This window comes from Lycium barbarum, chromosome 7 (genome assembly GCF_019175385.1).
Source record: "Lycium barbarum isolate Lr01 chromosome 7, ASM1917538v2, whole genome shotgun sequence".
Classification (NCBI taxonomy): domain Eukaryota; kingdom Viridiplantae; phylum Streptophyta; class Magnoliopsida; order Solanales; family Solanaceae; genus Lycium; species Lycium barbarum.
The window spans coordinates 99,103,845-99,175,933 of record NC_083343.1 but is presented as its reverse complement, the minus strand read 5'-3'; the positions used below and the strand labels follow the sequence as shown (position 1 = coordinate 99,175,933).

General features: G+C 36.3%; 3 protein-coding genes across 4 annotated transcripts; 1 reads left to right on the top strand and 2 right to left on the bottom strand.

Annotated features, from left to right (window-relative positions):
• The first annotated feature begins 29,488 nt into the window (after positions 1–29,488).
• On the top strand, positions 29,489–32,767 carry LOC132603627 (probable WRKY transcription factor 40). Its single transcript, XM_060316762.1, has 5 exons — positions 29,489–29,667; positions 29,793–29,852; positions 30,073–30,447; positions 31,788–31,904; positions 32,072–32,767. Exons 1-5 carry the CDS (start codon positions 29,593–29,595, stop codon positions 32,288–32,290), a joined length of 846 nt encoding a protein of 281 aa, XP_060172745.1. The 5' UTR covers positions 29,489–29,592; the 3' UTR covers positions 32,291–32,767.
• A 121-nt stretch (positions 32,768–32,888) lies between these two features.
• On the bottom strand, positions 32,889–34,924 carry LOC132603628 (early nodulin-like protein 19). Its single transcript, XM_060316763.1, has 2 exons — positions 34,743–34,924; positions 32,889–34,178 (listed from the first exon to the last, which is right to left on the bottom strand). The coding sequence occupies exons 1-2, from the start codon at positions 34,894–34,896 to the stop codon at positions 33,841–33,843; spliced, it is 492 nt and encodes a 163-aa protein (XP_060172746.1). The 5' UTR covers positions 34,897–34,924; the 3' UTR covers positions 32,889–33,840.
• Positions 34,925–36,927: 2,003 nt separating this feature from the next.
• Positions 36,928–52,607, bottom strand: LOC132603626 (probable protein phosphatase 2C 60). Of its 2 annotated transcripts, none has more exons than XM_060316759.1 (11): positions 52,457–52,607; positions 49,967–50,089; positions 49,642–49,705; positions 47,099–47,207; positions 46,511–46,652; positions 43,121–43,246; positions 38,547–38,670; positions 38,367–38,443; positions 38,063–38,115; positions 37,549–37,603; positions 36,928–37,465 (listed from the first exon to the last, which is right to left on the bottom strand). In XM_060316759.1, the coding sequence occupies exons 2-11, from the start codon at positions 50,081–50,083 to the stop codon at positions 37,211–37,213; spliced, it is 1,122 nt and encodes a 373-aa protein (XP_060172742.1). In that variant the 5' UTR covers positions 50,084–50,089; positions 52,457–52,607; the 3' UTR covers positions 36,928–37,210. The 2 variants fall into 2 exon arrangements, with proteins under 2 accessions (XP_060172742.1, XP_060172744.1); XM_060316761.1 differs by having other exon boundaries at positions 52,359–52,505.
• Positions 52,608–72,089: the final 19,482 nt, after the last annotated feature.

Sequence of the window (72,089 nt, the reverse complement as noted above, 5' to 3'; positions counted from 1 at the left end):
AAATCCATTTCAACCCACGATTTCACATAATAATAATTTCATGTATTTTCTTACTTCCAATTTCGTCCAATCCAATTTTAATAATTCCATTACAACGTTATTAACACAACTACACCATAAAATTGGAAAATCTTACCACAATTTTCTCGGAGAAATTTGTACGCTCTCGGCAGGTTTGGAGTGGCTGACTAGGTTGTTTAATGTCATCTTTAAGACGGCAACGATGCCCGAAGAATGGAGGTCGAGCGTAATGATCCCTCTATACAAAAACAAGGGGGATGTCCAGAGTTGCGAAAACTATAGAGGTATCAAGCTACTAAGCCATACTATGAAAGTGTGGGAAAGAGTGGTGGAGATGAGAGTGAGGAGAGGCGTGTCTATTTCAGAGAACCAGTTCGGATTTATGCCGGGACGCTCAACTACAGAAGCCATTCATCTTGTGAGGAGACTGGTGGAGCAGTATAGGGAGAGGAAGAGGGACTTGCATATGGTATTCATCGACCTAGAAAAGGCTTACGATAAAGTTCCAAGAGAAATCCTATGGAGATGTTTGGAGGCTAAAGGTGTACCTGTAGCATACATTAGGGTGATCAAGGACATGTATGAGGAAGCCAAAACTAGAGTAAGGACAGTAGGAGGGGACTCAGAGCACTTTCCAGTTGTGATGGGGTTGCATCAAGGATCAGCTCTTAGTCCGTTTTTATTTGCCTTGGTGATGGATAGATTGACGCGACAAATTCAAGGTGAGGTGCCATGGTGTATGCTTTTCGCGGACGACATAGTCCTGATCGATGAGACTCGTAGCGGAGTTAACGCTAAGCTGGAGGATTGGAGACATACCTTGGAGTCTAAAGGATTTAAGCTGAGTAGGACCAAGACAGAGTACTTAGAGTGTAAGTTCAGTGAGACACTCCAGGAGGTTGGCGTGGAAGTTAGGCTTGGTGCTCAGGCCATCCAAAAGAAAAGTAGTTTCAAGTACCTTGGGTCTATCATGCAAGGCAGCGGGGAGATTGACGATGATGTCACACATCGTATTGGGGTAGGGTGGATGAAATGGAGGCTAGCTTCAGGAGTGCTATGTGACAAGAAGGTGCCACCACAACTGAAGGGCAAGTTCTACAGAGTGGTGGTTAGACCGGCTATGTTGTATGGGGCGGAGTGTTGGCCAGTTAAGATCTCTCACGTTCAAAAGATGAAAGTTGCCGAGATGAGAATGTTGAGATGGATGTGTGGGCACACTAGGAGCGACAGGATTAGAAATGAGGCTATTCGGGATAAGGTGGGAGTGGCCTCGGTGGAAGACAAGATGCGGGAAATGCGACTGAGATGGTTTGGGCATGTGAAGAGGAGAGACATAGATGCCCCAGTGCGGAGGTGTGAGAGGTTAGCCATGGATGGTTTCAGAAGAGGTAGGGGTAGGCCAAAGAAATATTGGGGAGAGGTGATTAGACAGGACATGACGCAGTTACAGCTTACCGAGGACATGACCTTAGATAGGAAGGTGTGGAGGACCCACATTAGGGTAGAAGGCTAGTATATAAGTCTCGTTATCTTTCCTTATTAGTAGGCGCATTAGTGCATTATAATTTCTTGTGCTTTGATTTATGTTATTATTTGCTACTTTCTGTACTTTGATTACTCTATTTTATCTGTGCCGCTTTCGTGATTTGCATTTCCATATCGCTTTGAATTCCTTGATTATCCTGTTTTACTGTGTCGCTTGCATTATTTCATTGCAATATCGTTTTAAATCTTTTAACCTTATCTGACCCCCTTTTTATGCTTCTATTGAGCCGAGGGTCTCTCGGAAACAGCCATCCTACCTTGGTAGGAGTAAGGTCTGCGTACATTATACCCTCCCCAGACCCCAAGATGTGGGATTTCACTGGGCTGTTGTTGTTGTTGTTGTATTTGTTCCGATTTTACAATTTCTTCTTCTCCAACTTAAAATCCAATGTTGCTATCACCTCGTTGGATTTGTATTGCACTTGAAATTGATCAAAACATTCAAAGATCAAATTTTTTTTTCACCACCATGGCTGGCCGAGAGCAGCCATGGATGATCTCCCTTTTTTTTCTTTGAATTTCTTTTTGTAAAATGAATGAAAGAAATGAAATGTCTTCATCAACTTTCTATTTATATGGTTTCCCCGAGGAGGACACGTGCCCCCTCCCTTATGAGTCACTAATCCACCTCTTGGATTTTATATATTTTTTATTTTGTATTTTTAATTTCGGGTGGGGCCCACTTAGTAATTAAGCTTAATTAATTAATTTAATTAATCACTAATTCCTACTTAGTAATATAATCACAGTTAATTAATCCCTAATCTCCAATAATATTTTTACACTAAAAAAAATTATAAACAATTTATGTTTTAATTAAAATTGAAAATTAAAGATTTCTATTTCGTGTCCGAAAATGATCTCGTCTTTAACTTGAGTCGATTCTCTTGCGAATAACTCGACGTATAAAAAATACGGGATATAACAACAAGTACCAATATGGGTACGCCAGCTATATATCAATGTCACAAATACCAACATGGGTATGCCAACAATGTCATCATTAACTACACAGGTCATACGGAAATCTACCCTTGTATCAACATCAAATTAAGGTACCACCATATCACAATCAAGATATAACAACAGTTTCCAAAACCTATTAACCACATGTGGAATCAAGCCAACGCAATCGATCAATTAAGTCGCAATACATTATTACTACTCTACCATTATTAGCCTATTAGATTAGTTCAAGTAGATTCACTTTTTACTCACAAGGCATTCATTACAATTCAGTCTAGCACTCACTCATAATCATTAGTACCTTTTATCTGTCCAATTATCAATTAGATTCACTATTAATGGCATATCGCGATTAGTCGCATATTACGGGAATTCTCATCGCGAGACATAAAAAAAAATAGGCACCACCCTCTACTCCAAGTCGCATAAAATCCACCAATATTCAATGAAAACCAATTCAGGAATCCAAGGGAATCTACAGGCCACAAGTCCGAATATACAAGTCGCACAACAATACCATCCTAAGATTCCATCCCAAATCTCTAATTCCTACACATGCATTCTTCGTTCCTTCTAATACATACATATGGGAAACTAACCGAAGTCTACCGGAAGAAAAGTTGTAACCTACCACAAAGACGAGCAGGTGCTATGAATATCCGTTGATTCTTCAATTCATTCACCACGTAGTAATCCAAACGAAGGAACTCGATACCATCATGAGACCCAAAATAGGAATCACCGCTAGAACTCTTATAAAAGACTTCAAATCAATAAGGTAGATTTTAGAATTTAGCCTACCTCTAGATTTCATTTATAACATCACTATGTGATTTATCAACCTCCATTCATGACTAATGTCAATATTCAAGCCACTAGCTAGATCAAATTGCCCTTTTTACCAATCCTTTAGAAATCCATTTTCAAGATTCATAGTAGAAACCCATTTGTGATCTAATAGGGAAAATGAGAAACTAGGTTAGTAACCATTCTAAGGTGATGAACAAGAGGGAAATAACTCAATGAATGCATATTAAGAACAACTAACAAATCACATTTTTAAGTCTTACCAGATTGTGATACCCATTCTTGTGGTTTCTAGATGAGGGGTTTTTAATAGGAATCACTAATGGAAAGGATGAATGGAAGAAGTTAAAAGCATTTCCTCTGCAAAGAGAATATCAATTTTTGCTCGATAAATGCTCCAAGGGAGGCTGGACTCTTTAGGGTTTTGAAAAATAGGTCAATTCCCGAAATGTCACTTAAATAGGGGAAATCACAGCTCGTAACCGCTGGGGCAGTCTGAGTCACCGCTCCAGCGGTACCATTTCTGCGACCGTGGGACCACTGGGGTGGTCCTCGAAGGAAATGTTCTATACTGCTTTTGCGGTAATCCATACGTTGCTGCACTACTGCTAGGGTGGCATGGAGGACGCTACAGCGGCACAACTGGGCCCAGGTGACCCAAATCCTATTCCTTTACCCGCAACTCGACGATTTCTCGATTGAGTTAACGGTTTTCAGAAATGCAAGCTGGACCAAGTATGTCTCAAGGAGTCAACGCCACGAATATTTTGGAATTTACAATAATGACGAAATGGGTTATTACAAACAACAAGTATGAAGATCATTGCACAAATCAGAGTAGTTACCCAGATTAGATTAAGCATATCAAAAGCATAGTAGTCTTAGTCAGTACAAAACATGATGCTTAAACTGCTATGAGTGCCATAGTCATTAAGCGATGGAATACAAAGGGTCAGATATTCCAGGGGACTAGGAGGGGCTCAAGAACTAAGGATTAGTGGGTCTAGACAAAGGTTTTCAGCTTTTTTTGCAGCACCACTGAGACTTCGTCCCTTTTCCTTCTTGAGCATTTTCATTTCTCCATTATTTCCCCATCATCCTCAACGTAATATTGTGCATAACAGGCAACCAAATGTGTATAATAGGCAGGTGGATTCATGTAGACCGAATATGTGCACCTTATATATGTAGCATTGCTAGTTTCTAGCTGCACCGGATCCGTTCTCATCAACCAGTATATAGTAATCAGCTATACGGCTAGTACCTCGAATTTTAGCGTGGATATCCTAGTAAAAATTAGGCTCCATAAGGTGACACATCTTGGTATTTATCGCAGAACCTGGCAAAGTGTTTCTATCCTTGTCTGTCATGTTAGGATCATTGTGATTTACAAGGAGCAGATGTGTATGATGTCTTTTATGCACTACCACAAGGATTACTCGTGACAGATACTTCTCTTCCAATGGATTGCATTCCTTACGGATTGCATCCATTTCTTCTCTAATAGGTTCCTTCCCCTTCATCCATTTCATCATCAGATCCTTTTGAGTTCCTTCATCGTTTTTTTTTTTTTTTTTTTTTTGCCTTCAAGGACTCTTTAAACCCCTTAACAATTTCAGTTCCACTTTCCATGATATTAGTCCTATTTCACTCCTCCTCATTTAGAGTCATCGAGAAGAAGGTCTAGACAGGGCTCATAGAGTCCTTTATTTGTTCTAGAATAATCTATGGAAGTGGGACTTACCAGAGTCAAACTATCTTTGGGATCTGGTAGTGATTTGGTGGGGTTTAGATTCTGGCGAGTGGGGAAGGACGGTTCGGATTTCAGATATGGTACAAAAAAATTGGCAAGATCTGAAGAGGAATAGTTTTATTTTGAGGTACGAAGAGGTTCAGGATGGACAGACATTTAAAGGGCTCAAATCAGAATAGGAAGCGGAAGATTCTTAATGACATGGAATTCTAGACAGTTCTAGACATATTAAGCACTGAAGAGACTACTAACCTGAGTCATGGGCACCACATCCCTTGACAATTTAAAGATGAGGCAAGAGCTCTAAGATGTGCAATGTCACTTATGCTTGTGTTGTCCTGGCCCTTGCCACGTTTGTATACCTGTAACGGTACAAGATCAAGTTAGATGCTTCCAAAAAATACCTTTTAACCTTGTACCTTTCCTCTTAACATAGCTAAGCCTGATGAAGTTTGAGGAAGGGCAACAAGTTAAGCTATATCAAACCCATCTCCTATAGATTACTACCTGCTTCGTGACGTAATGAAGATGTCTGCTACTTGGTCCTCGATCTTGCAGTTACAGCTTTCAGCAAGTAGATTGATCGAGGGACCAGGTTCCTCTATGCCACATTTTCGGTTCATGGGAGTATGTCTTACCAATTTTTGCCACAGCCAAGAATGTGACATTTCTTGTCATTTCCACAAGACATACTCCCTCCTTGGTAGGCCTTGAGTGAGAGGACATCATCCATTCTTTCAATTATATGCTTTGAGCAGTCACTGTCCAAGTAAACATTACTAAAGAAATTTTTTTTTACTGCCTCCTCTCACTTCAGCCTTCTTTCTTTTTCAGAAACTGGGTTGGTCGACTCTTGGCTTATTCTCACTCTTTTGACAAGTCCCAGATCCATCCCCGCAACTTTTCATAGGAACATAAGGTCCATCGTGAATGATGTCTCACAGCTTAGATCCTCAACCATGAAAAGTTATGCCTTCTCCTCTTCTAGTATCCATGATATTCTCTATTAGATCTTGGTGGTCTTGTGATAGATCTTTCTTTCTCAGGGCTTGGTAAACTAGCTATGCTGAAGGTCCTCTCTAGGTGTTAACCTTTTAGAGAGAACCTACTCTGATACCACTTTTTGCAAGCTGTGTGTCCACCAAACAGTATATGAGGAACCTGGTCGTGTACCAGTTCCGTTATGCAATGCAGTACGGGAATCAACAAAAGATTTTTATGCGGAAAACTCCTTGCTCAAGGGATTAAAACCCATGACCTACCCCTGGAGGATTTTAACTCCACTAACCGAGCAACTCCGGTTACAACTCTATCGTAAGCTAGGAATTAACTCCCATAATCCCTCACCCTTACAATAACGCTTATGCAACCCTCACACTTGACTACCCCTAGCCAAGCACACTAATACACCTAGACCCACCCTAGCCTAGTGTACCACTCAAAGGTACCCTTTGAGAATTCGCCACAGTGACTAACTCTAGCCACATACTAATACAACTAAGCTAACTTTAGCCTAGTGTAGCACTCAAGAGCTTGGGGAAGTAACCTTGAGAATTTAGAACACCTACAACTAGCTTCTTTTTATGAAAGAGTAGGTTTCCATTTTAAGCAAAAAAGAACAAAGACTCAAAAACCTAAGGACCTAAAATATCTTCAGTTCTGGACGTAGTCCTTCGGGTTTCTAAGACTCTATTTTTTAGGAACACCTTCAAAGGTGGAGAATTGATGTCACACCCCAACCTTGATGAGGTATGATTGGCACCCGCACCTAATTAGGGCCGAGCGAACCAGACTATAACTTTGATCGTCTAAGTCCCGAAGGATAAGCAAGGCTAACGAGGCAAACCTGTGAACACAATATAGTACATAAATAAGCCTGGGGCCATTTAGGCCAACATGTCTTGTAATAACAGCCCAAAAGACATACATATATATATATGTACAACAGCCTACAAGGATGACATCCCAACCTGACAAAAACACAACTAAACTATACACAAGATCTGTCTGCAAAAGCCTCTAAAAGCATAACCAAAGTATATAGGTCGGGACAGGGCCCCCGACATACCTATAATATCAAAATACAATATATAAAACCCTGACTCGGTAATGCTTCAGGAGGAAATGGAGCTCACTAACAAAAGCTCTAATCTAGAGGCAACTTACTATGGATAATCCTCTCCTCGTCCATCCAAACCTGCGTGGCATGAAACACAGCGCCCCCAGGAAAAGGGACGGTCAGTACGAAGAATGTACTGGTACGTAAGGCATCAAACATAATATAATAACTATATATCACAAGAAGAAAGGTTAAGAATATAACCTGGCATCTCTGACTTACCGAAGGGCATCTAACATACCGTTACACATATGTCTATCGTCATGCTCTTATGATCTCAATGACATATGTCTATATTATATTATGGCTTTGATTAACTTATTATCTTTACCATTATCTACACGTGTCGTGGCGCATAACCCAATCCAAATGCAATGCATGTGTTGCGGAACGTGCAACCCGATCCATATCATATGTAGGTGTTGCAAAACGTACAACCCGATCCAAATGCATGTGTTGCGGAACGTGCAACCTCATCCATTACTATGCAAGTGTTGCGGAATGTGCAACCCGATCCAATGCTATCCAAGCTCACATAAGTACTTCTTACAATTACTTTTAGTCTTTCAATTATCAAGTGACTAACCCGTTAACTAGCACTTAAGAATTCCTAAGAAAATGATATGTAAATGCTCAGGAAACCATAAGGCCATCGTATACCTTTTCAAGGAGTTTATCTGCCATAGTATTCTCACAACTACAAACTTTCATTACAAACAAGTATTGAACTCACTAGAATAGCATAAGGTAATCTCATATCTCAACTATCAACATAACTGTTACATCATCATGGCATACACCCATGACTTACTCGGAATATATAGAATATGAGGGATAACCCCTCATTGTACCTAAAGGCTTTTCTATCAAGAAGTGAATAAGAATCAAGAACATTCTCGGTTATCATGAGTGGAAATAAGATCGAGACTTTTCATTGCACTTTACCTACAATTAAGGACATGCCAAAAGAAAGAAAGGATAGCCTTAACATACCTCGTCGCCTTAGCTATGCGTATCTCACGAGTCTTCGTACGCTCTATGAATTATTATCTACAGCAAACAAATGGTTTGTATCAAAGATGGGTTCACAACTCATAAGAAAACTCATTTAGACAATTCATCAAACACCTGGCGTGCATAGGATTCACATCATCTTCTAATGGAAGCTTATGCATATCAACATAATCCAACCCTTCCAATACTTCTCCTTAACCTCCATAACACCATTAACATCCCAACAATTTCATACTATACCTATAACATCATAAAAGCAGCCCAACAACACAACAACCATCCAACAACAACCTAATGAGCAACAAGCTCCATTAAGAACCATTCGACAAATAGCTTCTTCATTTTTTTCCTTCATTAAATCATCAAAAAACACTTCTAACAACTTTATCCAACTCGTAACAACAATAATCAGCAGTAATCATCTGTACTAAAGATCTGAAAACAGTCCACTAAGAGCGTAACAACAACAACAACCCGAAACTACCGATTTCTAGACTTCCCGATAAGATTACAACTCCTAAAACCTAAACAAGGAAGGAAGAGAATTAAACATACCTTAATACACTCAGAATAGTCCACCTAAGGATTTACTTCACCGTGAAGTTTTCTTCCAAAATATCCACAAGAAGAGGAACTAGAAATCAACGAGAAATCGGAGAACTTTGCACTTTGATCACTTTTTTTTTTTTTACCTTTGATTTACCTTAGATCAGTTTGGATATGATGGAGAGGGTTTTTAAGAGTGTGATGGATCTGTAGTTGATGATAAATGAATAAAAGAAGCAAAGGATTGAATTTATATAATTTCAACAAGGTCCACCACCAAAGTGGGTCCCAGCAGGGAGCTGCTTGCGCAATCTTGCGAAAACGCGAATATCTCTCTACTCCGACGTTGTATCAACGAATGGTTTAATGCGTTAGAAACTAGACTCATATCCCTTTAATTTGGTTGGTGTATCCCCCGTAATTCAAAGTATATTGGGAGAAAAGCTCAGTGACATTACACCCAAATTTCAATGAATTTATGAACGTAATTTGCGATAACTTTTTCCGACTTTTATTTTACAACTTGCTTCACTTCAAAAATTAACACACGACTATTATACAACTCAAATACCTCATCACATGACCTTCTTAGCGTGTTAAATACTCCTGGTGTTACCCCAAATATACGGGTTATAGTATTCTCAACTTGTCGACTTTTGACGAAACGTATTTTCTTTGATTCGTTTGGCCCCTTAAACTTCCAATACTTACTAAAAATGGTTTTAAACCTTCGTATACTTAAGGTAAACATGAATCCCTACTTATAGCAACAAAAAAAATCACACTCGCCGAGTTTACGTCAATTAACCTACAGAGAAAACTCATCGTACAAAAGTATGAGATGTAACTTGCACTTTGTATGGAGTAATTTTCGGATTGTGCAAGAATGAGTCTTCTCTTGGAGATGATGTCTTTATATGCACGGAGAGAGAGAGTAGAGATGACCACTCGTAAAATCTGGATCGCTAATCACTCAGCCTTGATGAGGTACTGTTGTATAGTTGCATTGTACTTTTCAACCACTCACTTTACAGTTGTAGATTTGGACTTTCAGCTTTAGTGACTAGAACATTTATCTAGAGCAACCTGGTTTCTCATATATTTTTGAACACTTTGTAAGTACTGGATACACTGTCAGTAGCTCTACAGCTGCATTGTTGGTTGAGTAGGCTGGAGACCTGATCTCATCTGGTCCTTTTAAATCAACATATCTGGTCTCTCATATATGAGCAATTCCTGCCGGCATCTGATCCTTCAAGGAGCATGTTAGACAAGCGGCATATGAGATATCATAAGGTTAACTAAGTTTAGACAGATGAACCTAATTGTATCTTGTTCCTTAGTGTCTGTCATGTCATCAAAACATATCATTTCGTATCAATTTCCCCCTTTTGATGATAACAAAGAGACATCCTTTGTATTCCCCCAAAGGACCAGATCCATTACCTGGATACCTCATTTGTTCCCCCTGACACTCAGACCTCGAGATACATAGTAGTATTCTGGTTCTTTGAGTAAGGTTTGTTAAATCATCAAAACATGTCATGACATATCAACTATCAATCACAAATAAAAACCTTGATCTTGACCTTATGGCATAAGTGGTTAGGACTTGTTCCAATGGGAGTCCTTAGAAGAATAAAAGATTTCCATTTGTGTAACAAGTCTACAATTGATCAGTGTATTGTTTGTCCCCCGGCTAGACAGACTAGGATTCCCTCCTACTAGTCATAATAAGGCGCTTGCAATTTTTGATTTCGTACAGATGGGCATTAGGGCCCTTACAAAGTAGTTACTCACAATGGTATGAGATACTTCCTTACATTAGTACATGATTATTCGAAGTGTACATGGACATTCTTACTTTTATGTAATCTGATGTAATTGTGATCCTTAAGCAGTTTCTTGCAATGATAAAGACATAGTTTGGCAAAATTGTTAAAGTGTTTAGGTCTCACAATGGAGGAGAATTTTTTAATGCTAATTGTACTGAGTTTTTTAAATTACATGGCATCATTCATCAAACGTCTTGCCCACACACCCCACAACAAAATAAAGTGTTGGAGAGGAAACATAGTCACATTTTGGAAACTGCTAGAGCCATTAAAATTCAAGGTCATCTTCCTAATAGATTTTGGGGGGAGTGTATAGAGGTTGCAGTTTACATTATCAATAGAATCCGTTTCTCTGTGCTACAAAATAAGACTCTATATGAGGTATTACCTGGAAAGTTTCCATTTTTGTCACATGTTAAGTCATTAGCTGTTTATGTTTTGCTACAAATTTGATAAGAGATGATAAATTTGGACCTAAGGTAAGGAAAGCATTGCTACTTGGATATGTTGTCAATCAGAAAGGTTATAAGATATATGATTTGGAAACCAGAAATATTTTTGTTAGTAGGGTGTGACCTTTCCTGAATATGTTTATCCATTTCAGTCTGAGGTATCTACTTCTGATGACTATGATGTGCAACAGTTTCTCATGTCCTGTTCTACTGAGGAGGATCAGAATCCTGCACCTGTCTATTATCCTGAGTCTATTAATGCTCTAGTTGCTTCTAGGGGTGAGGTTGATGCTATCACTGATGATACCATAGTACCATCTAACTCTCTAGATGGTGTTTTTTCCTCATCTTCTACAGATCATGATGATCTAATCCATGATCCAGCTGAAGGTTTTGACTATCCCACATCATCAGCTTCTCAACCTCTACTGAATCCTCCAGTCACAACTAGGAAATCAACTAGAGCCGTAAGCAACCTATTTGGCATACAGATTATATTCTACCTGAGAAAGGAAATGTTGGTAGTTGCTTATATTCTATTAGTGATGTTATGTCTTATGATCACGTTTTAGAATCTTACAAGAGTTTTGTTACTAAGCTCTCTGTGGTTCAAGAACCCAATAGCTAGAATGAAGCAGTTAAGGATAAAAGATGGGTTGAGGCAACGCAAAGTTAAATTCGAGCATTGGAAGACAACATACTTGGGAAGTCACTCAACTGCCTATGGGGAAGAAGGCCATTGGGTGTAAGTGGCTTTACAAGATTAAGTATAATGCTAATGGTGAAGTTGAGAGATTCAAAGCTCGATTGATTGCCAAAGTATACACTCAGAAGGAAGGCTTGTATTATCAGAAAACTTTCTCCCCTATTGTAAAAATGGTTATTGTCAGGGTTATGATTTCTTTAGTTGTTGATCATAGTTAGGCCATCCACCAGATGGATGTGTTCAACGCATTTCTTCAGGATGATCTTAATAAGGAAGTATATATGACACTACCCCAGGGTTTCACTGATTACGATACCAAAGGGCAGGTCTGCATATTACTTAAGTCTCTTTATGGGCTTAAGCAGTCTAGCCAACAATGGAATATCTAATTGACTAATGCTCTTCTGGATTATGGTTTTTAAACAAAGTCATTTAGACTACTGTTTGTTCACTAAGCATCAAGGAACAGTTTGGTCATAGTGCTTGTATATGTTGATGACCTCCTAATCACAGGCAATGACCACAAGCTGATTTTGCATACCAAGCAGATTTTGAAGGCTAACTTTAAAATCAAAGATTTGGGTGATTTGAGGTATTTTTTGGGTATTGAATTTCCCAGGAGTGATCATGGAAGCGCAAATATTCTCTTGAATTAATTTCTGATTTGGGTTTATCAGGCTTTAAGCCAATTGGGGCTCCTATTCAGCTCAATCAGAAGCTCACCGATACTGAGTTTGATTCTTACTTTCCTTCTACTTCTTCTCATGATCAGTTGTTAGTTGATCCTTCTACCTATCAGAAGTTGGTTGGAAGATTGCTTTATTTGACCATCACAAGGCCAGATATTGCATTTGTTATTCAGAATTTAAGCAAGTTTATGAATTCACCAAATACCTTACACAAGGAAGTTGTTGTTCGTGTGGTCAAGTATATCAAACATATGTCTTCCAAGGTAGCACCCCAGCTCACTGCTTATTGTGATGCTAATTGGGGTGCCTGCATAAACACTAGGAGGTCCATTACTGGGCACTTGATCTTCTTTGGTAGCTCATTGATATCCCGGAAGTCAAAGAAGCAAAACACCATCTCTCGTAGCTTAGCGAGGTAGCGTATCGAAGCCTAGCTTCTACTATTGCTGAAATTATCTGGTTGAATGGACTTTTTCAGGAACTAAGGCTCTCTTTGCAACTGCCTGTAACAATAGATTATGATAGCAAGTCTGTTATCCAGATAACTGCTAACCCCGCGTTTCATGAGCGCACCAAGCACATTGATACCGATTGTCATTTCATTCTTGAGAAAATTCGACTTGGCCTTGTTCAGACTCATTATTTTCCAACATCAGAGCAGCTAGCCGATGTGCTCGCCAAGGGTCTCACACATGCCATCATACTTATCTTGTATCCAAGCTGGGAATGAAGAACATCTTCATTACTCCTAGCTTGAGGGGGGATGTTGAGCAAATGGAGTAGTGTACAGCTGTCCTCTGATCATTGATAGCTTGCATTAAGTTAATTAGTGATAAGTGAGTTAGTTAGTTGAATAGGCAGTTACTGCACTACTTGTAATTAGATTTGACATTCTCATTTCCTCTTGTCAATAATGAAATCTCTTGAATAATAAACTGATAACTTTGTTGATTGAGACACAGTTGAGAAAAGAGAGTGAGAGATCGAAAAGAGATTTCATTTTGACAAGAGGCCTTCATCATCTCCATTAACCTTCTTGATAAGTTCCGGATTACCCCAAACTTGTGGTTGGGGGGGATGGGGGGAGCTATCCTGATGGATAGCCAAATACTCAGTCAAGTGACCCATTGAAAAACACAATTTGTTCCATATGAAAAATAAAGGAAGAAAATCCAATTTAGAATATTTCAAAGTGTGGGGGTGTTTGGACAAAGTGCAAGTTCCAAAACCGAAAGGGTAAAAATAGGACCTAGAACCGTTGATTGTGTTTTCATAGGATATTCCACTAATAGTAAAGCATATCAATTTCTGGTTCACAAATCATAAAATCCCGACATTCATGTGAATATCGAAATTGAATCAGATAATGCTGACTTCTTTGAAAAGATATATCCTTATAAAAGATAATGTGATTCATCTAGCGAAGGATCTAAACGACCTCGGAAAGAAACAAAGGAAGATATTCCTGATGCAAAAAATCCAAGACGTAGCAAATGCCAAAGGACATCTACTTTCTTTGGACTAGATTTTCTAATATTTCTGTTGGAAAATGAGCCTCGAACGTTTCAAAAAGCTATGTCTTCCTGGGAAGCTCAATTTTGCAAAGAGACAATCAAGAGTGACATAGAATCCATACTGAACAACCATACGTGGGGATTGGTTGATCTTCCTCCAGTAAACAAACCTTTAGGTTCCAAATGGATTTTCAAAAAGAAAATGAAAGATGATGGCACTATTGATAAATATAAGGCAAGAAATATGGTTAAAGGATTTAGACAACGAGAAGGTCTTGATTACTTTGACACTTACTCATCGGTAACGAGGATCGCATCCATTCGGGTGTTAATAGCATTAGTTGTCGTGTACAGTCTTGAAATCCATCAAATGGATATGAAAACAACCTTCTTAAATGGAGATTTGGATGAATAAATCTACATGGAACATCCCAAAGGGTTTGTAGTTCCCGGAAAAGAGAAAAATGTGTATCGACTTGTTAAGTCTCTTTATAGACTAAAACAAGCACCCAAGTAATGGCATGCGAAATTTGTCCAGACAATGTTATCAAATGGATTCAAGATAAATGATTGTGACAAATGTGTCTACATTAAGAACACTCCAAATCACGTCATCATTGTTTGTTTATACGTGGATAATATGTTGATAATGAGTAACGATATTGCTAATTACATAAATGCTACTAAGTGCATACTTGCTAGTAAGTTTGATATGAAAGACGTAGGAGTTGCCGACTTAATTTTAGGAATTAAGATCCATAAGACACCTCAAGGTCTGGCGTTGTCTCAGTGTCATTACATTGAAAGATTACTTGAGAAGTTCAAGTATTTAGATTTCAAAACTGCAAAAACCCCAATTAACGTAAACCTTGCTCTTGCAAAGGACAAAGGTGAAAGTGAGTGTCAATTGGACTATGCTAGGGTTTGGGAAAGTTTAATGTATATCATGAAATGTACGCGACAAGATATATCTTGTGCTATAAGTAAACTAAGTCAGTACACGAGTAATTCCAATTAAACACATTGTATGGCAATTAAATGAGTTCTTGGACATTTAAAACATACCAAAACTTTGTCTTGCATTACAATAAATATCCCACATTTATTGAAAGATACAATGTTGCAAATTGGATCACCGGATCAATAGAATTCAAATCCACAAATGGATATGTATTTACGATTGGTGGAGGAGCGGTTTCATGGAAGTCGTCCAAACAGGCATGAATTGCTCGCTCTATAATCGATTCTAAGCTCATAACTCTAGACAAAGCCGGTGAAGAAGCTGAATGGCTCCGAAATTTCTTAGAAGATATTCCTTTCTGGCCCAAACCTGTGGTACCTATATGCATACATTGTGATAGCCAAGAAGAAATAGGAAGGGCATGAAGCATTATGTAAAATGGGAAATCTCGTCACATACGACGGAGACACAATAGCGTTTAATAACTACTCTCTAGTGGAGTTATCACAATTGAATATGTAAAGTCAAGAGATAATGTGTCGAATCCACTTATAAAAGGCCTAACTAGACAGGCGGTTAAGAGATAATCGACGGGAATGGGTTTAAGGTCTAGGACATGTCATCATGGTGATAACTCTACCTAGTAGACTGTAGATCCCAAGAGCTAGGTTCAAAAAAATCAAACAAAGTTATGAATGATGGTTCACCATTGTCAAATAACTCAACCTATTCTCATGATGAAAACAATGTTTAGAAACAAGCATAAAGCATTAAGGTTTTTTTATGAGTTAATAAAGCTTAAGCTTTTTAATGATTTCTAAGTTTGGGAGGTATGACCAAATGGTATATCTACGGGATGACACGTTTAGGAACCACCTATGTGAGTGTGAAGTGTAAGCCGCTTCAAGAAGTATGTTAGGTAAAGGCCCATGCTCTTCGCACTTATGAAACCAAGCGGTGTTCATAGCTGAAACAAACACAACAGTGAGAACCAAAGACGATTAAATGGTTAATTGTGTGACATCTGGTTGTCTAGGTATACACCAAATCTTGATGGTTCAAAGATATCAAATCTACCGATTGACCAAGTATCCGACATATGTTCACTACCAAAAGTTCAAAGGGAAACCTACTTATCCAGATGCAATTAATCCTTGCTTACGAATCACACTGTTTTTCTATGCATGTTTTAATCATAGAGTCATTCCCCATTTATGTGGGGGATTGTTAGGATTTTAAGGTGTGAATGGGAAATGAGAAAAGGTACCTTTTGGAGTGCACCCAAAAGGCACCATTTGGATTGCAACTCTCCATCTCACCCTTTCATTGTCTATAAATCATAGAAATTGCCTCATTTTCTACAGATTTTTCTGCACTAATTTTTAGACTTTTGCATACTTTCTTACAAACAAAAATCGAGTCTTCATGTGATTTGTTGTCGAATTTGCGTTTGACTAAGTTGGTGGGGTTTGAGGTACCGCTATGCCATAATCCATAACCTCGGATACTTGAGGGGCTTAAATCCTTAAGGACACACAGTAAATTCTGTGGACTCGGATATTTTTAGTTTATGCATTTTATATTTTTCCAGATTAATCCAAGTTTCTGATTTATTGGTTTTGAACATAGTTTGGATAACACAGCCTAGACTCCAAAATGGCACACTTCGACAATTGCCGAACCTCGATACTCAACTCACGTCCGAACACACAAAAGGTGCAACAAGTGTAGAGTGAGTACGAGAAGCACATCTACCCTGCAGCGTCGTTGACCGACCCTAAACTATACCAATGGAGAGGTTGGTACTTCGATACTTCTCTTCTTCCTTAGTTAGTTAAAAAAATATGTATAATTTATAGGCATTTCAACAATTTGAGTAAAGATTGTACCGCTAAACCAAGGCATAAAGTCCATCCCTTTTCAAGTATAATCATAAAGTTTCCATCTTTACATAAATTACAATAGGTATGGCGATAAAGATCCAATCTTTACCCATTTCAGACATCCACAATCACAAAGATTCCACCTTACCATTAAATTAAGCAAGTTTATTGATACAGATCCAACCTTTGTATCAAATAAGGCACATATATTCATAAAGACTCGACCTTTATGACTATTAATAAAGATTCAGTGTTTCTTCCCTTTAGAAGAAGTTATACCAAAAAGGTTCAGTCTTTCCCTCTTCCAAGTCAAAGGAAGCCAAAAGATTCTATTTTTCTTTCTTCTTCAGCGAGTAAAACATAAGATTCCATCTTTATATCATTTAAGGCATATATAGCATGAAATCACATCAACATTTATAAATTGTATGAAATGCAGGTGAAATGTATGCTATGCAATGGTCATATATACCCGGTATACACGCGCTCCAGCAGTATGTTTCACGTGACCCATGGGGGACTGATGAGGTCTATATAACCACCTGGAATTCCAGACCTCCCACATTGAGTACCAGTTCTTAGTCTATAATATCATCACCATATATCCACCCAGAATACTAGAACTCCCAATTCACATCGGGTACCAACCCTTAGGCTATAACATCATCATCACTTCATCCACGTACCATATCCAATATCTATCCTCCAAGGCCCCTTTCTCGTATCTCATTAATCAGATGCCAATAATATCATGAATAAATGTAATGGATATCCGTACACCATACCAATGCATAATACTAATTCAATTTATCAAGATATGTCATTTTTCCCAACTTAAACGAGATGTGGAGTGATGAGTGCAAGATGAGTCAAATAATCACAAGAATCAATTAAACATGGCTATCATAGCCCAAGTAAGCAACAACCATACGAACCTAGTGGATTTAATCACCATCTCCAAGGCCCGAAGGCTAAACGCATAGTCTCCATCACAATTATAATTATTTGTATTTTTATTAACCATACAAATACACCGGTACCTGCACAAGTGCTCGTCACCTCACAAGTACGGGACCCTGATTTCCCATTACGCCCCTTTATTATTTAAACTGTGACGACCCAACTCGCGAGGGCACCCACACTAACCCCCTGGTGGGTGAACCCTTCCCTTAAACTATCTCATTTTAGTTAACATTCATCTAGCGGAAATAAGCAGTAATATACTAACAGTCTCAATATATATACATATCAATAGTGCGAAGGTACCAATACATAAATAACCCCAAAATCTGGTCTGAAGCTAGTACAAGAGCCACTACTAAATAAATACATAGTCTGAATAGGAAACATAAATCCCAAAGTCTACTAATACTGTCTCGGAATAAGAGAAGACAGGTATATAAAGAAGAGTCTTCGGGCTGCGGATCTGGAAAATTGTTCACCCTGAAATCTCTATCAGAAAGCCTCGAGGTTACTCACAAGGACGGGAACTAAAACCAACAGCAAACTCTGTATTCAAGAAAAAGTGCAACAAGTGTAGTATGAGTACAAACACACGTACTCATAGGTATCATAGGCCAACAACGATCAGTTCACATATATAAATAAAAAGACATAGACAAGTAGAGCAGATAAGCAGTCAAGAACAGGTCATAAAACATGTTAAGTATAAGATCAGATGATAAGTATAAGATGTCAAGTCAACCGTCAAGAAAAGATGAATGTATGTGAATGTAATGCGATGCAATGCAACGCAACTGCAGTGACCTGCTACACAGGCCCTTCTCTATTCAAGGGGCTGCCACACAGGCTTTTCTCCATCGTACACATATGCTAAGGGAAATGCCTCAATAGCCATGACCAATGGGGGACCCGCGAAGTCCATGAATACACTCTCCCTCGCTCCGGTATATGACCTCGGATCACGAGCACACGTTCTGCTCCAGTAAATACCTCGAATCATGACTCTCATCTCTCTTTTACACTCTCTGGCAAATACCTCGGAGGCTACACTCTCTCACTTATATCATTTCAGAACCATAGTCATATCATATCCAGGATAAGATGGAATGCAATGCCATGCATGAAATCAGCCTTGATATCATCACAAACAATAAATCAATAGATATTGCCATAAAAGGAATATCAAATCCATCCATCAATATTACCCTTTCTTTCCAGATGATAAGTGATATATCAAGAAACAGAGATGAGTACAACAAATCACAAGTATATTAAACATGGCTACAAGCCCACATAACAGCTGACGATACCAACCTAATTGGAATTACCTCCACACCATGCCCGAAGGCCCATCATGTTTTTCCTGTCAATAACTAACATCTATATATGATTAGCCAATCGGAGTCTAACCAAGGGTAAGTTATAACCTACCTCGAAGGCTGAACAGGTGCCACGAACCTCAAGCCAAAGTCTTTCCCTTCTGAATAGCCTCGGATGGATCAAAGTCTACCAAAAAATTATTCTACGTTAGATTACGAGGCTAACGATACCCATAATGCCACAAAACCATTCGAAATCGAAAACTACCTCTAAAAAGGGGACCCCATCCCACAAGGGTAAAAGAGGGAATTTATAGGAAAATTAGGCCACCCAAAGTTTAGGAAGTCCAAAAACCCATCATCATCACAAACTACTCTCAAATTAGCATCAATTTCCTTATTTCATTAAAAACAATTATAAGAAAATCCTTATTTTCCAAATCAAAATCTTAAGTAAAAGAGCAATTCAAGCTTAGGAACTAGATACACAATGATTAAATGATTAGAATCTAGGAAATTTACCAAAAAAAACTTTGATTTAGATAAAAAAAAATTGGTTCAAAAATTAATTTAGGGTTCATCACCCAAAACCCCAACTCAAAACATGGTTCTCTGACATAATTATCCCCAATTTATTGGTAACATAAACAAAATAAGAAGATAGGGAACTTACCAATGGAAGATTCCTCAAAGTTCAGCAAAATTTTCCCTTAAAACCCTCTAAGTCTCCAATTTAGTGAATGGAAAGAAATGGTTTTGAATTTGGGGATTTAAGGTTTTTGATTCAAGCAATCTCGCATTTGCGGACCCATTTCCCGCAGATGCGGCCTCGCATCTGCAAAGAAATGTCCACAGATGCGGCCTCACTTGACAACTCACATCTTGCATCTGCGGACCAAGTCCTGCATAGGCGAGCTCGCAGATGCGAACTCAGGTCTGCATATGCAGCACACCAGAAACTAGAAAATCCTGATTTTTCACCAAGTTCAATCTGAAACCCGACACTCATCCGAGACCTCCCGGATACAAATCAAACATACAACCTACTATCAAAACATGCTACGAACGCATCCGCGTCGTCGAAATTTCCAAACGAGGTCATCTCGACCCGATCAACCCCCAAAACCAAGTTTCCAACCCAAAGACCAAAACGCCCCTGAGTGCCTCGGGAACCAAACCAAACACCCTACCAAGTTATAATCGACCCTCCGGAACTAATGAAACTGACGAAAATCTCAAAAAGACTCGTTTACCCGACAGCCAACTATTGGTCAACTCTTTCTGACTTATTCAACTTAAAGGCTTCTAAATTCCATCAGGACTCTCCCTACTATCTCGAGAACTGTTCCACCCATTTCCACAGCTCAAAATCACTCTAACGGAGCTAGGAAAAAGGTCAATGGGGGTAAAAGGGTCAAAAGAGCCTAAACAACCAAATGGGTAGTTGCATAAACCAACATAAACACTACATAAAGGGTCTAGTAAGTTGCAACTTGCCTTATATTTGAAGTCACTGTTACATCCCGTGTTTTCGTGTGTTAGAAAGCCTGCAAGCTAATAGACATAATTAGGGAAAAATGAGATTACCCCCAAGCTTGTAGGTGGTTAGGATGATAGTAAAGATATGTCGTAAGGATTAGAAGTTAAACGGATCGAAGAAAAAAAGTTTCGTCAAGGTTCGACATTTATTTAAATGAAATACAGTCCAAGCTATAATACCCCGTATTTTGAACTAGGAAATTGAACCGTCCAACATGATTAAATTACCCGAGCGTAGAGGATTTGGTCATATTCAAACATGCAAATCAAGAGCTCGGTGTATAAACGGATGAAGTCCCGAAATTATTTAAGACTCGAAAGTGGAATGATGGTGATTAGAAATAATATTTTGTGTGTACCAAAAAAGGATATGGACTAGTGTTATGTCACATAATCATGACAATGAGTATATGAAGTGTATTAGAAATGATTACTATTTAAGTGAATTGAGATTTAAAAAAATTATGTGTATAAGTGATTAGTGAGAGATTATGGGGGAAGACAAAAAAGTTATTAAGGAAATATTGTGGATAAAGATTAAGGGGACAAGAATTCCACATGGCATCATAAAAGAAAAGGTAGCAAGTCCAAATGGCATTATGGAAGAAGAGTTAGCAAGTGACTAATGTATTAATGGTAATGAGTGGAATTTTATGATGGATAAGTATGTATTTGCTAATATGGTGGACCCCCACAATCCTTGAATAAGAAATATGTTTGAAGAAATTAGTTTAGTTGATGAAGAGGTTGATGAGGGAATATATTGGCAGCAGCAATTCGTACTAAGGGAGATTCAATTTCTCACTTTGAATTGTACCATTCTCTTTAACTCAATATTGTCTCTAAATATGCAGCGAGCAAGCAACGTGATGTTCATTTCCTAACAGCAACGTGAGCCCCAATTTTGGGGAAGCGTGGTATAATTTTTCTTAAGAACAACATACGGCTTTTGCTCACCGCTTCAATCTCGTTGTTTCATTTTTTTCATCGTGATGAGATTAACGTTCATTTAGTTGCTGGAAACTCGCAGTATTATCGTTGATCCGGAAATAGTTTAAGGTTCTAGCGCTATACGGGCTGCGAGGTTGGATTGTCAAAGATAGCTAACAATGTATGTAAGGTTTTCGTTCTCCTTATTCTTTCGCACGAATCTAACTATACCTATTAACGAACGTTCCATAAAGAGATTACTCCATTTTAATGCTTCCTACTTCTTACGTTTCATGATTCAATATGTTATTTGATGGTTTAGTTCATTGTGATCCAAGTTCTATTGAAGTTCTTATTGATGAGGATAATCACATAACGTATTCGGGGTCACCGACCTTACGTCACTCCAAAAGGCCCAGACGTTGTTTTACTACACTGAGCCCCGCTATAGTCGGCCGGGTACGGCACCTATTGTGCAACCACTGATCAGTTGGGTAATCAAACCGAGTCCAATTATGGCTGGGTACATTTCACACCGAGTCCTGTTAAGGCTAGGTGTGTTTCACACCGTGCCCTATTATGGCCGAGTACGCTTCACACCGAGTCTTGTTAAGGTCGGGTACGTTATGATGATGATGTTACTTTTACTTAAGTATATATATGTATATTCATGATTTTAAACTACAGCATGCATTGCATATGGTTCTTCTTCTACTACGTTTCCTTGTTAGTTGTTGTCTTCCTACCTTACATACTTAGTACTTTCATCCGTACTGACATCCCATTTCATGGGACACTGCATTCCGTGCTGCAGGTCTTGACAGGCAGCTTGGAGGACCATCTAATTAGTCTTGCACAGTTCAGCAGATAGTCTGCAAGCTCCACTTCTTCCGAACTTGCTGAATTTTGATATGCTACGATATACATGCTTTATCTTTATATCTTTGGTATGGCGGGGCCCTGTCCCGACGCTATGTTATGTTTATGCTTACTCTTAGAGGCTTATAGATAGGTGTTATATGTATAGATGTTATATGCGGCCTTTCCTGCCTTAGTTTGGTACTGGTACTGTTGTTGTGGCCTTGTCAGCCATGTGATCTTTTGTAGACATTAGTAGCAGCCTGGTCGGCTTGCGTGTATATATATAAATTACTGTGTTGGGCCTTTTCTGGGTGCAGGTGATCCCTTTATGTTGCACATAGGACATATGGCTCCTCATAGTTTAGTATGTTGAATGTACGCCAGGTGGTACTCGGCCAGTAAAGACGAGTGCCCATCATGCTCCTCGGTTTGGGATGTGACAGTCACAAAGCTCATGAATGGATTGCCCTTCGTCAATGCCTCCAAACGGTCCAAATCTCTATCCGAGCGAAGATTAAGCCTTCTGAAAGCTCTACCGCATCTAAATTCGCCAAACGAGTTATATCTAATCAAAATAGTAGTCTACAGAGTTAGACTAGTCCAACGATACTCATACTGTTATACTTTATTTCGGGACCCAAAAATGAACCAAAAAAGGCAACCTCTAGCCCATAAGGAAAAAATTGAAATTTAAGCATAAATTCATCTTACACACAGTCTAGATTCGATATCCTAAAAATCATGAAGTTCTAACCACAAATGATCATTTTCATAAATCTCAATAAAACCCAATCTCATGGAAACCCTTATTTTACTACATAGAAATCATGAATCGAATCATAAATTGATGGAATGAATCATTTATATTCAGTTAGATTAAGGTTAGAAACTTACCCTGATGAAGGGACTTGAATTTTGTACTTGGAATTACTTTAATAGAGGTCTGTACCTTCTAAAATGGGCATATGAAGAATGAACTCAAAATAGGATTTAAAAACTGTTCAGGTACATAACTCTTCGCGATCGCGAGGGCCAAGGGCGGATTTAGGTTAGGTCAAGGGATGTCAGGGGACACTGTTTCGTCAAAAAAATTTAATAAATATGTATACATAATTGGAAGGCAGAAGCAATATAACAAGGATAAGTAGAATAAGTGACTCTCTTGACAAAAACAATGATAGAGCGCAGTTGGTTAGGCGCCTCATTTTCCTTGTTAGATGTCGTTTGTTCGAGACTAACCAGCTTCATTCGTTTAAAAAAAAAAATCTCACCCTCATGTGTACAAATACAGAAGGATCTTCTTGTCCAGGTTCGGTGAATGCTTAAGGATGCTGCTTCCCTACTTAGCTGTGTGCTATGTTTTTGTTTTTCCTTGTATCTTTTTTCTCATCAACAAAAATTGATTAAGACGATTTGCGGAATCAAATGAATAAAGAATTTTTAGTGATCGTTTGGCTCCTTATATAGAAAAATGACGCGTTCAGTATTATTTCTAGTGAGGTTATTTTAAATACATTTTAAAAAATGAAAATTCATCGGGGAGAGTTATGTATAGTTGTGCTATATTTATATTGTGCTATTTTTTAAATATGACGTTATTTATTTTCATTTTAAAATGTGACACCGCTTACGAAAAATTTTGATCATATAGCACGCTACAAACTTGTCTGCACACTCGAAATTCCTAAAAGAGGTCATCTTGACTCGATGTTGACCAAGGTCAACTCTAATTCTTCAAAATACTAGATTTTCAACCAACAATCCAAATCACACCTGAATGCCTCGGGACTCGAACCAACAGTCCAACTATGTCAAAAATCACATTCCGGACCTGATGGAATCGTCGAAACTTCAAAAATGACGCACTTACCCTTGATGTTGACTTGGTCAAACTTCTTCATTTTCGTAACTTAAGAACTTCCAATTTTGCTAAAACTGATCTGAAACTCACTCGATTACCTCAAGGACCGCGTCACCCATCCGCGCAAGTCATAAATACCAAGATGCAACTATGGGAAGGGTATTTTAGGAAAAACAAGTCTAATAGCTCAAAACGATCAAGCGGGTCGTTACATATGGCCCAACCTATATTTAACTCTTCCCCAATCTATCTTGCTCAAGTAGACTTCCATCAGAATTTTTTTATTTTTTTAACCTTATGGTAGAACCTAGACCTCAACATTACCATGCAATTCTCTTTCTCCGCACTGTGAAAGATAATCTAATTGAATCTTGACAAATGTATTTCCATGCGGTCTTTTATACTCTTCCTACTTTCTTCCTCAATGTTGTTTGATTGAGTTTGGAGAAACTTCGACTAGAGGAAGCTAATATCTACCCGGAAATTTTGCACGCATGATTCGGTGAGGTTTCGACAGAATAAATTAGTTAGACAAGAAACTCGTCTTTGTTAAAGTTGTGGTGTCTGATAGAGCTAATAGCGGCCAAACACATCAAGTTATGCTAAAACTTAAAGGACCTCAATTTAATGCTCGACAATATTGGTAGCGCGTCTAATGAAGATGGTGTTGACTAAAACTGGAGATCATTATACATACATGTGCAAAGCAACATTTGGGATCTCGCAATTTTATCTGATCTCAAGTTCAAAATGGTTTGATAGAGTCTCTTGTTTTTTATGCAATGGAGACTGTATTGGTAATATCGAAGTTATGAGTAACATTGTTTGATTATCCCCTAAATATTTCACGGATCATGCAATTTTCACATATTAAATTAAGAACTTGGGCTAATACGTCAAATTTTCGTCACATGAACAAAATCACCATTAAATAAGCATCTTTAGTTTGAATGTGCGTATTCGTGAAATATGTAGGATGCACATCAGAAGAGTGTTGTTAGTAAGCTATGAGATTTCTTTAGAAGGTCTTCCCTGAATCAAAGGATATCAAGATATTTCTATCAATCCGTTGTCGAATTTAATATTGAATAAGCTAGCTTGTATGACCCCAACAGTTTCTTTTCTAACTGCGCTTTCATTTACTTTGCGATCGGTTTCTCGACTACAACTCTATGTTCTGATATGCCGTTAATTTACACCACATTTGATACCAAATTCATAGACCTTTTGTGTCCTCAATGCTCATTTAGTTTGTGTTTCTTATGTTGTTTTGCTTTTTGTAGGATTATTGTCTCGGGCACCAAAATTTGAGAAAAGTGCTAATAGTTAAAAATAAAATTCATGAAAAAATGATATTCATGTGTATTTTTTACCATTATCTCTTTGCTACATGAGTAAAATGAGAAGTTGTTCTCTAACGCGCCTATATCGATTAATATCTTAAATCATTATGTTCATTTTTTGCTGACTCATCGAATAAAAGGTATGTCGCTACAATGAGTACTTTTTTTTTTTTGTAATTAAAAGTATTCATTAATCACCAAAGTATTTCTGTACACAGCATAGTCGAGCTAAATCCCAACTGACTGATCTCAAAAGAGGAAAATCACTTAAACAAGTCTAACTAAAAGCTGCTATCTAAAAATAAAGCTTTTGTAGCATGGCTCTCACTCCTACTGTTGCTCGAACATTGCATATACACGAAATTTCCCTTGCTAAGCTATCTTCGGTCCTTTCACGTTGCTAAAAAATTCTTGTATTCCGTTCATTCCAAATAGCATAGGTGAATTCTGCATAAACCATCCTGATCAGTCTGGCTTGAGGTTTCCTTCCTTTAGCACTACCCAATAACCATCAGTGATGTTGTTCCCAGTTACTCTGTCGTGCATCTCTGTTTTGAATCCATCTCATAAGCCTGTCCCATGGTTTGGTGGCAAAAGAGCATTCCCAAAATAGGTCATCCTTTGTCTCGTCTTGTTGTTGACACATTACACATATGGGACTGACATTGCATCCCCATTTTAGCAACTTATCAGCAGTATTTAAATTCCCATGTAGTAATACCCATAAGGTGAAAGGGGTCTTTGGTCTTGCTTCATTAGCAACTATCAAATAACTCCATGTCACTCTTTGATGCACCTCAAGCAGTTGTAAATAAATGTGTCTGATCCAGCTTCGTGATCCCTTTGGTGCGCCTTCAATTTGACTCAAACAACCTCTAGATTTTATGATCTTCCTTACCATCCAACTTGCTTGTTGTGGTATAGGTATGTCATTCAACGGTCTTCCTTTGATGTAAAAAGAGTAACTCCATTTAGTCCACAATTTATCTTCTTTATGTCCCAACAAAACTTAGCAAGAGCAGCCTTATTCCAGAGTCTAAGGTTAGTAATCTTGAATCCTCCAGCAGCCAGCGGTAGGCACATTTTTCCCCATGAGATCAATGCTCTTTTTGTGATCACATTAGCCCCTGACCAGATATAGCCTCGACAATATGCTTCGATGGTTTTGAGCACCTTGGCGGGCAATATGAAGATTTGAGCCCAGTATGATTGAACACCAAACAACCCAGTTTTAACTAGTTGAGTCCTACCTGCATAAGATGAGGTTTTGGCTGTCCAAGAGGAAATCTTTGAAACAATTTTTTCGATTAACGGTTGCCAGTGAACTAAGGAGAACTTCTTGGATGCCAATGGGATTCCCAAATATCTTAAGGGTAATCCTCCCTGAGAATACCCCAATTGTTGTAAGATTGTTGCCTTGGTAGTACTATCTACACCTCCAAAATAAGCACAACTCTTTGATAAGTTGGCTTGAAGCTCTGGTGAAGAGTACAAATCTGTCATGTCGAAGCCCCCACTGCTTTAGCATCGCCTTTAGTAAAAAGAAGTAAGTCATCCGCAAAACTGAGATGAGTAATTTTCAGCTTTGCACATTTTGGGTGGTGCTTAAATTCCTTCTTTGAACTGAGGTAAGCTAGGTGTCTGCTAAGATACTCCATTGCAATAGCAAAGAGAAATGGGGACATTGGGTCACCCTGTCTCAACCCTTTAGCGGCCTGAAATGGTTCAGCTGTAACTCCATTTGTCAAAATGGAGTAACTTACTGTTTTTACACATTCCATTACCCAATACACAAATCTTGTTGGGAACCCCAAACTTCCATCATTTGCTCAATATAAAATAGGCTTTTTGGAGATACACTTTTATCAAGATACTTTGTTATTAACACAAACAAACAATAACATATCCATTGTAATTCCTTTAATGGATCTGTGAAGGATAGAGTGTACGCGGTCTTATCCCTACCTTGTGAAGTAAAGAGTGTACGCAGTCTTATCCCTACCTTGTCAAGGTAAAGAGGCTGTAAAAATAAATAGTTTTTATAAAACGTAAAGGCTCTAAGCTCGTGTTGAACCTTGTAAGAGGCTAAATTCAAATACACCCGAAATCGACAAAATTAGTACAAACATCTATGAAACTGACAAAAGAATCTTGGATTTAACTCGGCCTCATTTAATCCTACAACAAAAAATCCAATTGAGCAGTGGGCAGTCAGCAAATTCAACATGTACTTCACTCGTTCATTGCATTCAATTCATTTATTTCCCTTTAAGTAACCATTGAGACCTTCTTAGCCGCCCAAAACGACTTAATCTATTATTTCATGTGAAATACATTAATTAATTATGTTCTTTTTTCCTGTAACATTCTTAAAGAATTTTAAACATTAACCTATTCAAATTTTACTTTTTCAGGAAATTCATTTCATGTTTCCTTATTAATTCCTTTTCAAGTTTCAACATTCTCAGCTCTTTATAATGATTTTAGCGTGTACATTTTCTTAATTGGCATACTCATGCATGTGAACATCTACAAAACCAGATTGGTGTACAAAACCAGATTGGTGATAATCATAAGGAAACAAATTATTCTTATTAATTCCAAACCTCAGCCCCAGATGATTTTACTTTTGCCTTTCTCTATTAAAAAAAAAAAATCACACGTTTGAATTAATTCGAATATGCTAATCAGCTCATTTACGAATGAATAAAATATTTTACTTCCTCTGTGACATAATGAACCGATGTATTGGATAACTAAATTGGTGACTACTGCGTGCATCTTCTTTTTTCTCTCTCTTTTTTAATGACAAATTTAAAATAGTCATAATCCATGCCTTATATCTGAAAAACAAATAATGTATGTTTTCAGTAAAATAACTTGATAATAACGTGGAAAATGTGTCAAACCGTGGCAGAAAAGTAAAGCCCACATCCACACTTAAAAAATATATTTTCTACGCTAGTCAGTCGGTTGACGTGACAACATGTGTTAATTGGCAGATTGGGTCAAACAAGACTTCAAAATTCATCCTAATATACTCATATAATCTTTATCTGTTTCATTTTGGGTGAAAAAAAAAAAAGGAAAATGATTTTAAATGATGTGATATTAAATTGAAAATGTGTATAATATATAATAAAATTGTATTTCATATATTGTAGTCTTAATCATGTTATACTATCATTTTTATAAGAAAATGTTAGTATTAAAATATAAAATTGTTAAAATCAAAACCTATTAAATTTAATAAAATAATATTTTCTTGAAGCGGATTAAAAAAAAAAAAGTAAGACTAACAAATTAGAAAGAGATGGAATATTATTCCCTTCGTCCCAATTTAAGTGTCTTATTTTCTTTATTGGTGTGTGTCAAAAAGACTGCGTCAATATATATTTAATAAGTTGACAATTCAAACTTGTAAGTTTAAAATAACAATATTCAAGAATATTTTAGTACATTAAATATCTTTAACTTAAGACCACAAGATTTTAAAAAAAAAAATTATTCGTTAATTTTTCTCTCAGCTAAATTAAAACACTTAAATTTAACGCAGGAATAGTTTTTATCACTTAAGCACGCTCCATTACCAACCTACCTATATGGCTGGCTAATATAATAGCGACAGAGCATGTACTTTTTAAGCCTTTTTCTTTTGGCTTTTAATTTGTACACATTATTCATTCATGTTTCTTTTTACGTAGTTTTCTAAGGGGTGGCTTGACTTTGACTAGTAGAAAAAAACAAGTCAACATATGAAATGGCCGACAATGATAAAAATTTACGACCTTTTTCAAGATACCATATATCCATCAACTGGATCTTGTTTATAGCTTCAAATAAACATGCTATGTGTTTATTACGACTATATATAATAAGGTGTGATCCTCCCAACTATTTAATTTGCATTGTAATATTTCATTCTCTTTACTTTAATTGATACATTTCTAAAGAAACTTAAAGCAATGGAATTCACTTTGCTTGATACCTCCTTGGATTTGAGTTCTAAAACGTCTCTTGGTGTTCTTCATGAAGTACCTGTATGTGAGACTTTTGGATATATCTATGAAATTTCCAAATATATATACAGTACTAGATGCTTTAATTATCTCCCAAATAAAATTCCTAGGTCGTCTAATATCTTTCTTGACTTTTTTGCTTTCAGAAACAAGAAGTACAGAGTAATTTCATTGGATTGGGAGGAGACATGCCACCAAAAATTGAGGTTTGTAAATCTTATTTTCTTTTACTAGTAATTTTATTGTGTATAACTCTTTTATGCCATCCCCGCGCATATGTGTATATAACTAATTAAATTTGCAGATCTAAATATTTTTTGCACTGTCTGTGTACTATAAACTAAATCAATTGATCTAAATGTGTGATTCTATGGGGACATGCATTACTAAATTTCATTATTTATATTCTTTGTCTTTATAATTTAGGCAGGTGATTTGGTAGAGGAACTAAAGCGATTGAGTGATGAAAACAAGAAGCTTAAGGAGATGCTGAGTGTCATGTGTGACAACTATAATACTTTGAGAAACCAATTAATGGAGTACATGAGCAAGCTGCACAGTAATTGTAATGGTACTACTAGAATTGATGGATCAAGGAAAAGAAAAGCTGAAAGCACTACTACTTCTAATAACAACAATGGCAATTTATTGGATGCTCATTTTCATGGAATAAATTCTGAAAGCAGCACAAGTGAAAAAGACTCTTCATGCAAGAAACCACGAGTAGAGCATGAGCACAATAAACCCCAGAATAGCTCTATGGATTATGTTAGGACTACCGGAGGATCTGATACAAATCTGGTAAGTCCTATCACTCCAATTAATGACATTTAACTTTTATATGCCCATAGTGTTTTATTATCTACTATTAGGTTGGTTATATAGTAAACTGTCCATCTAACAAGTAGAACTAATTAATTAATTATACGAAAAATCAAGCAGGTAACCCTACGCTTTTTATCTATCTTCTCTATTTTTTTTATTTATTTTTTAGCTACATATCAATGTCGGACTGTGTTGCACATCCAACAATTTCTCCTTCGAACTTATTATTTCAACATAGTCCATTACCAAGATCCACCTGTCAATTAATTTCGAAATTCACTATATGTCATGCACCCACGTGACCAAGCATTTATGGCCACCGAGGCCCAAGGCTGGCTTCTTCTGCCACGTGTGTGTTTTCAAGTTACTTTTGGCATGGTAAAGGTAGTAAATGAGCCAATCGTCATCGTTCTACATATCCATACTCGTTTTATCGAATTATTGGATCTGATATCAGTTGTTGTACTAAACTGAGCCCAAAAATACTCTTACCATGGTGTGATCATTGTCCGCTTTTCGTCATGTCCGCATTATTTTTATCAAAAGGTCTCACACCATTTAGAGTATCCCTACACTTTATATATAATTTTCTTATCTTTTCAACTGGCATTTGCACAACCAAAAAGCTAAATCCAATCCGAACTTAATTTACATTTTCCCTCTGGAGTACTCTTCCGCTTGTATTATATATGGAAAGCAAAAAAAAAGTAATTAATATATGTTTATGAGTGTTAGTAAGATAAAACCCATCTACACCCGGTGTTTACATCAAGTCAGTAGATGTGTAATATGTGTTTATATATATACTCTTTTAGCACATGATCATGATTAATGAACATGCATTCTCACCTCATTAAATCGCTTAACTAAAGTTAATTTACATGATTTTGTAAACACCCGATGTGGATAAGTATTTACGGTATTAGTAGTCTCACATCTATGGCAGGATGACAATTGATTTCTTTGTATGATCTTGGACAATCCTCACCTCGTGAGCTAGCTTTTGGGGCCAAGTTTAGTCTAAGACTCATTTATTATCATGGTATCAGAGCCAAATTCAATCAATCTTATTTCACCCGATGTTGGACCCCCATATTATCTTGTACATGCTCTAGTTGTTCAGCCTAAACGTGCGGGGGTGTTAGTATAGTTCACATCGAAGGCTAGGATAGTAGTTTGTCTTTTTATATGATTTTAAATAATCTTCATATGATCTTGAGTTAGTTTTTAGGATTGAGTTAGACCTCATATCATTTCCTTATTACCATATTAATTGACTTCAATTCTAATAAGCATTACATATAAACATAATGCAGATAGTCAATGATGGATATCAGTGGAGGAAATATGGTCAGAAAGTAACGAGAGACAACCCTTATCCCAGAGCTTACTTCAAGTGCTCTTTCGCTCCTACCTGCACTGTCAAGAAAAAGGTAAAATTCCAAAGCATAATTTGAGTCTTGAATCATACAGTATTAATATATTAATGTAGATATTCTTTAAGCTAACCGTATATATAACTTAAACCATTTTTTGTGGTAATTTTACAATACTAGTATCCTCCTAATAATTAATGAGCTAGCTATGTGGTGTTTGACAGGTGCAAAGAAGTATTGATGATAAGTCCATTATTGTAGCAACATATGAAGGAGAACACAACCATTCAAAACCAGATTCTTCTCTCAATCTTATAACTGATCAACCAAGAACATTATTAGAGAATGGCAAAAGAACAAGTACTAGTACTAGTGCAGTTGACCATAGTCACAATAAGCCAGAGTTTCACAAGCTGTTGATAGAGAAAATGGCTTCATCCTAAACCAATGATCCCAACTTTAAAGCTGCCCTTGTTGCTGCCCTTTCAGGAAAAACCTCTTCTACATAATAAAAAAATTAGAATTAGCTGCGAACTTCATCGCTAGTCTGTCGCTAAATTTCTTGTGGCTAATGATTTTTTTGATAATCCGCCGTTATTTCGTTGCTAAATAATATTAGCGACGAATTTTACTGTTCAGCTACAGAATTTGTCTGTCGAAAATTCCTGCATGATTTTTTAGTAGTGAAAAAAGAACCAACCAGTCGTACAATGTAAATACTTTTGACCATCTCTATGGCAAAATATACTAGAGGGGGGAAGAAAAAAAAGACAGAGAAGTATGTGTTTGCAAGGAAAAAAAAGACAGAGAAGTATGTGTTTGGGAGGCTAAACTAGTCTAGGAAGGCTCAAGTGAGAATGGGATATATCTAGATTGGCTTATTTTCAAAGTACAGCTAAATTTTGAATTCCTTTTGTATACTATGAAATGCAAGTTCATTTTTCGACGTAATTTTCATGCTCACCTCAAGCCTAAAGGCTGACCAAGAGGTGTGAACATCATTTCTAAATATACATCGCCTTCATTTCTGCTTTCTTTTTTAAAAATCAAGACTTTCCAAAAACACGTACGCCCCTCTATTAGTTTTTTTTTTTTTTTAATTTTACGAAATTAAATTCAATTAGTAGCATATACAGTCAGGCCTCTGTAATGAACTCAAGTCGAATGTGATAGTAAACTGTTTCTCAACTATATTAATAAGACAAACTCCTGCAAGTAAATGTGATAACTCAAATGGCAAAAGGCCAAACGGAAATACAGAAATATTAAAAGTAAGAACTAGGATAGATTGTAGAAGGAGATGAGAAACTAGACTCAGAATGTGGGATGAAAGAAGCAGAATTTGCCTAAGAATCACAATATGCATAAACCTTCTTTCAAACCCCTTGTCCCTTTTAAGTAGTTGCTAATTAGGCCTGGATCCCAAATAAAACGCTCCAACATTTTACTCGATCCAATAATTCCAATTGAATGAGTGTTATTCACTACTTCTAGCCCATAGGCCCTTAAGGAGTTAGCTTGGTTTACAACAACCTCTCCATAACACACCCTTTATAAAGAATTGGATCAACTCTAGTAACAAAGTATCCAGTATTGTTCAATGATACCTTTGATGCTAGGCACATGTATAATTAATCCTTTGTCCTTTTTTGGTAAGAAAAAGGTATATATTTAAAGCTTGAAACCAATGCTGAAATAAGTTTTCAGAGTGCTACGAAAGACAGTCAGAAGAACAAATGGAGTGCCACGTGGACATAAATTAAAGAAAATAACAAGAGAAATTTTCAAACTGAACAAAATTTCACCTAAAAAACTAACAGAACCATAACTGATCTAATCAAAATGACAAATACAAAAATACTAGTCACTTAAACACTGCAAGACCCCACTCGTGGGATTACATGGGTATGTTGTTGTTGTAGTGACTTAAATAATGGTTGTCGCAATTTCAGAATCCAGCTAACAAGCATAGAATGTTCTTGGCCGAAACTAGTTAAATCCAAGCACATACAAATGCCATTAATCCAACCAACACCAGTATCGACCCGAAACCACCAACACCGTTAGCAGCAGATTTTTCAGAAGAATGCACGGCTGAGACGGCTGACCTCGGAGGAGGTGATTGTGAAAGAGGGTGAACAAGAATAGAGAGCTTCATGCCATTAGAGCATCCACCAATGCCACAAATGAAGTAATACCTCTTGGACTTGTCCAGCTTAATGAAGTCTTTTCCACTGCTCCAATTCCCAAGTGCACCCTCTATTGTGCAACTATCGTATCCCATTTTGTTCACTTGTAACACATTGTGTTGTGTCTTTTGATACCTAAATGCTGCCATAAACAAGGATACAAAGTTATAGAATGTAAAAAGGTCGTAAAGGGTCAAGTCTTTTCTTTTATACTACCTTCGGTCCAAATATTATTAATTGTTTTCACAAACTGAATTTATTTCAAAATATTTGACGTTTTACAACAATAAAAGATTGTTATTTATTATACTCCCTTCATCTCATTTAATGTATTTTAGTTTGACTAAACACGGAGTTTAAAAAAGTAATAAATTTTTTGAATCTTGTAATCTTAAACTAAAGACGTGTATAATGCATCAAAATATCTTTTGAATCTTATGGTCATAAATGTCATGTGAGATATTAGAGTTACAGAGTTACTATAGAAAGTAACATTCTCTTAATAACAAACTAAAACGAAAAATTTAACACATCAATAGAATAAATGGTGTAATTATTTTCTAAACTTAGGGAGGATTAGTTAGTGAGACGTTCAAGGAAAGATAAAGGGTAATTTAGATAACCAATCTTATGAGTAAAACTTTGAAATGTCTTTTTAATAGCGCGCAAAATTTTTTAAAAGACAGATAATACGAACAGAACGTACAAATAAAGTCACCGACATAGAAGGTTTGGTTGTTGCTCCAGAGAGTGTAGTTGATATCGGGATTCCAACCTTTGTTACCTCCGACAATGTGGTCAGTGGCGGAGACGATGGTGGCAACGGCGGCGACGACGAGGAAGAGTACCCAGAGAGCCATGTTAATTGAGTTCAGCTCCTACTTTTGCCAATACTTAAGCTTAATTAAAATAAGGCCAGACGACCATGCACCGTTATATAAAGGATCCAAAGCTAAAAGCTAGATCAACCATCATTAGATTTATTTGTAGATATATATGCGGTTACTAGTAAATTTATACTGTAGGAATTATCATTCGCACATCTCGTATAATGTACATTTTCTCTTTCTTTTTACATAACCAATAGTTCCTTAGTAAAATGGTGGTAAACAAATTTCAAAATGGATTATACAATTGTTAAATTTATTTTTCATGATGTTAAGACTCTAGAGACCGCCCAATCTGTTTGAAACACGTAGAATTAAAGAAACTTAGTCTAAACAGAGCGGATCGAAGATTCAAATTTAGCAAATATGAATATCATTGCACTCATTATTCTTTTCTTACAGATTTTATAGACTCTAGATGCCCAATCTAAGCAGAATTATTTACCGAAAAAAAGAGTTTAATCTGAGGGAATTTAAGACTTTTACATTAGTGGATGCAGAGTATGAATGAGTCGTCCTACTAATTCACAATATTGGGCGTCACTTAGTATGTACGTACATAAGTACATTGTATAAAGTTCTTGAACTATATATAGTATAACTGATCATGGAAATGACGTACGTGCATCCACTGCTGATGAGTGATAATAGCTCTACATCCGCCGTGAGTTTAAAGCAAAGACCTATGATGACCATTTTACTAATGAAAGAAAACCGCCGGCGCAGTAGTCAGAATTCCTCCATCCTTAACTAGAAGTTTCTAGTTCGAACTTTAAGTATGAATTCGCCCAAGTAGGACTTTCTGATGCTAACTCAGACTAGTCGAGCCTCAACACAGATACCAAAGATTGGGTGGAAAACAAGAAAACGAAAGTGGGAAGCAGCAACAAAATACGATGTGAGAATTGAGCATGTGGCAGCACGCCTTGTCTAGAAAGAAAGCCACGCCTCAATCACTTTGCCTGTTAAAGTAATGTATTTAGTAATGGTTGTACTACTACTACTAGTCTACTACTCACCTCACCATTTTTATTCTCATGATGGTACAAAAGTAGCAAACCAAATTAATTACTAGCACTAATCTTTACTAATCCCTTGATTCCGCAATTTGTTGTCTCATTGTACGAGAATTTTGTCAACACATTTAATGATGTTTGGGTCTACCATAACTCTGTATCCAAGAATATGGGACAACATATAACAAGCGAAGTGAATTTCAAATGCAAAAAGGATTCAGTAACGCATTCCACTCAACAGCTAGCAATCTGGATCTCCTCTCGTGATTATTCAATTACTTAATGTTTATTGGAAGATAAAAATATACACAGTAATTACTTAATGTTCCTAGCACGAAAAACCTTTCGATACAAGATAGGGCCGCTCACATGAAAGAAAAAGATGTAGACCAGCAAAATCATCTCTAAACAAGGTTCCAGCACCGCATCAAATGTGTCGAAGAAGAAGAGCAAAGCAAACGAAGCATGCCCAAAGCAAATCACTACTACGAAAAACACCATCAAACTTCAAAATAACACAATTCAAAAAAAATCAGCCTATTAAGCACGTCTAGCATATTTTTCCACAATAGGACACCGTTGAGTTCACCGCTGTAAAACTCAATAGTACACCTACTTGCTTTGAAAATATCAAAAAACATCATTCGTAGAATTGGATTCTTCTCTTCATTTAATCAACTTATAATTATGATAATACATAATTATTCACTTAATACAAAAGCTTATAAAAAATAAAAAAAAATCTAGTCCAATAAACAATTCGAACACATAAATCAGTTAATAGATCTAACCATTATGGACTGTGCTAGTTAGTATTGGCATGACCAATTTAGGATCTTCATGCCAAAAAAGTCAGTAAATTGGAAGGAAGGCAGCCTGTTTAGCAAAAGACAGAACTCACTTACAAAGCAAAAGCTTATTGCAAAAGCAGCACTGATATCTTACTGCATATAAAAGATGGCTATTACTCGTGCATTGGCATTCTCCGTCGAGCAAACAATCAAAATCCATTATATTAGTGTTTCAACTAATAGTTCTCTCTACAACAGGGAAGACGCTACACTCATCAATTCCACTAAACTGAAAGCTCTGAGGAATTGTCTCGTGTACATTATTGGCCTATTTGAAGCTAAAAAGCTATCCCCCGCACCTAAAAGTCGGGAATTCAGCATATATACAGATCTTCTGATATATTATCTATCAAAACTTCAAAGCTTACAGCGACAGCTTAACTACTCCTGTATAGGAGATATTAAGTGTTACCACTGGTTTCAGGCTTTTTTAGCTGCATTATCATTAAATTGAGATCCTGCAATAGCATTATGATTGTTAGATGCTACTGCACTTTCGTTACATTCGGAATTTTGATTCGTGGGCAGTGGTTGCTCCTTGTTCAATGTGTCGCTCTTAAAAGGTTTCTTGAATTGTACCAAGATCATGGTCATGTTGTCGCATCCTTCTCCACCCGTGGCTGGGGCCAGACATTTATCCAGCACTGTCTCACAGATGGCTGAGAGCTTACTTTCCTGCACCAAATGGGGACACCATAAATTTCTAAAAACTGAAGAGTAAAATTTTAGAACAGCAAACAAAATAATTAAGGACTCACATGTTTTAACTGTTTCCCAACAAAGTCCACAACTTCTTGGCTTGACATGCAATCCCTAATGCACAAGAAATACAGATGTAAGCACCAAAATGATGAAATTCTAGTGTTAGGATATAAGGGGGTGCAAACAGGGCCTGGAAGTGTACGCACATCTAATGTAAACTGCAGTTCTATGTACAAGAGAATAACCATGCCGCAGAGAATTTCTAACTACACAAAAATGGTGCAAGTTCTACCTCTCCCTGGTTGACTTGAATAACTTGCATTGGTATGGAAACAATGTGCAGAAGCCATCATTTAACATCCAAAAGATACACAAAATTGATACCAAGTTTTTTCCTTGTTGATCTTATCAACCTACGCTAAAACAATATGCAAATTCAAGTACTCTAAGCCCAGCTCTAACAACTCCTGAAGAAACATAAGCTGATATTCCCCTAAAAATCATTGAATGTTGGTTCAAATACAGTGACAAAACTGGGAAGATAAAATTAAAATGATATAATATTCTTACCATATGCCATCACAAGCTAGAACAAGGAAATCATCATCATTGGAAAGCTCAACCTAGTTTGAGAAAAAAAATCGAAAAGAGAATGTTAAATGCACAAATCATGCCTTCAGCTAGAAAGGAACACATATAAACATCTCCATTTTGATCAGTTAATAATTGAAGAAAAGCAATAATGCTCAAAACAAGACATTTCTAGAAACGACCTTCATCTAACTGTACACAAATATACAGTAGAAATTGTTACTCCATACACTTCATATTTCTATGGATTCAAAAGGAATCAAAAGCCATTGAATTTACTTACAGTGAGGATATCAGGACAAGCAGTCACTATTTGTTTTTCAGCAGGCAATGATTTGTTCTGTTTCAGCTCCATGTCTCCTGAAATTATTAAATTGATCAGATCTGCAATAACACAAGGGGGAAAAGGAAAACTGACTATACTTTTAAAGTATATTTCAGAAAATGCATAATTTTCAAATACCGATTGCTCTTGACATGTTTAAACTCCCATTGACCCGTCCAACTCGGACATATCCACCAGCATTTGTAATCCTTTCCTTTTCAGCTTGAAGGTCAGGCTTGTGGTCCCTAGACATATCATACGCCTGCATAACATTTTTTATGCTTAATACAACTATGCCTACTTAGAAGAAAGACAGGCATCATGTACACTGATGCAAAATCACTTTACAATCCTGGACTAGAACAGTTTGATGAAAGAAACATTTACTCTTGGTACGGAGACACACACCAAAGGTCTGCAAATTGCTAGGAATCAAATATCTCGGAGCAGAAAAAGAGATCGTGGAGTTTCTGCAAAACATTGAGAAAAGAAAGGTTTCATGCAGAAAGTTTTCTTCTGCAAAAGAACCCTTCTCTCCAAGTACGAAATTTGCAAAGGAGGTCAAGAATCTGGTATTCCATGTAAAATTTGCGAACAGGCTGCAAAGGGCTCAGGGGAAGTTGAGAACCTTCTTCTTCTCAGAAATGTTCTATCATGGAATTTTAGAGGGTAGAATGATTTCAAGAAAGACAGCCTCATCAGATCAAACCTCTCCTACTCAAGTGGAAAGTCGATATATGTTGCCTATTGCCTTCAAGAAACTAAATTGAGGTTTGGTCTCCTGTGCTGGCTGGGCAATTACTCTTTGGTAGATGGGCTGGTTATGTTACATTCGAAGCAGAGGGAACTCAAGGGGGAATTATTATACTGTGGGATAGGGGAACTTGGAGGGGAAATATAATTCTCAAGGGCCTTTACTCCATCTCTGTTTCTCTGTCTAATTCTACGACTAGCAATTCATTTACACCGACCCATTTACTATCTAATATTTGATTGACTAATCCTTTATATAAGAATGGGTGAAGGGTCAAATGATTTGGTAATTCCTCTTTTTTATTTGTTCTGAAATTGAGTCAAAAAATAAAAACTATTCAAGTTAGTTACAAATTATGAACTAATGAGTCTTGGAACCTGACTGGAGTTTCTTCTCCCACAAAGAGACTGGCCCGGACTCCTCTATGGCTCAGGTTAGCGGCTGCCAGATGCTTACCGGAGGCACCTTGGGCTATTTGGGAGCATTCTAACACTGCAAAGGTACCCGGATGAAAAAAATGCACAATTCTACTTATAATCAGGGGATGATTGATTTCTCCAACTTCATAGAAGACTTGAGTCTGATCGTCCCCCCTTTATTTGGGGAAAGTTATACTTAGACAGAAACTCTTCTGGCATGGTGGCTTCAAAGATTGAGAGATTTCTTTTCGTTACTTTTTTTTTTTTTTAAGATAAAAAATTATTTTCACTACTGAATGGGATGATCACTTTAGCACCATAAAACAATTAGCTCTTCCCCGTGTTCTCACAGATCATTCCCCACTTTTTCTTAAATGCAGAGAGTGGTCAAGAAACCCATCGTATTTTAAGTTTGAAAATATGTGGCTAGAATCAAACGGCTGCGGGGAGTTGGTAAAAGAGTGGTGGACTTCTTTCAATATTCATGGCAGGCTGGATTTCATCTTTGCCGGGAAACTTAGGATGCTGAAATTCAAGCACAAGGTGTGGAATTGGACCTCTTTTAGTAATTCGGAGATCAGGAAATCATTCATTCTCAACAAAGTTGTGAATCTTGATTAAGAGGCCGAAGGTTCAACTCCATATGGATGAGACTTTAATTGAAAGGGCAGACATACAAATTGGAGGAAACCATCAAATTGGAAGAGAACTCATGGCGACAGAAGTCTCTGTGTCTATGGTTGAAACAAGGTGATAACAACACTGATATTTTCAATAAAATGGCAAATGTTCAACCGAAGATACAATCAAATAGGTAGCTTGGAAATTGACGACGCTCTTACAAATGACATGGAGGTCATAACAAGTGAAATACTGCACTTCTATGAGAATCTTCAAAAAGAAGGCAAGGATCTGAGACCTCAATGGCATCATGAAGATGTTCCTTGCATTTCTAGGGAGGAGAACGAATGGATACAAATACCATCCCAGGAAGAGGAGATCCTTGGTGTTATCAAGAGTTGTGACGGTGATGAAGCCTCGCGAAAAGATGGCTTTACAATGGGCTTTCAAATCGTGTTGGCATACCATTAAAAGTGATTTGCTGAATGCTTTGAACCATTTCCACGGTACTGAATTTTTTGAAAGGAGTTTAAACACCCCATACAATGCTCTTATTCCCAAGAAGAATGGTGCGAAAATGCTTAAGGACTGCAGACCTATCAGCTTGATTGGTTGCTTACATAATTTTTTCAAAAGCACTTGCAGAAAGACCCAAAAGAATGATCACCAAACTAGTCAACACTTCTCAGATGGCATTTTAAGTGAGAAATATTACGGATGCATTTTTTATTGCAAACAAATGCTTGGACTCGAGATTGACAGCTGGGAAGCCCAGCATTATTTGTAAATTGGACATTGAAAAAGCTTTTGATCATGTAAATTGGAACTTCTTACTGAATCAATTAAGTCAGATGGGTGTTGGTCCTAAATGGATCAATTGGATCAAGTTCTGTATCTATTCTGTGAAGTTCTCCTTTCTTATTAACGGCACACCACATGCTTTCTTTCCTACACGACGATGATTAAGACAGTGAGATACTCGCGCTCCTTTTTTTTTTCTTTTTTTTTTTAATTCTGGTTATGAAAGGACTTGGTAAGATGCTTTACGAGGCTGCTGAAGTAAACTAGATTTCTGGCTTTTCAGCATATTCTAGAGATATTAAGAGGTTAAATATCTCTAGTATTCTGTATCCTGACAGTACATTAATCTTTTTTTTTTTTTTTGAATAAGGACAGTACATTGATCTTTCGCGATGCTGAGGAGCACCAAATGATGATTCAAGGAATGATTATTAATTCTTTCAAGGCCGTCTCTGCTCTTCACATCAATTTCTCAAAAAGCTCAATTTTCCTAGTCAATCAGGCTAATATACACCAGTTGGCTAGCTTACTCCAAACCCACATTGGTTCTCTCTGACAACTTATTTAGTCCTAGCTTTGGGAGAAAAGCACAAATCCATCGCTAGAGTTCTAGAGAAGACGGAGAAGAAATTGGCAAATTGGAACCGAGACTTTTTGTCCTTAGGGGGAAAAGTCACCCTTATCAATAGTGTCCTTGACTCTCTTCCTACTTACACCATGCCCATGGAGAAAAAATTGGCAAATTAGTAGTGACAGTAATTGTCTTTAGGGGGAAGAGTTTCCCTCTCACTTATCAATAGTGTCCCTACGCTCTTCCTACTTACACCATGTCCCTCTTTCCAACACTGTCCTCAATCTTAAAGCGAACGATAAATTGCGAAGAGATTTCTTATGGAATGGAAACAAGCAGAACAACTCCAGTTGTGTGGTCATATGGGACAAAGTTTCCGAGAACAGAAAAAACGGGGGTATTGGGATCAAGGACTTGAAATGCCATAATGAAAGTCTTCTGTTAAAATGGCATTGGAGATTCAACAAAGAGGAAAACACCTTATGAGAACATGAATAATCGAAAAGTTCTCTTCTAGAAATCCTTGGTTCACCAAAGGGTCAAACGCACCCCATGCAACAGGATTCTGGGAACATATTCGCTCTTATGGCCGTAATTCATGGAAAATTCTGGTTTCTTACTTGGCAATGGTAGAAAAATCAGATTTTGGGAGGACACGTGGTTGGGGCCACACACCTCTCAAAGAACTTTTTCAAGACATTCAATTCCCTCCACAATGCTGTAATTGCTGATTTTCTCTCCGAACAGGGCTGGAACTTATTTCCCATAGGGAATTTAGACGATTGGGAAGTGCAAAGAACTTGTGATTTGCTTACTTTGCTCATCAACATCTCCCTGGATATTCAGAAACCGGATTCCATTGTATGGAAAGTTTTTTTTTTCTCTGTTGAATCTTTCAATTACCTGTTAACATCTCCAGACTGCACTGGGGCCTGCCCTGGAAAAAGATCTGGCATAACAATGCCCCTCTAGAAGTCTCATGTTTCTCCTGGTTAGTTGCAAGGGAAGCCTGCCTCACCCAAACAACCTTCAGAAGAAAGGTTTTCAGATTCGTAGCAGATGACCCCTGTGTGAAAACCAATCTGAAGACGTGAATCACCTCTTCCTTCACTGCAAGACCACTTCCCAACTGTGGTGCTTCTTTTTTAACATTGTCGGCATACACTGGACCATGCCAAACTCCAGAAGCGGGTTCTCTCATGCTGGAACGAGGCTGGACTCAACAAGAAGTCACAGAATATTTGGAATTCCATACCCCGTGTTATTTTATGGACTGTATGAACAGAAAGGAACAACAGAATTTTTGAAGGCAACAATAGATGCATTCTTAGCCTTAAGCTTAGAGCTTTTTCTTTGCTAGTTTTTGGATGAAAGTTGACCTTTATACAGGATGTAGACGTTTTGTTAGACATGATTGGTGAATTGCATAGCTTTTAATTTCACTTTTTGCACTTGCTTAGTGCCGATCCTTTATATAATACAATTCTTTATCGTTATCAAAATATCCTGGACCAGAACATATAACTGCTACAAAAATAAATGGTACCTGACCCTCCCGAGATAAGACACAGCGAGAATCACCAGCATTTGCCACAAGAAGTTGAATATTCTGAAGGATTGCTACACAAGCTGTGCTTCCTGCAGTTGGCCCATGGTAATCAGAGTTAGCCCCCTACATTGGAAGAAAACCAAAATGTTAAAAGAATTAAGCTCCGCTGTATTGATTACAAGATAGTACTAAAATAAATATTCAGAATCTAAGGATTTATAACTCCGAGCAGTCTATTGGAGTAGTCAGACCACTGCAAGACTAGGAGTTCACATTACTTTCTGACACCTCTTAGTGCATCTTATGCTTTTTATTTTTGGACAAAAATATCCTACACCTTCTTAAAAAAAAAATTTGATCAAATATCTTACACCTTTAAGGATAATAAAAACTTGAAAATACTATACCTGAAGATATTCTCAAGACTCTTTTGTTTCTCATTCTTTCTGTATGTTTTCTTTTTCTCTTCTTTCCTTTATTGCAAATATATCAAGTCATTTGTAGGGGGTTGGGATTTGAAACAACGATAAGCATTAAAATGACTGGAAACAGATTTCCTTTAACCTAGAGTAATTCAATCCCAATTATGAACCAACATGGTTCAGTACAATGTACAACAGAAGTCAGACAATGGCAAGAGTAGAATAACCTTCATTCATGCAGCTAGAAGGATAAAGATACGGCGACACTTGACGGGAATTGATACTAGATTAACCAAAAGATCAAATAACATTCAACTATGACGAGATTCTCATAGAGGCTTTTTTTTTTTTTTGTGGGGGTGGGGGGGAGGGGTATATAGATTATTCTCAACGAACTAATTTGGAATCATATAGAAGATTCAATTCCTGTAATTATATAGCATTTCCTACTTTACGACATGTTTACAAACTATTTAAACCGGCATCAGAGTCAAGGTAGTGAGTACATTCTCAAAATCCCTTCTTTTCTCTTCTGTTCTATATAAAGGAAAAAAACCTTATTCATGTGAAATAGCGTTCAAGTTCTGGTAGAAGAAAACAACAACATACCCAATGAATCCCACAATGTGGGGTCACATGCCAAAGCATAACTACTTCTATCATAAAAGTAGTTATGATAGAAGAAAACTCTGTTTCAGTATTCCCTCACCGACAAAGCATCATTCACATTTGGTTGCAGTATTTGGTTGTACCATCTCACCTCTGGAAAAGTACTTCGACCCAAATCTGTCACGTGCTTTCTTAAGGCCCCTTTGGCCATGATTTCACTTGCAGAAAATTAATTCAGTTTTTTGCAACTTGCAAGTAGGGCTGTTCACGGTTTTGGTTAAAACCAAAACCAAACCGAAAAAAAAAAAAAAAAAAACCGACATTTGGTTTGGTTTGGTTTGATTTGGTTTTAAATTTTAAAAACCGATAATATTTGGTTTGGTTATGGTTATATTAAAAAATAACCGAACCAAACCGATAAATTATATACATAAATTTTATAATTATTTATATGTATAATATTAGTTTTTCATAAATAACTATAAATATTTTATACCTTTTAATCATTAATTTGATTTTTGGTCTACTTATTTCACATGATTGTTTAAGGCCCATGTTTTTAAGAATATGTCCAAGCTCATGTCTTTAAGTCTTTTAACTCTTTAAGTGTTAAGTGTAAACCTACTAACAGAAGCTCAAGTTAGAGTCTAATGTCTTTAACTTAAATTTTTATCCTTTCTTTGTTAGCCATTTGATTTTAGGTTGTTTCTTCTTTTTTTCCCGAATTTATACCTTTCTTTTTTCTTGTCTGAATGGGTCCTAAACTTTTAATATTTTTCATATGAAAAGGATAGCGGTTGTAGATTTGGAGGTTCCTATAAAAGATACTTCAGTAACATCAGCATTTGCTGCAACTCAAGCACATGGTAATGCCATAATACTTCTTCCGTGGGTAATCCTCCTAAAAGGCAGAAAAGAACAACTCTTTGTAATCGAGACCCTAGCCCTGGGGATAATGATAGAAAAACATCTGAAGTTTGGGATCATTACACAAGGTGTTTTTAATAAAATGGGAGAATTGAGGACAAAATGCAAGTATTGCCCCAAAGTTTGGGATCATTACACAGTTTTTTTATTTCATATATTTTCATTTTAATTTTAGGTAGTCTTTATGTTTAATTAATATGTATGTTTGTAACAACAACTAAAAGCTCCTATGCTCTACTTTATTTCCAGGTATGTGTATTAAGATGACAAAAATGGTGCAGCCACTACTTATTTAGTTTTTAGCTCTATATGTAATAGTTTAGCAACTTTGGGTAACTTGAGTATGACACTATCACTAATAGTGAAAATATTTCTATGATGTATGTTCCACCTTAAACGATAAATAAAAGTTGAACAAAAAAAAAAGACATGTCTTTTTCAACTTTTTAATGTTTTACTGATAAGTCTCATGGCTGCTAGTCATAAACCGAAAAATTCAACCAAACCGAACCAAACCGACAATAACCAAACCGATGGTTATTATTTTATTTGGTTTGGTTATGGTTTTAGACCTTTAAAAACCGACTAAATTGGTTTGGTTATGGTTTTAATCAATAACCGACCCAAACCGAACCATGAACACCCCTACTTGCAAGTAGATGTTTGGCCATGAAATTTGTGTTCAAGTGTTTGAACTTCAAGTGCAATATTATATTAAGTTGAAATAGTGATTTGAAAGTATATTTCAAGTGAAAAATTTCTGATCTTCAACTTTCACTCATAACTTCATTTTTTACAAACTTTTTTTAAGTGGAGTTTCTGTCAAAAGTCCAAAACTTTTTTGGCTTGATACATATTTATCTCCTCCTCCACCCCCCAACCTTTTAAAATACCTTTTGACACACCCCCATTATCATGTTTCAGGCATGCTTCCTTAGCTACTAGACTTTTCTTCTCTTATCCTTCAACTTAAAAACTATATTCCGTATCCAAAGACCCACCTTGAACCACCACCAAAGTACTCCACAGCGTCCATGGCCAGACTAATATTATCGTAAGAGGAAACCAGCGATTCACAAATATTTGGTGCAGACCAAGAAAAGAAAAGCCATCCAACTAAATCTTCAATGCCATGACCAGTTATGCCCTTCTAGATGATTCCACACAATCACATTCACAAAAGAACAAGATGACTCATTTAGACATGCCATGGCATGGCAACCTGGAGTAAGATGCAGGAAATTACAAATTGAAGTAATCAAAAGATGAACAAATCTTCCAAAATTTTAAAGTCAGTCTTCAATTTATTTTCGACGAATAGGACCCTACAATTCATTAATAGCAGAAAGAATGTGTTTATAGCAACAAACAAATGTAATGTACCTTGCAGCTATAGGTCAACACAAAAAATAAAGGCCGGAACTGATACCTCCTCACCATCTCTTTGCCCCTTGGATTCACCAATCTTGGGAGGCGATATCAAACCCTCTATTATCTCCTTAGCTTGGTTTTTTTCTGCCAAAGCGTCTAATTCTCTCTGACCTGCTTGTCCACGCATCATCTCGTCCATTCTGCATGGAGATACATACATAAGGTCAGACTCATAAATATTGAGACAAGAAGCTCATAACACTGAACGAAAGCTATCTAATAACGTTGAAAAAGCCATAACAAATTTCCACATTAACACTCTCCATACTGACAAATTATGGTAGAAAAGTTCAAGCACAACAGCTAGTTGTTAACATGTAATATCTGGAGGACTCAAAGGGACACTAATGCTAGAAACCTATTAGCAATGAAAATGCTCAATTTTGGACAAGAAGCCAGTTTAATCATCAGCATCAATCGAAATAAATCTCATAGAAGTACAAAATTAGAAGCTCCCAAGCTGATGAGAACATAAAATTAGACGAGAATGACACCTTCCTGCTGCCTTGTGTACGCTAGGTCAATGATTACATTGCGGCACAAGATAAAGTTAAATTAAATTTGAAAACACTAGAAGTGAGTCGACCTGAGAAAAGCATGTTGAATAGAAGTGCTTATATCCCCAGCTGAGAATGCTTCATGGTTAAGAACCTCTTGGTGAAGAAACTTGGCACAAAATTTAGAAACTTCATCGCCTACAAAATGGAGGACCTTATAAGTGCTAATATGGGGTCTAAGCAAAATGTTACTACAGAGAGCTACTGAATAAGCTAAACAATAGAGTGGAACTAAAAACTGTTCCCTTAGCATGGTCGGCTGGTCGCAATTATGAGGAGGTGAAAAAACCTTGAAATCCAGCAGTATTATCTGAAGGAAGTAATCATTCATTGCAAAGAGTAAAGAGACGCAGGATCTCCTGATCTCATGGCCTCGAAATTAAATTAACAGTTTATTTCGATGAAATTGAGCTGTTCCTCAACTGGATGCCTAAAGTCTCTGATTAAGGAGAGAAGCAAGAATTATTGAGAATAACCTGAACAGGGAACCTGTTCATGAAAATGATAATTGGAGATTGCAGTGAACATGGCCTATGAAGGCTAAAAAGGGCAGCCCGCACACAAAGCATCCGCCTTAGCAGGGTATGGGAAAGAGCACACCCCAGTGGGTGTGATGTAAGACACAGTGCAAGTAACTTCAAACTACTCCTATTTGAAGCTGACACAACTCTCTGTGATGGATACAGAGCATTGGGACATACTGAAACAACCAAAAAGAAAATGAGGAAAGGCACGGAGACATGTCAAATTGAGTCCCATTTCTCTTAAGACTTCTTTCAGAGTTTAAGATTACCGAAAATATTGCAACTGGAGAGGATTTTAGCATATTCGACTTGAGAAGTAATATGTTTCAAAATAATCGAAGTTGACACTCAATAACTATACAAACAATACTTCATTTAGATTTCAAAATCAATCTGAAAGTAATAAAAAAGAAAACAATAAAACTACATTCAGTAACAACAACAACAACAACAACAACAACATAACCAGTGTAATCCCAAAGGTGGGGTCTAAACATTCTGTAAGTTGCACATAAATACTTCAAAAGTCACTCTATAGCTATCTGAAACAAGGGAGGTGGTGTAAATTTAGCAGAACAAAAAAACAAACAAGGGAGATAATAATTGGAACATAAGAGCTTTCTATCAGGCTTTGAAGGCCTGGAATCAAAAGAAGTGCCTAGTCGAGAAACCATCTATGAAATGAGGAAAAATGGGTCACGGAAGATGCCCTTGGTACTACTTAGGACCAGGAACATTAACTACCAAGTTTGATAGGTAACATGATGATCAGTTCTTCTATAAAAGGAAGTAATGGATACCCACTCACTTTTATGACAAATTTCTCCATCAGAGAGAAGAGCATGTGCTGATTTTGACACAAAATCTAGCGGACTAATTTTCGGTTAATAAAGTTATCAGAAGTTAGTAACAAGAACTGGTCCACTGTATGAAATAGTGGTGAAGGCATTCAACACCCAAAAATGGCCCGAGGACAAGTTGCTATGGAAACAGGAGTGAAAAGTTAATTGCATTTAAGAAGGTCAGTTTTGCCGGAAAAAAACACTTTACTCTATTCAAGAACAAGTTGATGTTAAGAAGAAAATTCATGTAAAATGCTGATTCACTTGGAATAGCATGAAGATGCAAGCTGTTTGTAACTATTACAGAGCATTATCATCCATTTATAACTTCGTTGGAGCTGGGGACCTTTTGGAGGGAGAAAGAATGACAAGCTAAAAGATTGTTGTCCGCAAGAGGCATGATGCATAAAGCTTAAGGGAAGGCAGATCACAGAAAGTAACTGAAAATGGAAAACTAGATACGGCAACTGAAGAACTGTTCAAAAATCAACAATAACATCCCCCCCAAAACCCAAAATAAGATATTAAAGAACCATAGGAAAGAGGACATCCAACTTCTAAGGAGAAAGTGAAGGATAAACAGATACTGAAGTTTGAGTTTTTTTTCCTTTTCTCTATACTTCTTTTTCTGATTTCCCAGCCGGTGTCCCGTACCCGCATTGGATCCCAACTATATCCAAATTCCTTATATAAATGGTCATATTCTTTTCCCATTTTTTGGATGGAATCTAGATGGATGACATTGATAAGCTGAGATTTCTATAAAAGATTGTGCTTTGCTACTTATCTAATTATATGTTTACAAGACAACAAGGAAACATATTTAACAAAAAATTAAAGTGAATCCCAGCTTCAATGCAGCGCAAAAAGGAAAAGAAAAAAGATGTAAAGCAACAATACATGACACATGTAGTCAACAGATACAAGTTCCTCAATTTCAGCATATCTGTAACTAAAATATTACCATATCTCAAAGTTTCAGCAAAGTAGAAAAAAGAACTGAACACTATCTTCAAGAATACAAAACTGGTCAAAGTAACAACATGGAAACCAAAAGCTCATATGTTGCCCAAAAGAGAAAAAATGAGAGTTAAAAACGTAAGTAGTGAATATCAAATGCCGCCTAATATGGATACACAAACAAAGACCAGCATTGTTAGCAAAAGACAGTTATAAAGTACTAAAATAGAAGAGTAAGATGTTTACCTCCATGTCCATCATAAACACCAAAGAAGGAAGTGGAAGTGTCCAAATTTGGATGAACTGCATGCTATATAGAATCTCAAATTAGCATTATTGTTTACCGTAATTCCTAAGGATGATCTTAGGACATCGATTAATAAAATGAAGCCAAAGCTACTTGGGAGTCGCCGTCATGGCAGATAAATAATAATTGGTAAACATGATGGCTGAAAGGGATGACAATCTAAATTTTTTTGAGATGCATAGGGCCATCTTGCAACAAACGGTGGACAAAAGTTGAAGGATTGTAGAAGAACATAAACAATGCACAAAACATGCATGCACTTACAGCATCTTCCATGGTTGAACGCCATCCTTGCATTGATGACAAGCCATATCTTAGTCTGTCATTCTCACCATCCTCGGACACTTTTTCAGTCTTGGGACTACTCAAATATATTCCCATATTTACCTGCATATGGAAGCCATACAGTAAACATATTTACATGCAGAATAAATACTAAACATTCCATCTCTTGTCAAATAACTTAGTAAATGCACATAATATAGTAAATACACGGACTTGATAAGCACAACACAGCACACAATACAGTAAATACACAGAGCTGCTAAGCACATAAACTGGGAAAAATGGTTAAATTCTACCCTTAAACACATGACATGTTCAACTCCTTCAGGCACAGTAGAGAAGGCTGTTCAACAATTTTCTAGTAAAAACGTAATAGATAACACCAAACATGGTGGTAAACGGAAATATACTACTTCATCCATCCCATTTTATATGAAGAAGTTTGAGTGGGCTCGAAGTTTAAAATGTCAGTAGACTTGCATATATTTTATAGATAGATGATACTGGAAGAAACTATTGAAGTAATGGTTGAAAATTACTATGATAGAGAAAGAATTTAAAATTTGAATAGTTTAAAGAATTTGAATTCTTGAAAATTGTGAACATTGTATAGAAATGCCATGCATAAAAAATTTTGGGATGTCCCACAAAAGGAAAAAGTTTCATATAAAATGAAACGGAGGGATTACCAAATAAGGTACTGAATCTAATAACCTTCAGGGGATACTCTATGATTCGTGTCTTAATTCCTAGGTTTCTAACATTTAAAAACCAAAAAATGTAGCAACTGGTTCAAAGTTATACACTACGGAACCTCCAAAAAGAAATAACACTAAAGCAGGGCAGTTGACACAGCCGTTGTTAAGAATATATGTATCATGCAAACTAAGCCTGGTATTTTATTAGAGAAGCGTAATGGAGCGGACCCATTATCCCCGAGTTTCGAAGGTTGCAGTTGGCCCTAAAAGTTGACTGTCTTTTTAGCTCATTTCACGCCCATTAAGAAAAACAATAAATACAAGAACTTCTTTACTAAGTTACCCCTATTTATTACTCCCTCTGTCCCAAAAAGATTGTCCTCCTTTCCTTTTTAGTCTGTCCCAAAAAGATTGTCCCCTTTCTATATTTAGAAACAATTTAACTTTATAAGATGATCTACAACCATACATATATTTAAGGCTTGTTTTGGACCACACATTTCAAAAGTCTTCATTTATTTCTTAAACTTTGTGCCAAGTCAAAAGAGGACAATCTTTTTGGCACGGAGGGAGTATATGTTTTTTGAGGATTAGACATTATTAAAAAGAACTTCTTTAATGCTAGGGTGCTAGGGGTATAGTTGGAAACAATAGCCAACTTTAGTCTTAAATTGCTAAAGTGCCAATTATTCTGGGACAATCTTTTTAAGCTAAAACGACATTTAAAATGAAATGGAGAGAGTATTATCTATCGTTAACCTTTTTCTGTTTTTCAGAATAATATGAATTAGTACAATATCACAATACCCTTTTATCTAGTCTAACGAATGCTACAAGAACAGAGTGATACTATAAAACCAGAATTACATAGCAACTACTTCAAAGTTATACACTGCATAACCTCCAAAGGAAATAACACTAAAGCGGGGCGGTTGAAACGACTGTTATTAAGAATATTATGTATCATGCGAACTAAGCCTGGTATTTAATTGGAGAAGGGTAAAGGAGCGGATCCATTATCCCCTAAAAGTTGGCCCCACACGAATTTCTCGGTCATAAAAAAAAATTATGTATCATTATCCTTTTTCTGTTTCTCAGAATATTATGTATGAGTACAATCTCACTATTATTTTTCTGTTGCTGAGAATATTATGCATCAATACCCTTTTATCTAGTGTAAATATGCTACCAGAACAGAGTGATACTATGAAGCCAGAATTACATAATAGAACTGAACAGATAATTTAAACAGAATTGGCTCTTACATATTGCAACAATATTTTTTATGGAAAATTACAGCCAGTTACCATCCGGCCATCTAGTTTACAAAATATGTCTTTCAGCGGATTCGAACACGATTCTCCAAGGTAGGGACAAAATAATATACTAAATATACATAAATTATACATACCTATACACTACTTTTACAGCCTATGTGTATAAACAGTGTATACTTCAGCCATGTTTGGTAAACTAGATGGACAAAGAGTACAATTAGGTAAGTATCCCTTTTTAGAGAAGTAAATTTCCATAGTATAAGCTGAAGGGTTAAAAAAATAATTGAAACATAATACACAAGCAAATTCACTTTGTCTTAAATTACGATAATTCAAATTACTATAAGAGTTTCACAAGTACTATAATTAAGCTGAAAAGTTTTACAAATTTGTTACCAGTTCCTGCACACCAGTATAAAGATCGGTCGATTAAATTGGAAAAACAAAAACAAATGAATGAAAAGGGAAATAATTAGGGTTTGAAAGAAACTCACTATGTGGGTATTGGCAGGGAAATGATTAGAGATCGGTTTTTTTTTTTTCTTTTTTAGCTAAGACGAAGCGGCTAATCGATGGTGCATGACATTACTTACTTTTTCATGCTCTCTTTTCTTTCTTCTTTTTTTTTTTTCATTATATTATATAGTCCTTCTATTCTATCTAAGTTAGAATGGAAATAAAATAGGGAAATTTTCAAAAGTATACAGCCCAATATAAAATATTATGTTCATGTAGCCATATTTCACTTTACACCCGCATAGCCGATTTGTTTTACTATTATATAGAGGTGTTATTCACAAATATGAGCTAAACCCTGTAACAAACTCAAATATTGGCTAAAACTAGTAACAAATTCAAAAACGGGATAAACCCGATAAATATTTTCCCTTCAGTATCACACAGTGTGATTTTCCCAATTACTCTGTCGTTTATTTTAGTTTTAGAATTATTACTATATCTTTTAGTTATTAAAAATTAGCTATACTACCTTAATGTAATGGTGTATAAAATTTGTCTTGAACGGAGGTGAATTAACATGCAAATTATTTGGTACTTGAAGGTCACAAGCATGAGAATCCGCGACTTAAGTAGTATAAAAAAAGAAAAGTTGAACCAAAGTAGTACAGAAAAAAAAACACATAAATAGAATTCGTGCGTGAAAGGACCAAACTGCAAAAATAACAGTTTGGCCTTTCACGCACTAAATTAGTGCGTGAATGAGCAAACAAAAAGTCATCCTCTTTTCACCTTTTCAGCCAATGACATTTGTTGTCATTAGCTGCCCACTTGCCTTCTCCTCTTCTTCTTAAGTTCTCATTGCACTGCATCGCATGGAGTCCGGAATCAAAATGCCCCCAAAAAAATTACTTTGAACCAAAATATCCCAACAAAAAAAAAAAAATTACAAAACTAACTTTAGCGCAGTAAAATACTGCGTTATAGAAACAGTACCAAAAAGCAAAAAAAAATTGGAGTCGTTAACTGCTTTAGCGTAGTATTTTACTGCATTATAGAAGCAAAAAAAAAAATTCTCCCTAAGTTATGACCATCTAAAGTTTAACGACTTTACAACTAGTTTTTCTCCCTATATTTTTTAGAATTATATTTATATTCAAAATAAAGTTATGTCTTGATTAAAAAATAACACGCTTAAATCAAAATTTTAAAAAATAAAACACCCTAAAGTTTTCAAACAAAACTTACTTCTGGTACCTTTTCAACCCCTAAAATGACTATCCGAACTTCTACGTATCCTTGATGTATTGGGCCTACATTATTGTACGCAGAAACAAATATCAGGTTCTATATAAAATATTAACGTTTCGGAGTCTTGACCCACGACTAATCGTTGGTCAAAGTATGGAAAAAACACTAAGTTTTTTCAAACAAAACTTACTTCGGGCACCTTTTCAACCCCTAAAATGACGATCCGAACGTCTACGTATCCTTGATGTATTGGGCCTACATTATTGTACGCAGAAAAAAATATCAGGTTCTATATAAAATATTGACGTTTCGGAGTCTTGACCCACGACTAATCGTTGGTCAAAGTATGGAAAAAACGCTAAGTTTTTTCAAACAAAACTTACTTCAGACACCTTTTCAACCCCTAAAATGACGATCCGAACGTCTACGTATCCTTGATGTATTGGGCCTACATTATTGTACGCAGAAAAAAATATCAGATTCTATATAAAATATTGACGTTTCGGAGTCTTGACCCACGACTAATCATTGGTAAAAGTATGAAAAAAACACTAAGTTTTTTCAAACAAAACTTACTTCGGGCACCTTTTCAACCCCTAAAATGACGATCCGAACGTCTACGTATCCTTGATGTATTGGGCCTACATTATCATACGCAGAAAAAATATCAGGTTCTATATAAAATATTGACGTTTCGGAGTCTTGACCCACGACTAATCGTTGGTCAAAGTATGGAAAAAACACTAAGTTTTTTCAAACAAAACTTACTTCGGGCACCTTTTCAACCCCTAAAATGACGATCCGAACGTCTACATATCATTGATGTATTGGGCCTACATTATCATACGCAGAAAAAATATCAGGTTCTATATAAAATATTGACGTTTCGGAGTCTTGACCAACGACTAATCGTTGGTCAAAGTATGAAAAAAACACTAAGTTTTTTCAAACAAAACTTACTTCGGGCACCTTTTCAACCCTTAAAATGACGATCCTAACGTCTACGTATCCTTGATGTATTGGGCCTACATTATTGTACGCAGAAAAAAATATCAGGTTCTATATAAAATATTGACGTTTCGGAGTCTTGACACACGACTAATCGTTGGTCAAAGTATGGAAAAAAACACTAAGTGTTGCAAAAAATAAGTTTGGCCAATTTTTTTTGCTTTTTGGTACTGTTTCTATAACGCAGTATTTTACTGCGCTAAAGGTAGTTTTGTAACTTTTTTTTTTGTTGGGATATTTTGGTTCAAAGTGATTTTTTTGGGGGCATTTTGATTCCGGACTCCATGCGATGCAGTGCAATGAGAACTTAAGAAGAAGAAGAGAAGGCAAGTGGGCAGCTAATGACAACAAATGTCATTGGCTGAAAAGGTGAAAAGAGGATGACTTTTTGTTTGCTCATTCACGCACTAATTTAGTGCGTGAAAGGCCAAACTGTTATTTTTTGCAGTTTGGTCCTTTCACGCACGAAATTCGTACATGAATCTTATTTATGTGCTTTTTTTTTTCTGCACTACTTTGGTTCAACTTTTTTTTTTTTTATACTACTTAAGTTGCGAATTCCAAGCACGATGAAGAGTTGCTAATCTGTGAGAATACGCTAAATGATATGGAATTTCTTCTCCTAACTGATTTTTGTCAGGTGACTTACAAAGAGCTTAAGATTTTTGCTTAGTTATTTTTAATATACCAAAAAAATATAAAATTTATAATATAATAAACATAAATTATAATATATTCTATCGGCCCCATGCACACAGTTTTTGAAATTCTGTCGCCATAGCACACTGCTTTTGTGCTTAGTACAATGTTTTTTCTTTCTTTTTTTTCTTATGTTGAGTAAATGAAAATATCTCACATGTGCTCTTAATATTCTACGGGAACATATTTTGAATTGTTGAAAAGAGTTATACTAACATGGGAATTCATAATTTAACTTTGATTGATACAATTTGTATGTCCTCACCACTTAACTCAATACACGATTTATTTATTTATTTATTTGGGCAAAAAGGTGATCAACTAGACAAATTGTCTAGTGATCAATGCATTAATATAAGAATATTCTTACCGAATCAAATTGGAAGAAAAAAGCAACAACTATCAGAAAAATGAAGAAAATAAACTAACTATACTACAACCAAAACAAGAGACATGAAAATGACAATCTAAGCTATGCTACGATAGAAATTCATTTGGCTTGACTTGAATCCTATGTTGACACCTCAAAGCTCTTATCAGGTGCTCTAAAATCAAGAGCAGTAGAAGAATTCTTCTGGCAGGAACGATTTGTGCAGCTAGGTAGCAGATTTGGGTTGTAACTTATGAAAAGCTATATTGAGACTTCAAGTAATGACTCTCAGTTGAACATGCCTACTAATCATAGAAATGTATCCAAGAGAATGAACATAAATGTTAATATCACACATTGAATCCAAGTCTATAATCAGGAATTATCCTTTCCCTTAGTGATGATCAGGTCACTTCTTGAAGATACTTGATATTCTTCTGTGATGATATTGTTTAGATGCTTGAGAGTTTAGTTTGGAACTATTCTTCTGATTGTTCTGAATTTGAGGTTTGGGATTTGAGCCTTTTCTGCGTTGATGATCTTCCTTCCAATAGGTGGAAGGTCCTGGAAACTCTGAAATATTATAGTACCTCCAAAATAAAAAACAAGATTAGTTAAATAATCAACTAATGTGTTGCCCTCTCTCATTACGTGTACAAATTACACTGATTCTCCTCTCCTCAGGTTGTTTATTCTATTGATCTCCATGCTGATTTTCCATGGTGTATCTCATCTCCCTTCAATGATTTTCACCATGGTTAATGAAACAGTTTCTATGATCACAAGAGTTAAGTGATGAGAAATAGAGCACTGCAAGCCTTCTACAATAGCTCCAAGTCTTAGCAGCACTAAGTTTCCTTCACTATTCTTTATACAAATGCTGTTGAGTTTGGTCTTGGATTTCCTTTGGAGACACCATCAGTATTGCATTTATAGTGATTTGTTGGAGGACCTAACCATGTAATTCTATTGTAAGTCACTTGAGATCTATACCCCCACTAGATATTGTACCATTTGAGGTCATATCACTGGGGTTTTTTTTTTAACCAAGGGAATCTGACTTTAGCTAGCATGTATAAACTCCTATTGATTTCATAAATCACATAGTTGTGTGACATTGTCCCTCCATGAATGACTACGTTTCTCCTCTTCCAGATTTGCCACATTATTAGAGCAAGAGCAGCTTGAAATAGGGATTTGAGTTTAATTACACATTCAACATTCCACCATTTCAATACTCTCTAATGTACTTCAAAAGGCCCAAAAATTCTAGCTGCATTAGTAGAGTATTTGTATACTCCTTTTGCAAATGTACCTGTGATAAATAAATGATCCATAGTTTCATGGCTTGAATTTTGACAGCATATGCATCTCCACCACCTTCTTCTCCACCTTACACCAGCATAGCAATCCACCATCCACAATAAGCACCACAAAACTCACCTTCCTCTTCGTCCCAAACTATTCAAAGAAAGAATCATCTTCAAGTTTTTGAAAGATGAGGGAATGACACTAAATCATCTTCAAGTTTTTGAAAGATGAGGGAATGACACTATCGGCAGTGTACAGATTCAGGAGGTAGCGAAGAAGAAAAAAAAGGAAAAATACAAAAAGAACAAATGAGAAAAGTGTAGTTATAATATACACTTTGCAAAAATAATTTTTTAGTCACTATTTTCCGTTCATCACTCTCTTTAAGAGAGTGGTATACACTGTCTCTGTCATTTGGGCTGAAAAGTTGGTATTAGTATCATATCGAACCAATTCACGGGGTATAGGGCCCATAGAATTTAAGTGGTTTTATTTTTAAAAAATTAGAAACTACTTGGAGGGGTCTTGTTGAATAATTCCTATGTTATATATAAGAATATATAAGTATTATTTAATAATAATAATAATAATAATATATAAATAAATAATAAGATAAAGAATAGTTTGAATATTAATCTAACATTTCCTTTCACTAGTAACATCTAACAGTTGTGTTGCTTCACTGCTAACTCTTTGTTTCAGTTATAATTCAACAGTTATTATTTTTTAAATTTAGAAGGAAGCATCCATTGGTGAGTGAGTACAAGTTGGCCTATAAAAGGTTTTTTGGGAAAGCCTTAAATAGTTTTTTCTAGTCATTCTCTAAAGTAATGCCTTTATGTTCATACTAACAGAACCGTCTGTGTATCCTATTTTTCCAATAGTCTTTCTATCTCTCTTATTCTTTTGGGTTGAGTTCTTGTGGTATAAGAAATCAAAGAGTGCAACTTTGATCTCCAGAGTAGGCATTATATCTTGAGGATGGACTTTCCCTTTATTCACTTGCACAGTGTGGGGGAAATTACTATCCTAACGATAGTTTCCTAGAAGCGTCTTGCCTATTCATTCCGTGTTTTCATTGAATTCTCTTTCATGATTTCTCTCATTAGTTTATTAAATTTGTTCAAAACAAATTTACTCCAATATATTTTTTGAATTTTCTACAACAATTTTAGGATAGTAATTTTCCGTTTTAATGGAGTCTTCTTTGTTATGTGAGAAAAAAAAAATTGCAGAAAGGATTATTAATCCAGAAACAAAATGCTTTCCAGGAAAAATACTGCATATTCATATATGAGATTTCACTTGATCCCTTGAATTCTGGTATTTTGGGTGTGCTCTCTTTGAAGAGGGTATATCGGTGTTTTGATTAGTCAACCAATAGAAGAAAAATTCAATAAAGTGGGGGCTGCCACTGCTATGAAGAATCCAAAAGTGTTATTCACCAGAAAGAAAGAAATGCTACTTCGCAAAAGTGTTATTCACCAGAAAGAAAGAAATGCTACTTCGCAGAGAGAAGAAAGTTACTTTGCAAAGAGAAAAAAAAGTTATTTCGCAAAGAGAAGAAAGTTACTCTACAAATTCGGGTTCTACTTTCTTTACTAATTTCTTCAATTATCTATCCTTCATGATTTATGAAATCAATATATATAAGTATAATATATATTTTGTGTCTTACATGCATATTTTGTGTCTTACATGCATACCAAATAAAATTGGTCTTGTTAATATACCATTAGGTAGTATATATGCAGGAAAATACGTGAAGGATTACTTTTAAGGTTGTAGGACATGAATTAGGCTTACATTAATACTTGAAATAGTCTTGAGATCATGAAAAAGTTGTTTTATATTTTGGTTCACGAAAGATTTGTTTCTTTAAAATTTCTTGATGGGGCTAATGTTTATTAATTAAAAGAGATACAAGAGCCATGAGAACATTTTAACAAGAGTTGTTCACATATAAAGGTTGCAACCTGTAACGACTCGTTATTGCACTTTTGACCCATTTACCCCCGTTGACCCTTTCTCAAGTTCCGCTAATGTGATTTTGACCCGTGGGGATGGACGACATGGTTCCCGAGGTCATCGGGCGAGTTCTAGTAGGATTTGTGGATCTAGAGCCTTAAAGTGAAAAATCTTTGACCAATAGTTGACTTTTGGGTAAACGTGTCCGTAATCGAATTCTGACAGTTCCATTAGGTCCGCAATGTGGTTTATGACTTAATGGAGTCATTGGTTTGGTCCCCAAATGTTTTGGGTGTGATTTGAGTCATTGGTGGATGTCACGATCCAACCGGAGGGCCATGATGGGTACCCGGAGCTAACCTACCGAGCACCTCTTAACATGCTTCACATTATCATTCTAGGTGGACTATAAAGATAACCTATGAACATCATAATCTATAAGGGCATGAATCCACAAAAGTAATAGCTCATCTATATGAGCATCATCAACTATGCTCACATATATACAAGCCGACAAGGCTGCCAAAAGTGATATACAAAAATATGAACCGATGAGGTTATAAGGCACCTAGCTATATACATCTGTCTACGAGCCTCTACATGGAGCTCATGCCATCAAGGACGGAATAGGATCCCGCCATGCCCATATGTACACAAAAGAATAGTACCACTAGACTACAGCTCCAAGGCAAATGGAGCGCTCCTGAGAGATAGCTGATGAAGCACCTAAGGATCTGATCCGTCTCCCTGCCTACATGCGGGCATGAAAGCAGCGTCCACAAATAAAAGGATGATAGTACAAATAATGTACTGAGTATGTAAGGCATGAATAACAAAATAATAAAGATATGGAAAGTAACATGAGATAGGAGAGATAACATGTACATCTGGATGCCTCTTAAGGAGGATGTCATGCATGCTTAGCTCTTAAAAAAATCTTCCATCCATATATATATATATATATATATATATATATATATATATATATATATACACACACACACGTATTGCTGCGGAACGTGCAGCCCGATCCATATATCATATTGTATATACATATTGCTACGGAATATACAGCCCGATCCATATATCATATTGTATATACGTATTGCTACGGAACATGCAGCCCGATCCATATATCATATCATCATCCTCTCGCGTCTGGGATGATATCATAAGTTACCCACTACAGTGGTGTGCACATCTACGTGTCTGCCCGGCCGTCTATAGCGCAGCGCGGTGTGAGAAATTACATACATATATATATAAAGCATGCATGATAGGCCAAATAAAACATTATTACTCTATCAGAGTGACGTAAGGTCGGTAAACCTCTGAATTCTACTATGGAAATATCATCATCGTTATGTCTCACCTCGAAAGAACAACTACCATAAGGTGAAACCAACAGCAAGGAATGAAATCAATAATCATGGAATAAGCTCAATAATGTCATGAGAACATTAAGAAATATAAGCTTTGATATATTTAGAAATGAAATCATCATCATCATCATCATGAAGAAGAACTTTTATCAACAATACCATAAGAACCTTGAAAACTATGTATGTCTAGCATCTCTTGGAAGTAGGACATTATGGATATCAAGTACGGGCTCACAATAAGGGAATCATGCCTTTAGAAAGAAAGGATTAGCCTTAACATACCTTTACGTCTCCTTAATTACTTAAGGTTCTCCTCCCAAGCCAGCAAATCTACATTCAAAATGATTCATACTAAGGTTAAGTCTTAAAACACTCTTAAGTTCAAACTAGAGTAATTTGTGAGCTAGTGAAAATTGGACAGCATTTCCCCGCGGCCTGTTTCATCTACTTCTACCAAATTCCAAAACAACTCCCAATCAACAATAACATCATCAGTAATACCATAATTAAGAGACTTCATTTAAGTTATGCTTCATTTAATCCCAAAACTCCTTTTCATAATCAACCCATAACAACAATTTCAACACAACTCCATATACACTTGTATACAACACTTCCTCATCATCATTATTACCACTCATAGCAAGATTATACTCATAACATGCCAAAATTATAACTCAAGTTAATTTATAGCTCAAAATATCCTCAAATTCATATTTGAACTCTCTTTTCATTTTCCTCTTTCAACCAAATTGTATAACAATCAAACAACCTTAACAACATGCAATAGATGTGAAAACTTCCCTTAATCACACAAGAACAAGCCTTGGATCAAATTATTCCACTAGAGTGAAACCTCCAACTTCAACACTAAAGGAATTCTTGAACTCTACAAACCCTAGTGAGCTTCCTAGCACTTGAATCCCTTGATCCTCTTTGGTTAGGCCTTGATTAGCATATAAACTTTAGGAGAGCGTTTTGGAGAGTATTTGGACGAATTTTGAGATGGAAATGGTGAAAAATGAACCTTGGGTCAAATTTATAACATCAAAAAGTCGGGCACCGACTTACTTTTTGCGACCACTTTGACGGACCGCAGAATATTTGACGCTCCGTCAAATGGACCACCCAAAATGGCCTCACTGGAATCCGTCAAACTGAACCGTCAAATTTCTCTGCCCGAGTAGTCTGTCTTAAAACACCCATAACTTTTTACTCTGATGTCACATTGACGAATGGATTGTTGCGTTGGAAACTAGACTCAATGAACTTCAATTAGGATAGATAAAACACACAAAAACTCCTCATATTCTAGGAGATATACCTCTCTCAAGTTGTACCAAAAATCTTATCCAAAATTCTGCCAAGTTTTCCCAAAGTTCCGACAAACTTAATTTTCTTAATTCGCTTGTTCTCAAATCTTTCCATAGCTTATTTCATGAACTCAAACCTTCATAAATATAAGATAGGCACATATAATCTCATATATCCTAGAAGATAACTCCAGTGTCCACGATTAGGACAACTAACACCTAACGAATCTCAACGTACAAAACTAAAAGGTGTAACATCCTCCCCCCCCCCCCCCCCCTTAAGAACATTCGTCCTCGAATGTTAGGCTCTTAGAGATTCTACAAAAATTTCGCCAGAGTTTCCTCTGTAACTATACCACTGCCATCCTGTCACAACAACCCAAAATATACAATGCCTCACAGGGCTACAACAACAACAACAATATTGGCCTCACATGACCAAGAAATTATAAAAAGAAAGCATTACGCACCTGAAGACAATGGTGGCTCTATCTGAACCTCCTCTGGGAGTAGAAACAAATGTGGATACCTGGACTTCATATTTTCTTCAGCTTCCCAAGTCATTTATTCATTTTTCCTGTTCCTCCATAGAACCTTAACTAAAGCTACATCTTTAGTCCTTAATCCCCGAACTTGTCTATTTAGGATAGCAATGGGAACATCTTTATAGGATAATTGCTCGGTAATTTGAACATCAGTTACAGGTACAACTCTGGAAGGATCTGTAATACACTTACGAAGCATTGACACATGGAAAAATGGGTGAACTGAATCCAAGTCTGAAGGTAGATCTAATTCATAGGCTACCGAGCCCACTTTGCGTATAATCCCGTAGGGTCCAATGTATCGAGGGCTAAGCTTACCCTTCTTACCAAATCTCATAACGCCTTTCATCCGTGATACCTTCAAGAATACCCAGTCACCATCTTGGAATTCTAAATCTCGTCTGCGATTATCTGTATAAGACTTCTGTCGACTTTGGGCTGTCAATAATCGGTCCTAAATAAGCTTGATCTTTTCCACTGCTTGCTGGATCAAATCTAGCCCTACTAATTTTGTCTCTCCTACTTCGAACCATCTGATTGGTGATCTACACATTCGCCCATATAAAGCTTCACATGGGGCCATCTGAATACTGGAGTGATAGCTATTATTGGATGCGAACTCAATAAGTGGTAAATGATCATCCTAGCTGCCTCCGGAGTCTAGCACACATTCCCTTAACATATCTTTGAGAGTCTGAATAATGCGCTCAGCTTGTCCATCAGTCTGCGGATGAAATGTTGTGCTAAGACTCACTTGAGTCCCCAAACCTTCTTGGAAAGACTTCTAGAAATTAATTGTAAACTATACTCCTCTATTAGAAATAATAGATACTAGAACGCCATGGAGTCGTACTATCTCTTTGATATAAAACTTTGCATAATCTTCAGCTGAGTAGGTAGTTCTGACAGGCATGAAATGAGCAGATTTTGTAAGTCTATCCACGATTACCCATATGGAATCATACTTACGCTGAGAACGAGGCAAGCCTGTAATGAAATCCATATTAATTATTTTCCGTTTCCAAGTCAGAATCTCCATAGCTTGCAGCAATCCCCCCAGGCTTCTGATGCTCGAACTTTACATGCTGACAGTTAGGAGATTGTGCTACAAACTCTTCTATGTCTTTCCTCATTTCATCCCACCAATTTATGGATTTAAGATCATGATACATTTTCGTCACTCCCGGATGAATAGAATGACGGGAACAATGGGCCTCCTCCAAAATCTGGCGACGTAATCCAACAACATCAGGAACACACAATCTGCCTCGACGTCTGAGAACTTCATCTGCAGAGATCTCAAAGGATGACTTTTTGTTTTGAGGAAGTGTACCTGTTTCACCTCATAAAACACGTATTTTAATTTTCAAAACTCTCGAGTCAAAGACGGAGCAAGGACGCACCTTTAAAATTTAAAATTTAAAAATCCAGAGAAAATTGCAAAAATTGACGTTTAATTATTATTCTCATAAAAATTAACAATTACAAGAAATTACGAGTTATTTGCTTTCACAAATGTGATTTGAAAAGAAGATACATATCCCGCTCCATCTAGCTTGGGAAAATTGTTAATTAAAAATGATGTATGAATTACGACTCATTTTGACCGCATTTTTAAACATTTTTAAATATTGCTCGGAAATATATCAATATTGGGCTCGTTTTGAAGCTCGTATTTTAAAACGACGTATTATAATTTTTATTTCATCAAAATATTATTTTACGAGGGGCGTATTAGACTAATTAACCTAAAACTATATAAAAACTATGCTAATTTTGTATAAAAAATGAGAAGGGGATTTTATCCATTTGTACCTTTGTTGGTGCTATCTGGATAAGGTCTTTTTGTTGGGGGGGGGGGGGGGGGGGGAAAGTACGGTCAAGTGGCCTATTTTTGTTCATAGAATTCTAAATGCTTAGTTGGATGATTTTGGAAATTTGAATAAGGGGTTTGGGGGGAAAAGTATGGCCAAGTGGCCTATTTTTGTCCATAGAATTTTAATTGCTTAGTTGGATGATTATTGAAAATTTGAATAATGATTTTGGGGGGAAAAACTATGGCCACATGGCCTATTTTTGTCCATGGAATTCTAAATTGGCTTGCCTACAAATAGAAGGGATGGACATTAAGAAAAATAGATATTTTTTTTTTCATGGGGGGACATTTTTGAGAGAGAAAAAAAAAGGGGGAATCTTCTTCTTCTATTTTTGGGAAAAGAGAGAAAAAAAAGAGAAAAAGAAAAAAGAAAAAAAAAAGAAAAAAGAGAAAAACAAAAAAAAAGTTCAAATTTGGAATCCTAAAAGCTAAAGTTTGATTTATATATTCAAAGCTTAGCAACAAAAGATACAAATATAAGATATACATATAGAAAAAAGAGAAAAAAAGAAATTAAAAGAAAAGGGGGTTTAAAGATTTGTGAAGTGTTTGGTGCTTGAAGTAGATTGAACTAATTCTCATTTTGATCTTTAGGTTGCCCTATCAAAAGGTAACCTCTCATTCTATCCGTTATTTCATTTCTGGTTATGATTATATATTTATTATGAAACTTGTGTTAGTTAAAACTTAAAAATAATTATTTGCTAGCTTAGTCTTGTTTGATGATTAAGTGGATATTATGTGAGATTGATACCGTTTGAAAAAATGAAAATAAATTAGAAGTTTGATTTAGACAATGTTAAGTGATTTTAGGTTAGTTAAATTGATATCCTTTATTTCATTTCTAGTTATGATTATATATTTATTATGATACTTGTGTTAGTTAAAAATAATTCTTTGCTAGCTTAGTGTTGCTTGATGATTAAGTGGATATTATGTGAATTTGATACCATTCTAAAAAAATGAAAATAAATTAGAAGTTTGATTTAGACAATGTTAAGTGATTTTAGGTTAGTTAAATTGATTTAAAAAAAGAAAAAATTTCATCCTTTATTTCATTTTAAATTATGATTATATATTGTTTATGATGCTTGTGTAGTTGAAAAGGATTAGGTGCTAGCCTAACTTTGTTTACATGATTAAGTGAGTATCCTATTGATTTATTACTATTTGAAAAAATGAAAATAAATTAGAAGTTTGATTTAGACAATATTAAGTGCAATGATGGAATGAATGAAATGTAATGTCTTGCAAATAAGGTGTACACATGTACTCCGGACGGAAATATTGGCGTCTGGGTAGCACAACCCAGCGTGACTCACGAAGTCTAAGTGACACCTATCCCGGATCTTTGCCCCCAACAGACAGACGGGACCCTAGCTAATTGCTCATAGGGGGAGCCTCACCGGCACTACCCTGGGGAACGCGCGGAATCCATGCACTAACAACGATTCCGGGATATCATTGGAATCGGCCACGTAACAACAATGTCGGAATAGATCATCGGACATCGGCCATCTCACAATCACTCAAGTAAAAGAGTCTATCAAATATCAGTCTCACACAATCATCGATTCCGGAATTGAACCTCGAACATCGGCCTTCTCACAATCACTCAAGTAAAAAAGTTTATCAAATGTCAATTTCATACAATCAACGATTCCGGAATTGATCTTCGGACATCGGCCTTTTCACAATCACTCAAGTAAGAGTTTACTGAAATATCAGTTTATTCAATCAACGATATCGGATCATCACCGGGTATCGGCCATGCATCATGAATGTTTGAGAATACGTACAATGCGTATATCAATTATCCATAATCAAGTTCAATAGAACAAGTACCAACGAAGGGGTACGCCATCAATGTATCATATCACAATACCGACAGCGGTATGCCAACAGTATATCAATATCACAAGTATCAACCACGGGTACGCCAACAATGTATCATAGTTCAAATACCAACAACGGCATATCAATCCTATCTCAGTCAAGATAATAACACAGATTCCGATATCTACCAACTACTCATGGCATCAAACCATCACAATAGAACAATCAAACACACATAACGGGGTGGCTAGTCCCAACACACAACAGGGCCCAACCTAAGGCAATATACAACCCGACTTCATACCTGAAGGTTCACATGCTGTCTCCGACATCATATCTAAATATGTGCTTTGCTATACGAAGTCTCACCAAAGGTAAGTCATAACCTACCTGGACTGTCGAACCGCAACACGAACAACTCACTTATTTGCTTTGCCCTTCCGCTGAACTCGGAACGAAAGTAGTCTAAGCATAATTGAATTCTATATTAGAAATCATAAAAAACAATGCTAATATTGTTACTATTTCAATTCGGTCCATTTTAACCCTAGAAATTGGGAAAACGGGCCCACAAGGGCAAAACGGGAAATTCGCGGGCAAAATACCAAATTAAGTACTAGGCAATCATAATCCAACCATTAATTGTTGATTTAGCCCAAGGATTAGCCTAATTTCTGATTTCAAGCAAAACCCCCAATTTGGGTATAAACCCTAAGTGTTCAATCCCGAAATTCAATGTTAGAAGTGGAAGGTATATAATTAATAAGCTTAGATTAGTCAATATCTAGCATAACATCACCAATTTTATCATTAATAATTTTAGGAACAATGTTCTTCCAAACCCTTTTTCAACTCTTATCACCATAGGTTTATTAAGGGAAAAGAGGAATCTAACATGATAATGGGTTTAAGGAAGAATGAAGAAATGGGCAAGATTTACGTCCAAGATTCTTCTCCAAATATCCTTAAGAGCAGTTTCTTCAAGCTCAAATATCGAAATGGGAAATAATGAGGGTCTAAGGCTTATTTAAGACACACTTAAATGAAAACACTAGCCCGTCACTGCCACAATGGTATTGGGGCCGTTACAGCGGTGCCACTACGGTGGCTGGGAGGCCACCACATTCCCAATAATTCCTATGGCCGCCCCAGCGGCCAACACACCGCCACAGCAGTGCCGCTGTTGCGGTCACCAGATACCAGAATCTCTTAAATTTTCTAAGTCTTCAATCAAAATCCCGGGTTAGTCCCTAGGCCATCTGCTCACAAACCAAACACAGAGACGTACACAAAAATACGCTGCGAACGCGCTCATGGTCTCAAAATTTCCAACGGAGGTCTCGTTGACCGAGTCAGCAGCCTTAATTTCAATTTCCCATCCCAAGTCCCGAAATGCATCCGAATACATTGGGAACCGAACTAAATGCACATACGAGTTCTAAACGACCATCCGGACCTCTCGGAATCGACGGAATTCTGAAAAAGGTCTGTTTGCCCAAAAGTCAACTTTGGGTCAAACAATTTTTCGCTTTAAGCCTATATTTCACAAAAGTTGCCCGAATTCGGTGTAGAGTCCTCGAAAAGCGTTTCAACGGTCCCCTTGGGTCAAAAGTGAGCTAATCAATGCTCAGAAACGGGCGAAAACGCCGAAGAGATTATAATGACCAAACGGGTCGTTATATTTTTATTTTGTCAAAATATTATTTTACAAGGGGCGTATTAGACTAATTAACCTAAAACTATATAAAAACTATGCTACATTTTTATAAAAAATAAGAAGGGGATTTTATCCACTTGTACCTTTGTTGGTACAATCTGGATAAGGTCTTTTGGGGGGAAAAGTATAGCTCCATAGATTTCTAAATGCTTAGTTGGATGATTTTAAAAATTTGAATAAGGATTTTGGAGGGAAAAGTATGGCCAAGTGGCCTATTTTTGTTCATAGAATTCTAAATGCTTAGTTGGATGATTTTGGAAATTTGAATAAGGGTTTTGGGGGGAAAAGTACGGCAAAGTGGCCTATTTTGGTCCATAGAATTCTAATTTCTTAGTTGGATGATTTTTCAAAATTTAAATAAGGATTTTGGAGGGAAAAGCTATGGCCACATGGCCTATTTTTGTCCATGAAATTGTAAATTGGCTTGCCTTCAAATAGAAGGGATGGACATTAAGAAAAAGAGATCACTTTTTTTCTTGGGGGGACATTTTTGCGAGAAAGAAAAGGGGGGGGGGGGGGGGGGGGGGAATCTTCTTCTTCTTCTATTTTTGGGAAAAAAAGAGGAAAAAAAAAACAAAAAAAGAAAAAAAAAAGAGAAAACCAAAAAAAAAAAAAAAAAAAGAGTTCAAATTTGGCATCCTAAAAGCTAAAGTTTGATTTATATATTCAAAGCTTAGCAACAAAAGATACAAATATAAGATATAGATATAGAAAAAGAGAAAAAAAAATAAAAGAAAAAGGGGTTTAAAGATTTGTAAAGTGTTTGGTGCTTGAAGTAGATTGAACCAATCCTCATTTTGATCTTTAGGTTGCCCCATCAAAAGGTAACCTCTCATTCTATCTGTTATTTCATTTCTGGTTATGATTATATATTTATTATGAAACTTGTGTTAGTTAAAAATAATTACTTGCTAGCTTAGTCTTGTTTGATGATTAAGTGGATATTATGTGAATTTGATACCATTTGAAAAAATGAAAATAAATTAGAAGTTTGATTTAGACAATGTTAAGTGATTTTAGGTTAGTTAAATTGATATCCTTTATTTCATTTCTAGTTATGATTATATATGTGTTATGATACTTGTGTTAGAAAAAAAATAACTCTTTGCTCGCTTAGTCTTGCTTGATGATTAAGTGGATATTATGTGAATTTGATACCATTCTAAAAAATGAAAATAAATTAGAAGTTTGATTTAGACAATGTTAAGTGATTTAGGTTAGTTAAATTGATAAAAAAAAATAAAAAAATTCATCCTTCATTTCATTTTAAGTTATGATTATATATTGTTTATGATGCTTGTGCAGTTGAAAGGGATTAGGTGCTAGCCTAACTTTGTTTACATGATTAAGTGAGTATCCTATGGATTTATTATTATTTGAAAAAATGAAAATGAATTAGAAGTTTGATTTAGACAATATTAAGTGATTTTAGGTTAGTTAAATCGATAAAAATAAGAAAAAGAGATCTCATCCCTGATTTCATTTTGAGTTATGATTATATATTATTTATGATGCTTGTGTAGTTGAAAAGGACTATGTGCTAGATTGTATATTATTTATGATGCGTGTGTAGTTGAAAAGGACTATGTGCTTGCCTACCTTTGTTTACATGATTAAGTGAGTATCCTATGGATTTATTACTATTTTTGACAATGTTAAGTGATTTTAAGTTAATTAAAATTGATAAAAATAAGAAAAATAGTATCTTAAGTTAGAATTTTGACATTGTGTTGATAGGTTTAGTATGATTTATTCATTCTTGTTAGCTTTTGATATATATATATATATATATATAATTAAAAAAACCTTAGTTTTTGTGAGTTTGTTACTAATTCATAGCAACTATTGGGCCTTTTGCATAAATTGTCCTTTTATTTATAAGTATGATAATTATGGGCTTGGTTTAAAAGTATTGTAATTCATTTGTTTTTGCTTTGTAAATTAAATAATTGACCTCGACCTATTACTAATGTTTTGTACACCTATCTTTTGTGACCTCCCCAATTTGTTGGTGGATCTTTCGATGCCCACTAACATTTCTAGATCGAGTCAACCCCTATCATGGAAGAACTAAGGTATTGGAGCATAATTTGGAGCGGAAATATTTATTTATGCATTTTTCTATTGGGCTTGGTCGGCCCAATTCCCTACTCTTTATATTATTTAATTGATTATATGTATGCTTATTGGAACCCTGAATGAGATTATCACACCTAAGAGTTGCTAAAATTGATTTTCAAAATTAAAAAAAAAATCATTTAGGAAAATTTAGGATTGCTAATGATTTTGAGGATTTTGGATACCTTTGATATGATTTTGAACTTATAGGCAAACTTTAAGACTACTATGATTGATTTAAAACTTGAGTTGAAAAAGATGTTTTGTTAAACTTGGATTATCATTTTGGGTGAACTGTTTTGACTATTAAAAAGGCTAATGAGTTAACTTTGAGACTTTTTGTAAAGATTAAAATCAAGAATTGGATAAAAGTTCTAAAAATATGGCTAACCTATGGAGTATATTAGTATGCCTATAAAAACTATTTTCAAAAACTATTTTCTATACTTAAAAACATTTTTTCTAAAAAACCTTTTTCTAAACTCGAGTGGGATTACGTAGTCTTCTACTTGGGTTAACTCCTTCGGGTTTTAACCTAGGTGTTCTAGTCCGAAATCCAAAAAACGCCCGATTTTGGGCAAAACTCTACCATTTTTCGTTTCTTGTAAAGGAGTGTTTTTTGGCATGAATGACTAATTTCTATTTGCGGAAATATGAAACAAAAACTATTTTTGTCACGAGCAATTTATATCTACAAAGGCATACTATTAGAACTCATAGGTCAATCGTATTTTACGGATTCTTAATACTGGGTGCCTAACACCATCCCTTGGGGATCGCCAGAACCCTTACCCGAACTTTTATTAGATTAAGATTCTTTTAAAATTTAACTGTTTTAAATGAACCCTTTTCGAACTGGTTTTCCTAATTTCCTAAAAATTAAGTGGCGACTCTAAAAAAATAAAGTCCATTTAGAGCACCATCACGTAGAGATATATTTTTCCTTTTTCCCGGTACGTTTGACAACCGTACTTCTCCGGGACACTTTTCTTTTTAAATGAGGCAAGATCAAATACGAATCGGAAAAAATATCGAACCGCTACATCCCTATAATGAACCAACATGGAATCCTCATACTGGCGCTCTTTCACCTCAACTACTAATGACGAAACAGTTGACTTCTGAATAGTAAGTCCATATTGCCCGAGTCCATTAACCGAACTCCTAGGCTAGCTAACTACTGAAGCTCACTAGCTAACTCTCTCTTCTCTGGCTGAACATCACATAAACTACCCATATATCTACGGCTAAGAGCATCAGCTACGACGTTCACTTTCCCTGGATGATATAGAATGCTAACATCATAATCTTTCAACCGCTCCAACCATCGCTTTTGCCGTAAATTCAACTCTTTTTGCTTGAAAATATACTGAGGACTCTTATGATCTGTATAAATATCAACTTGAACACCATATAAATGATGCCTCCACATCATCAATGCATGAATCACAACAACTAACTCTAGATCATGGGTTGGATAGTTTTGCTCATGTTTCCGCAATTGTCTTGAAGCATAAGCAATAACTTTACCGTGCTGCATCAATATTGTCACGCCCCAAAACCCACCCTAGATGTCACCGACATCCGACGTCATGAACAATATCGGAAGAACCTAAACGATGCAATAACAACACTTGAACCCGCCAGGTTCAACATTCGCCTCCAACAACTTATAAAAACAATTCAAACGAGCCATGATGTAAGGATAAAATTAGCGAAAGTATTTATAATATTATAAAGCTTAGTTAAAACAAATCACATGCCCAAGAGTTAAACAACTCGACAACTACCCACAAGAATGTATACTATGGAGCTTCTAAGATAAAGAATGATTGTCTAACACATCGGGACGCAGCCTACTAAAATGCTAAATAATAAATAAATGAAATCAGGGTGTCCCCCGAATGAGCATGTGGGCTCACCAAGTCAGCGGCAACAGCAAGTCCTTCCTAAGCGCCTGAAGCGTCAACAACCTGCTCTTCTCTGTTACCTAACATACCATCAAAAACAACAATGGTATGCCTGAGTACTTTGTACTCAGTGAGTGCCTCGGGGACAACAATTAATATAAAAATAAAGTACAATAACACGTAAAGAAGTCAGTTCTGAAAGCCGTATGAAATCAACGTAAAGAACCAGTTATTCAACTGGTGTATCTCAATAAGCATTATCAAAACCGATTAAGCAGCCTCTTGTCAAGTTACAGCTTTCAAATATCCCTTTTAAATTGATCATGATTGTCAGCAACAGTTCCATGAAAGAATAAGAATATCACAC

Bases quoted from the DNA above. Each gene is read 5' to 3' on its own strand.
- LOC132603628 (XM_060316763.1), bottom strand. From the start codon at position 34,896: ATGGCTCTCTGGGTACTCTTCCTCGTCGTCGCCGCCGTTGCCACCATC. The intron at 34,179-34,742 runs GTACGTTCTGTT...TGTTTATGGCAG, and splicing joins CTATGTCGGTGACTTTATTT to CATTTAGGTATCAAAAGACA.
- LOC132603626 (XM_060316759.1), bottom strand. From the start codon at position 50,083: ATGGGAATATATTTGAGTAGTCCCAAGACTGAAAAAGTGTCCGAGGAT. The intron at 43,247-46,510 runs GTATCAGTTCCG...CTTCCAATGTAG, and splicing joins GGCAAAGAGATGGTGAGGAG to GGGGCTAACTCTGATTACCA. The intron at 38,444-38,546 runs GTATTTGAAAAT...TAATAATTTCAG, and splicing joins AAACATGTCAAGAGCAATCG to GAGACATGGAGCTGAAACAG.
- LOC132603627 (XM_060316762.1), top strand. From the start codon at position 29,593: ATGGAATTCACTTTGCTTGATACCTCCTTGGATTTGAGTTCTAAAACG. The intron at 29,668-29,792 runs GTATGTGAGACT...TTTTGCTTTCAG, and splicing joins GTGTTCTTCATGAAGTACCT to AAACAAGAAGTACAGAGTAA. The intron at 31,905-32,071 runs GTAAAATTCCAA...GGTGTTTGACAG, and splicing joins CCTGCACTGTCAAGAAAAAG to GTGCAAAGAAGTATTGATGA.